Source organism: Oncorhynchus clarkii, chromosome 6 (assembly GCF_045791955.1).
Source record: "Oncorhynchus clarkii lewisi isolate Uvic-CL-2024 chromosome 6, UVic_Ocla_1.0, whole genome shotgun sequence".
NCBI classification, from domain to species: Eukaryota; Metazoa; Chordata; class Actinopteri; order Salmoniformes; family Salmonidae; genus Oncorhynchus; species Oncorhynchus clarkii.
Window position 1 is genome coordinate 6,660,149 of NC_092152.1, and position 63,972 is coordinate 6,724,120.

Genomic DNA, 63,972 nt, shown 5'->3' on the forward strand with positions numbered 1-63,972 from the left:
CAAACGGAGCGATTTCTCCTAAACAAATAATCTTTCAGGAAAAACTGAACATTTGCTATCTAACAGAGTCTCCTCATTGAAAACATCTGAAGTTCTTCAAAGGTAAATTATTTTATTTGAATGCTTTTCTGGTTTTTGTGAAAATGTTGCCTGCTAATTGCTAACGCTAATGCTAACGCTAAATGCTACGCTAGCTAGCTACTGTTACACAAATGATTGTTTTCCTATGGTTGAGAAGCATATTTTGAACATCTGAGATGACAGTGTTGTTAACAAAAGGCTAAGCTTGAGAGCTAGCATATTTATTTCATTTCATTTGCGATTTTCATGAATAGTTAACGTTGCGTTATGGTAATGAGCTTGAGTCTGTATTCACGATCCCGGATCCGGGATGGGTAGACAGCTTGGGAAATTCCAGAAAATGATGTCATGGCTTTTGAAGCTTCTGATAGGCTAATTGACATCATTTGAGTCAATTGGAGGTGTACCTGTGGATGTATTTTAAGGCCTACTGTCAAACTCAGTGCCTCTTTGCTTGACATCATGGGAAATCAAAACAAATCAGCCAAGACCTCAGATAAAAAAATTGTAGACCTCCACAAGTCTGGTTCATCCTTGGGAGCAATTTCCAAACGCCTGAAGGTCCCACGTTCATCTGTACAAACAATAATATGCAAGTATGAATACCATGGGACCACGCAGCCGTCATACCGCTCAGGAAGGAGACGCGTTCTGTCGCCTAGAGATGAACGTACTTTGGTGCGAAAAGTGAAAATAAATCCCAGAACAACAGCAAAGGGCCTTGTGAAGATGTTGGAGGAAAGATGTACAAAATTATATATATCCACAGTAAAACCAGTCCTATATCAACATAACCTGAAAGGCCGCTCAGCAAGGAAGAAGCCAGTGCTCCAAGACCACCATAGAAAAGCCAGACTACGGTTTGCAACTGCACATGGCGACAAAGATCATACTTTTTGGGGGAAATGTTCTCTGGTCTGATTAAACAAAAATAGAACTGTTTAGCCATAATGACCATTGTTATGTTTGGAGGAAAAAGGGGGAGCCTTACATGCCGAAGATCACCATCCCAACCGTGAAGCACGGGGGTGGCAGCATCATGTTGTGGAGGTGCTTTGCTGCAGGAGGGACTGGTGCACTTCACAAAATAGATGGCTTCATGAGGGAGGAAAAATTATGTGGATATATTGAAGCAACATCTCAAGACATCAGTCAGGAAGTTAAAGCTTGGTCACAAATGGGTCTTCCAAATGGACAATGACCCCAAGCATACTTCCAAAGTTGTGACTTAAGGACAACAAAGTCAAGGTATTGGAGTGGCCATCAAAAAGCCCTGACCTCAATCCTACAGAAAATGTGTGGGCAGAACCGAAAAAGCGTGTGCGAGCAAGGAGGCCTACAAACCTGACAGTTACACCAGCCCTGTCAGGAGGAATTGGCCAAAATTCAACCAACCTATTGTGGGAAGCTTGTGGAACTCTAACCAAAACGTTTGACCCAAGTTAAACAATCTAAAGGCAATGCACCCAAAAACGAATTGAGTGGTTGTAAACTTGACACACTGGGAATGTAATGAAAAAAATTAAAGCTGAAATAAATCATTCTCTCCACTATAATTCTGACATTTCACATTCTTAAAATAAAGTGGTGATCCTATCTGACCTAAAACAGGGATTTTTTTACCAGGATTAAATGTCAGGATTTGTGAAAAACTGAGTTTAAATGTATTTGGCTAAGGTGTATGTAAACTTCCGACGTCAACTGTATATGCCATAGAGGTCAACATTTCACACACCAAAATTAAAATATAATCATCTTGAATTTATCTTGATGTCTTATTATGAAGCAGTCAGTCATTCTCAGACTGCTCACATAGTAGTGCTGCTTACATCCCTTTCCCTAGATGTACATTAGTAATGAATGTGATGAACAGTCATTCCAATATGATGTATGGTATTTCATTAGATCATGTAATGAGACAGAAATTCAATGAACAATAATAACTAATGCATTCTGTTTTACATGATCATTATTCATGACTCTCCATCTTGGATAATGGATGATCAGCAAGAAGTGAGTAATTACTTATTTGTCTGTTTTGTTTATTGACAACCAATAACACAAGACAAAGAACAGACCAGAGTGTTAATCTGATACTATAAAAACTACAGGCCTTGTGAACAGCAGTGTGTCTTCTTCAAGGCTACAAATTAAATCAGTTTCTTTACATTTATCAAAACTCTCCCCAAATGTTCTCAAGGTAGGTTCGATTAAGATATATAGATGTTCTTCAAATTATCCAGAAGTGTCATATCATAAATCTCCCACAATATATCTGCCATAGAGGTCAACATTTCACACACCAAAATTAAAATAGAATCAGCTTGAATTTAGCTTGATGTCTTATTATGAAGCATTCAGTCATTCTGAGACTGCTCACATAGTAGTGCTGATTACATCCCTTTCCCTAGATGTACATTAGGAATGAGTGTGATGAACTGCCATTCCAATATGATGTATGGTATTTCATTAAATTGTGTAATGAGACAGAAATTCAATGAACAATAATAACTAATGCATTCTGTTTTACATGATCATTATTCATGATTCGCCATCTTGGATAATGGATGATCAGGATTAGGTGAGTAATTATTTGTCTGTTTTGTTTATTGACAACCAATAACACAAGACAAAGAACAGACCAGAGTGTTAATCTGATACTATAAAAACTACAGGCCTTGTGAACAGCAGTGGGTCTTCTTCAAGGCTACAAATGAAATCAGTTTCTTTACATTTATCAAAACTCTCCCCAAATGTTGTCAAGGTAGGTTGGATTAAGATGTATAGATGTTCTTCAAATTATCCAGAATGTTCATACCATATCCCTCCCACAATATACAGTGGGGAGAACAAGTATTTGACACACTGCCAATTTGACAGGTTTTCCTACTTACAGTGCACTTAGAGGTCTGTCATTTTTTATCATAGGTACACTTCAACTGTGAGAGACGGAATCTAAACAAAAACCCAGAAAATCACATTTAATGTTTTTTAAGTAATTAATTTGCATTTTATTGCATGACATAAGTATTTGATACATCAGAAAAGCAGAACTTAATATTTGGTACAGAAACCTTTGTTTGCAATTACAGAGATCATACGTTTCCTGTAGTTCTTGACCAGGTTTGCACACACTGCAGCAAGGATTTTGGCCCACTCCTCCATACAGACATTCTCCAGATCCTTCAGGTTTCGGGGCTGTCATTGGGCAATACGGACTTTCAGATCCCTCCAAAGATTTTCTATTGGGTTCAGGTCTGGAGACTGGTTAGGCCACTCCAGGACCTTGAGATGCTTCTTACGGAGCCACTCCTTAGTTGCCCTGGCTGTGTGTTTCGGGTCATTGTCATGCTGGAAGACCCAGCCACGACCCATCTTCAATGCTTTTACAGAGGGAAGGAGGTTGTTGGCCAAGATCTCGCGATACATGGCCACATCCATCCTCCCCTCAATACGGTGCAGCCGTTCTGTCCCCTTTGCAGAGAAGCATCCCCAAAGAGTGATGTTTCCACCTCCATGCTTCACGGTTGGGTTGGTGTTCTTGGGGTTGTCCTTCTTCTTCCTCCAAACACGGCGAGTGGAGTTTAGACCAAAAACTCTATTTTTGTCTCATCAGACCACATGACCTACTCCCATTCCTCCTCTGGATCATCCAGATGGTCATTGGCAAACTTCAGACGGGCCTGGACATGCGCTGGCTTGAGCAGGGGGACCTTGCGTGCGCTGCAGGATTTTAATCCATGACGGCGTAGTGTGTTACTAATGGTTTTCTTTGAGACTGTGGTCCCAGCTTTCTTCAGGTCATTGACCAGGTCCTGCCGTGTAGTTCTGGGCTGATCCCTCACCTTCCTCATGATCATTGATGCCCCACGAGGTGAGATCTTGCATGGAGCCCCAGACCGAGGGTGATTGACCGTCATCTTGAACTTCTTCCATTTTCTAATAATTGCGCCAACAGTTGTTGCCTTCTCACTAAGCTGCTTGCCTATTGTTCGGTAGTCCATCCCAGCCTTGTGCAGGTCTACAATTTTATCCCTGAAGTCCTTAAACAGCTCTATGGTCTTGGCCTTTGTGGAGAGGTTGGAGTCTGTTTGATTGAGTGTGTGGACAGGTGTCTTTTATACAGGTAACGAGTTCAAACAGGTGCAGTTAAAACAGGTAATGAGTGGAGAACAGGAGGGCTTCTTAAAGAAAAACTAACAGGTCTGTGAGAGCCGGAATTCTTACTGGTTGGTGGTGATCAAATACTTATGTCATGCAATAAAATGCAAATGAATTACTTAAAAATCATACAATGTGATTTTCTGGATTTACAGACCTCTACATGCTTTGTAAGTCGGAAAACCTGCAAATTCGGCAGTGTATCAAATACTTGTTCTCCCCACTGTATCTGCCATGGAGGTCAACATTTCAGAGTGGTTGAGTTAAATGCTGAAGACACATTTCAGTTGAATACATTCAGTTGGACAACTGACTAGGTATCCCCCTTTCCTTTCCCTTTCACAAAGTCCTCCCACAATATATCTGCCATAGAGGTCAATATTTCACATATTCCTCCCACAATATATCTGCCATAGAGGTCGACATTTCACACTCCAAAATGAAAATAGAATCAGCTTGAATTCAGTTTGATGTCCTAGTATGAATCATTCTGTGATGTTTAGACTGTTCCAATAGTAGCACTGCTTACATCCCTTTCCCTAGATGTACATTAGTAATGAATGTGATGAACAGTCATATCAATATGATGTATGGTATTTCATTAAATGATGTAATGAGACAGAAATTCAATGAACAATAATAACTAATGCATTCTGTTTTACATGATCATTATTCATGACTCTCCATCTTGGATAATGGATGATCAGAAAAACGTGAGTAATTACTTATTTGTCTGTTTTGTTTATTGACAACCAATAACACAAGACAAAGAACAGACCAGAGTGTTAATCTGATACTATAAAAACTACAGGCCTTGTGAACAGCAGTGTGTCTAAAGATAAAGATGTATAGATGTTCTTCACATCCTACTGAATGTATATTCCATAGAACCCTGCCTCCTGACACAATATCCTGTATCTACCATAGAGCCCAATGCTGGTTATCACAAACAATGACAATAATCATTTGATCAGAGAAAGACCAATAACAAAACAACATTATTTATGAAGTTAACCAGATCTCATTGGTGCCCACAGTCCCTACATGAGGGAGGCTTGAGTGACAGGAGAAATCTGATTGGTCCTGTTTGTTCTGTATATAGTGATGTAGCCACACAGAACTCACCTCTCTGTTTTACACCATAGTCTCAGGATCACTGTATTTACAACATGAGACCCAGGAGGACAAGCTGAAGAGGGAGGCATCAGCTGGTGAGCTTGGTAAGTATGAGAGAGTCTGGAGGAGAGAGGATTGAATCAGGGAACATGAGTGATGTCGTTCTGTTTTTCAGACTAATTCATTTGTAATGTATCAAATAGTCAATAGACCAGTTGATGATTGGTTCAGCTCAGATAACTGTTGACTGGAGGAAATAATTACTAATAATTGTACCACCTCCATCAAATGATAATGTCTTTATAGACATACTATTGAATGAAGTAATAAATTACTTATTCAAACAATGCTAGATCACGCCAATAGCATCTCGCTAGGTCATGCCTGGCCCTGCCCACCTCCTTGCTTGTTCCGCCCACTATGACTCACATTGGAAAAGACACTCCGTGTTCTACGGAACGCCGTTTGGGTCTTTGCCTGTCAAAAAGATACGTCAAATAAGCTTCTTGACCAATCAGGACGTGAATATGACACCACTTCTTAGGCCACGTCTTAGGTCATACAGTACCTGTGTGCATTTTGGGGTATATTGATGAGACCGAATGGGCAGCAATGGGATGTCCATAGGCTGTCGAAACAATCATTACTATTTCTCTCTATAGCTGGAACAGGGAGCTGGCTGGATGAAGTGGGCTCCCTGGGTTGCCCCAGCCCGTGCAGGGAGCTGGCAGGGAGCTGGCTGAATTTAGTGGCGCCCCCTGGTGGCCCTCGTTGGGCCCTCTCCCCTCTTCTCCTTGGTGCAGGGAGCTGGCCGGATGAAGTGGCTACGACGGGGGTCAGACCTCCTGTCCAGGGGTCGGCTCCGGCTCCCTGGGTCGGCCCCAGCCCTCTCTGGGTGAATTTGGTAGCACCCCCTGGTGGCCACAGGCAGGGGCCTCGCTCTGGTGGTCGGCCCCCCCTCCCTTGGCTTGTCCATCCCTCTCTGGCCGTCTTCCCACTCTCTTCCTGGTGAAGAGAGCAGGGTGGATGTAGTGGCGCCGCCTAGGGGGTCGAGGGAAGAGGGTCAGCCCCAGCCTCTCTGGCCCTTTCCCCCATCTCCCTGGTGCAGGGAGCTGTCTGGATGTAGTGGCCGTCGGTGGGGGTCGGCTCCCGTCTCCGTGTGTTGGCCCCCCTCTCCCTGGCTTGGCCCCATCCTTCTCTGGCCCTCTGTAGGGAGCTAGGTGGTTGTAGAGGCGCCCTCTGGTGGCTCTGGGCGGGGTCGGCCCCCCTCCCTGGGTCGGCCTCAGATCTTTGGCACTCTCCCCCCATATCCCTGGGGAAGGGAGCTGGGTGGATGTGTTGGCGCCCCCTGGTTGCTGTGGGCGGGGGTTAGAGCCTTTCTCTGGGGGACGGCCCCCCCTCACTTGGTCGACCTCAGCCCTCATCTCCCTGGTGTAGGGAGCTGGCTGGATGTACTGGTGCCGTGGGCGGAGGTAGGCACCTACGGGCCCCCCTCCCCTCCCGGTCCACCCAGTCTCTGGAGCGAGACACTAGACAGGGTCTCAGAGTCTCTAGAGCATTAATATCCCCTGTAAATGCACACTGGACAGGTGTAATGAAGGCATGTAAAAATGACGTTAACAAGCACTCTAATCACCTGCAAATGCATACTGAACAGGTGTAATGGGGAATATACATGGCTGTGACTATAACCGGAGATAATTCTCTTGGGAGGTAATACGGTCGGCATTTCATTGTGAGATATTTATTCTAAGGCGGGTGAACAAAAGGACTTGAGTTAATTTATGTCATCACAATCACACCATGTGTAGTTAATCATCAAACATACTACCCCGCCCTTCTTCTTCCCGGCTGTATGTAATAACACACTAAAATGTCTGGCTAACAATGTAAGAAATAACACTGGAATGTTGCCTCGGGGCTAGAATCACTTGCGCCCTCTCTATCGGCGCCATTTTATATATTGACTACATCCGTCCTGGCTCGCTCATTAATGTCTTAATCTAAATTACTGATTGTCTCTTATCCACTTGTCTTCCCATTATGCCATAGTTTGTTCATCTCCATTGTCAGTAGAAACCACATTTGTTTAAGCAAGTCATCCATATCAGCTATGTTTTTTTTTAAAGCAGTAAATGAGGCTGAATGAACTGTTTCACTGAATGGGGCTCAATGAGAAATAGTTAATGACAAATCACCAGGAACCTTCTAAGACGACATGGTAATATTGTCTAGATAGAGAACGACAGATCAGCTGTAAACAAGCAGGGCAGGTGGTAATTCAGGCAATTAACTTAAAAACAAACAGTTGAAATCAAATGCAACTTTAAATATCTACCTGTAAAACATAAGATCTAGCATCACTTGTATATTTTGTACTCAAAATAAAAAACATGATAAAATAAATCTATAACATTTACATTGAATTCAGTAGCAGAAAAGCCACCTATTGTAGTGATTCGCTGCTATACTGAACATCTACAGCTGGGTCAGAACATACTGGTTTGGGTTTGAGGATGAACAGGGTAAAACACTGTTGCCAGGGGCTACCACATGACACAGCATTGTGCAGAATGTCACAGTAGAAACTTGTTGAAAATTGTCAAACTGAGACTAAATTTAAAGATAATTGACCCAAAAAACTATATGGTTTCCGATGCCTTTTTTGAAAAGTAAAGTCTTGAAAGTCTTAAGGTGCTGACATGGATACTGTCTGTAAGTGCCCAGATTGTAATGGTTTTAAATAAGATACTGTGGATTTGATAAACAGAGACTGGAAAGGGGACTGTGACTGTTACAGAAGCTAAGCAATACTTCCATCCAGAGGACTAGGGAGGAATTTGACAGTGAACCAGAAATACCAAAGCCAAATTATAGACATTGGGTATAAAATACAATCTTTCATATTGCATTTCAAAACAACCTAAACCTTTTTACAATCAGTTAACACTAGTATTATTGGTTTCGGTTCTCCTCTCTAACACTGTGAGTGTTCCTCTTGCAGTGTGTGATATGAACCCAGGTAGCTCTTTCAGCTATTCTCACCGCGAAGGCTGTCACCAGGAGTACTTGGTATGGCCCCTCCCGTCTATTCTCCTCAGGGATTGAGTAAATCACCTTCTCCTGTAATTCACCTGTAGTGCATAAAATATTGGACATACAGGTTTGGTTAACAAACATTTTCTCATTTGTTCTATCTGATTATATCTTTACCTCTCCAGGGTACGTGGGACGCTAGAGACAGGTTAAAACCTCTCTAGGGGATGCTAGCGTCCCATCTGTCCAACATCCAGTGAGGTTGCAGAGCGCCAAATTCAAATACAGAAATGCTATATTATATATATATATATATATATCAAATTCAGAAAACAAAACATATTTTACAAAGGTTTAAAGATTAACTTCTTGTTAAACCAACCACAGTGTCATATTTATAAAATGCTTTTCTGCGAAAGCATACCTAGCCCAGAACATACCTAGCCCAGAACATACCTAGCCCAGAACATACCTAGCCCAGAACATACCTAGCCCAGAACATACCTAGCCCAGAACATACCTGGCCCAGAACATAGCCCAGTTGACAAATTATTACAAACAGTAACCAGCCAAGCAGAAGTGTTACAAAACTCAGAAATAGAGATACAATTAATCCCTTACCTTTGATGATCTTCATATGGTGGCAATCAGAAGACATTAATTTAGTCAGTAAATGTTCCTTTTGTTCGATGAAGTCTCTTTATGTAATCCACATGCTCAAACAATCAGACAAAAAATCCAAATTGTATCTGTAAAGTTCATGGAATCATGTCAAACGATGTTTATATTCAACCCTCAGGTTGTTTTTTTAGCCTAAATGATCTATAATATTTCAACCCGGACAATAACGGCGTCAATATAAAAGGGAAACAAGAAAAGCACATGCGCATGAAAAAAACTCTGTGACACGTTAGGGTCCTCTCGTTCAGACTGGTCTTACTCCCTCATTTATAAGAATACAAGCCTGAAACGATTTCTAAAGACTGTTGGCATCTAGTGGAAGGCCACCGTTTGGCTTCATCTAAAATCATGGATTTTCGAAAAACCATGTCTATGGTGACATGTCGCCTGCTAAATCAGACACTATTTTAACAGTTTTGGAAACTTTAGAGTGTTTCTATCCAAATCTACCAGTTATATCACATCTTCTGAGTAGCAAAAGAAGAAAATTAATATGCATGGTCTAATAAATCAAACTACAGCGCATTTCTCAGCCAGCCACACACACACAACAGGTTTTCAAGCCTCTTTAATACAAGCCACACTGTATTCCTTGCATTCCCTCCAGACTGTTAAGAGAATCAGACTCATGCACAGAGGTTCTGCTATGTTCAGGCCATCTCAGCATGAAGCTTTAATCTTTAAAGTCCTTACATATCATCAATCAATCTATCTCAAACCTATCCATAATCCTGAATCACCACAGATGTCATATATCCCTATCAACTTTAATACTATTTAAAATAAAAATATTCTAATGGTCAAATAAAGCCAAAACAAATGCTAACCAAATCCTTTCTGTACTATTAAGCTCTCTCCTTCAGGGGTCCACTGTATTTTATCTAACAATAACATGGGTTAACCTTGAACTCAATCTCATCAATAATTTAATATATGTTGCATAGTGTGGGATACCTCATCTACAGTAATTTACCATCCCTAAGAACTGAAACTGATTTATTTTCATTAATAATTGTATTGCTTATAAAATCACTATTTTTCTATGTATTTTCCTGCCCTATTGGCTTAAAATATGTCCTGTCCAAACCTCAATGTACCATATCTTCCCCTATTTATTATCGATGATAAATATGATTTTTTTTTTCTGTTGTAATACCAAATCAAGAATAGCCAATTCAAAACCTTCACAGGCAATGTTTAAAAACAGAATCCTGAACCTCTTCCTCACTAGAGTTTATTCCCCCGCTCCCCATAATTTGTCCTGCCTCAATTCCACTTTCTCCTCTGTGGTTCAATCTATAATTATGTCCAAGAGCTATAAACTCCATTATAATTAATTTACCTTAAAACCAGTACCACAAATGACCACAAATTCATTATCCAAATGGCCCTCCCCTGAGGCTGATCAGACCACAAGGGAAAGCCATGATAGAGGTCAAAGGTTATCCCACTCTTTTACAGTCATAGTCCATACCATATTAGACATATTAAAGAACCCTTTATCTAAAGAATTCACTTGTTTAATTAAAACTCAGAAAATAAAACTCCTAATATTCCAAATGTGAGTGTAGCGCTTTAAGATTTCTTGTCTCTGGGAAACATGGAAATCCCCTTAAACCCAAACGTTTACTACAAACAAAACCTAATAGTTATGATAATACTATTGTACTCCCTCATCGTTCGTTTAAAATTTCATCAATGTTTCATGTAACTCATTTCAGTCTTTCTTCAAATAGTCTCCTCAAAATGCTTGATAGGAACACCCTGCCATTAGATACCCACAACTGTGATTAGCGTGCACTGTCCCTTTAAAATGAACTAACCCACAATCCACTCTGCGGACCTTTCATTGTTCCCCGTAATGAAAACAGATTATGATGTTAGTATACCTTAACTTCCTGTTAAATGTCACTGGTGTTACCTGAACAATCAAACCAAAATCCATAACCGGGAACTATCACAAACTTTTACAATTCAACTATACAGACCTCCCTCTCTTGTAGCCAAATATAGCCCAGTGAACGCCACCAATCAGTGATGGCCACCTAGCAATTTTGTTGCTAGTTTTAGCATATTTTCAGACTACCCTGACAATATTCAGCTACTTTTAAAAAAGTATTTGGAACTTTGAGTCACTTCACTGAAAAGTGACTCAAAGCTATAATGCACGCATTTCCCCTCTAAATTTCCCCTACAATTTTCTCTGTCACCCTCAGTCACAACATCATTGCCTAGCGGCAAAAGTGCATTGCGAGTGATGTCAGCAACAGGCGCTCAGCCTGTGCCCAAGCCGCAGCAACTTTCAACGAATTGCAAATCATTGTTGCAGCAGCAGTAATAAGGGTCCGATAAACCAAACCCAATTTATCAAAAATAATTCATTAGATTTAGGTACGTAACTGTCTCTCAATGATACAGTAATTTAAATACGACTCAATTCTCAATACATTATTCCAGCAGATAATTTAGGCAACAGACACCGTCTTCCATCGAAATTCCCTTCGCTATTATTTTGAATGAATTAATCACTTAATGTAACCTAAACAATCTATTAAAAAAGTTCAATTTATATCTTATACAAACACTAGCGACCGTATCTTTCTAGGCAAAACATACAAATTGTTTAATTACAATCAAAAACTCTGATTTTAGTCAGAGCATTTACCAGGAACCAAACCTGGACCTCCCACATGGCAGGTGAGAATTCTACCACTGAACCACCATCACCACTTGAATGACAGCGTTTCCCCGCCAACAACCATATTATTATAATTGTCTGTCGTTGCAAACTCCGGCACCAAGACAATTCTCCGAAAATAGTCCTAATTCAAAATGTCCAAGTTCTTCCCCAGCGAGGATTCTCCTTACTCTTTCTCTCTCGTTTTTCTCTGTATGTACAGCCCACTGTAAAACCATCGCTGCCCCCTGGGGGTCCCCTTTTCCTTTTACATATATAATCATATACAATCCTTTTTCTGTCTCATCTTCTTCTATGTTCTTTTCTACCTCTATCCAATTACTATAGTTATGTTCTACAGTATATTTTTACAATCTAGGTGTATGTATTTATATGATCTATGTATGTGCTGTTTACCGTTACCATCTATGTGTATGGATTTATGTGATTTATGTATGTGCTGTTTACCGTTACCTAGTTACAATCTATGTGTATGGATTTATATGATTTTCTCCTTTCTGGAAACTTTATCTATAGCGTTGATTGTCGTTCGGATATTAGGTTTTACCTATACAACTATAAGCCATTACCCAGGGGTCTTAAATCCCTAGTTAACCTCTTATTTCGGAGGTTTTTTAAAGTACACCAATATCTCCCTTCACTACTTTAGGCTTCCCTCTCCTCCTTTTTGGACACTATCTCTTTCAGTATTGAAGTGCAGTTATCTTGTTCGCATAGAATTACCTTTCTTTCTCACCAAGCCTAGTTTATATCCTCACCTATTTTAATATATCTACCGCTACTTTTCATAGTCAGACTCATATACAGATAGACTACTTAGGTTAGGACTTTATTTAGGTATGTTTTTTGAATTAATGGCTGTCCTATTTGTACAACACGACCGTACTATCTATCAACACCTATTTAGTGTCCCCGCTTAATCTCTGGCGAACGGGTCTCTGTTATTAAGATTAGTTTTATTTATGGTAGCGCACCTTACCTCAGGTCATCGCGGACCTGCTACAACTGTGTACATTGGTCCTACAAAACCCTGTTTATCTGTTTGGAATAATGAAGCTCCTATCATTGATCAATTCTAAACATTTTTAGAACATCAAATCAAAGATAACTTAAATCATTCCCCCCAAATTCGAGAATAAAGACTATTTACCGTCGTCTTGTAGACTGGAAAAAAGCAATGCCGGTTGGACTCTAGTCACCGTTCCTGTCAACCTGGGGTATTTACCGGCCTGTTATAGAGCCCCAATTTCAGGGGACAGGACTTTGTTCTACGGGACCGCGGCCCGCCCGTGCATGGTTCTCGGCTTGTTTCCTTCGGATGACAGGGACAGATATTTAAGTCCGGCTTCGAAGGACCAATTGTTAAAGGGATATCACAATTCCTATATGTGTTCATTAACCAATTCGATTAAAATCATTCTTTCTGTTTCTAGGAATTTGTAAGATCCTTATTTGTATGAAATAGACAGAGACCAGTCTATCACAATTAGTCAATAGTATTTATTCTCGGAGCGCGCTGCCCATAGAACCATGTACAACAGCTTATATATCACATATGACGTCATTGGTTATAAAATGTATCGCCTCCTCTCGACCAGGACAAAACAGGTTCAAAAGTTCATTCCAACTTACTAGCGCACATACATGACACACAATATATCTGGACTATCTCCTGAAGTCTCACCATAGTATATTACTACTTAGCAGACAGTTCCAGATACGGAAAACCTGGAGGGGCTCTCACTGTCTTATTTAATCACCACAGAGTTATAGCTGAGTGGGTTCAAACATAGGTTAATGATCCCCTTTGCTTACTTCAAACACACACAACACATTCCTCTCCAAACTAGTTGGAATGGTGTTTATTATGTTTAATTACTCCTTGTTCATGCTACATAACCTCTAATCCCTAATGGTTAAGTTTCTGAGTAGATTATTTAATCATTCATGTTAAACTTTTGATAAAATCTCTTAAGTAGCTAGGTCACGAAAATCAGAAAAGCTTCGGATGTTTTCACTCCCAGTTACACAACAAATGTTCCTTTTGTTCCATAAAGATGATTTTTATATCCAAAATACAGGCGTTTCTTTGTCGCGTTATGTTCAGAAATCCACAGGAAAGAGCGGTCACCACAACGCAGACATATATTCCAAATAATATCTATAATGTCCACAGAAACATGTCAAACGTTTATAATCAATCTTCAGGTAGTTTTTAAAATAAAATGTGATAATATATCAACCGAGTGAGTAGCTTTTTCCATAACAGCGGGAGGAACAATGGCGGCTTTACTCAGTTGCACAAACCTCACTCTGAGAGCCCCCACCTCTCCACTTACGCAATGTGATCCTTCACGCTCATTTGTCAAAATAAAAGCCTGAAACTATGTATAAAGACTGTTGACACCTTAGGGAAGCCAAATAAAAAAGGAATCTGGTTGATATCGCTTTAATGGAGGATAGGCATGCATAGGAACAAAGAGGTTTCAAAATAAGAGCCACTTCCTGATTGGATTTTCCTCGCCTGCAATATCAGTTCTGTTTTACTCACAGACAATATTTGTACAGTTTTGGAAACTTTAGAGTGTTTTCTATCCTAATCTGACAATTATATGCATATCTAGTTTCTGGGGTTGAGAAATAGGCAGTTTCAAAATGGGTACGTTTTAAAGCCAAAAACAAAAATACTGCCCCCTACACTCAACAAGTTAACAACTAGACTACATCTCTTAACAAAAATATACAACAAATAAAAATAAAAAAAAATATGTCTAAATGCTATTTTTTGAATGTCGTGGGTTTGAGGGAGATCGTTAATCCCATTTTTAAAACTGTCCAAAACAATTTTTTTTAAAAATCACTAAATATTGTTGTTAGAGCCGATGTGGACATATTTGTATAAAAGACAGAACATACAGAACTCCATGTACGTGTGTGTAAATATATGAAATATGAATGTATATGATAAAATATCAGGTACCTTAATGATTTAAATTGACCTGATTGACTTATATTCCTTTGTTATAAGTGTACCTTAGTTTTTAACTCCTCCTCTTGACCATTCATTGTACTGTGGTCAGTGTGTTAGTGACAGGATAAAGACAGGAAGTTGGGCCTTCGGGGGAGGGGGAGTCCTAGCTAGACACGGGAGTGGTATAGTCTTTTAACCAGACAACAAACAGGTCATATTATGTATTTTTCACGTAAAGTAATCTATGCTTTAAGTTGATCGGAGAATATGTTTTTTGTGAGATATAATAAGAATAAACCTTTTTGTTGCACCATATCCCTGGATCTCATTGAATGTTTTGGCCGTTTGGGAACTTGGAATGTGGACTGTATGCGTCCGAAACAACCCCACTTCAGGCTTGGGAAGTGGTTCTGGTCAAGAGGAAGGAAGCCCCTACAATCATCAAAATTAAGGAAGAACTCTTCAGATTGTTTTGGCTGGGAAGCATGCAGACGCCTTAACTCAGCCTCCCATACTTACAGTCTTTACCCCCAGCCCTGTCCCCTACACACCCTAACCCAAACTCAGTCTTTACCCCCAGCCCTGTCCCCTGCACACCCTAACCCAAACTCAGCCTTTACCCCCAGCCCTGTCCCCTACACACCCTAACCCAAACTCAGTCTTTACCCCCAGGCCTGTCCCCTACACACCCTAACCCAAACTCAGTCTTTACCCCCAGCCCTGTCCCCTGTCCCCTGTCCCCTACACACCCTAACCCAAACTCAGTCTTTACCCCCAGCCCTGTCCCCTACACACCCTAACCCAAACTCAGCCTTTACCTCCAGCCCTGTCCCCTAAACACCCTAACCCAGTCTTTACCCCCAGCCCTGTCCCCTGTCCCCTACACACCCTAACCCAAACTCAGTCTTTACCCCCAGCCCTGTCCCCTGTCCCCTACACACCCTAACCCAAACTCAGCCTTTACCCCCAGCCCTGTCCCCTACACACCCTAACCCAAGCTCAGTCTTTACTCCCAGCCCTGTCCCCTACACACCCTAACCCAAACTCAGTCTTTACCCCCAGCCCTGTCCCCTGCACACCCTAACCCAAACTCAGCCTTTACCGTCAGCCCTGTCCCCTGTCCCCTACACACCCTAACCCAAACGCAGTTCCCAACATTGACCAGCATGTGGTAATGATCTCTTCTATCTCTTCTCAGACAGTAAATGACCACCAGTCAGCTACATTTCTTTCGTTAGGAGGGGATGGAAAAGCATTGAGACTATTTGTCATGGAAGCAATTTCACTCATTTACTCATGTGAATGTGTCCAAAGAGATAAGAGAAGCTAATATTGATAGTCACTGTTAAATCTTTACAGCTCAGGATAATATGACTATAATTAAAGACCATCACTACCATCTGCTGGCTGGATCGGTCTTCTGATTAGAATGGAAACAGTTTTCAGAACTTCAGAGATGATGAACTAAAATATGATGATAGAAGACGGCACCATGCTGCATAAACTCTCTAATGTTGGTCTCAAGTTAACAAGGTCACAAACCCTCTAATGTTGGTCTCTAGTTAACAAGGTCACAAAACCTCTAATGTTGGTCTCTAGTTAACAAGGTCACAAACCCTCTAATGTTGGTCTCTAGTTAACAAGGTCACAAAACCTCTAATGTTGGTCTCTAGTTAACAAGGTCACAAACCCTCTAATGTTGGTCTCTAGTTAACAAGGTCACAAAACCTATAATGTTGGTCTCTAGTTAACAAGGTCACAAACCCTCTAATGTTGGTCACTAGTTAACAAGGTCACAAACCCTCTAATGTTGGTCACTAGTTAACAAGGTCACAAACCCCGAAACATTTTTACATTTTACCAGACTCTCTGTAGTGAGTATTCATTTTCATACTTTTTTAGTAATTGAAACCACAACTCTGGCATTGCAAGCACTATGCTCTACCAACTGAGCTACATTCTAAATTCTGATTTTAACCCTAACCCACATTGGTAACCTTATGCCTAACATTAAACTAAGATCAGAAATGTACATTTCTGTTTTCATGACATTTTATGATAGGCCTGTAGACAATTTAGACTTTGTGACTGGGTTTTCTAATAACTAGAGGCTGTGGGGAAGCGTTTACTCCAAGTGCCTGAGCAAATGGGAAAGTTGTGTCTCAGTATAGGACTGAGGTGTAGATTGTTCTGTAAAAACGTGTAGATATGCACATATAGTGACTATTAGAGTGGTTATGGATTTAAATCAACTATTTTGAATGTGAAGTGGAGGACGTGAAGACCAGTAAAGGTAAGAGGAGATCTCAGTATATTTCACTTTCCAAACTAGACACAACAGTCCTGTTTTAAAACAATGAGGACTGGAGACAGAGGAAGGGATGTTTGTATCTGTGTGATTGAGCAAAAGAGAGAATTTGATGAATGGTAATGATGTAAATATGAATGTTTTCTCTTTTTATTGCAGTTAAAATGGCAGAGTCCAGAGTTCATAGTAAGTCACCATGCTATAATTAATGATTAACTTTTCTTTCATGTATCTGGGAGAACAGAACTAAACCAACTATTGAAAATGAAATGTGTTTGTGGTTTTATTTGTCTTTATGTGTAAATGTGTGTCTGGATGAAATGTGTTTGTAACATGAGGAGTTGTAGCTGAGTTTGTGTCTGTGAGAAACAGCTCTACTGCTCCACAGTGACCTCTCCCTCCAAACATCTCTTTATCATAGAACCCATTTAATCCAGTCTGACACAATATGGAAGAAAATCAACCTTTTGTACTTTACTGGCTCTAGAGAAGTTAAAGTTGTACATATCAACAAATAAGTTGGGCTCCTGAGTGGAGCAGCAGTCTGTGGTGCTGTGTCTCAGTGTGAGAGGTGTCTCTACAGACTTCAATTCCAGGCTGTATCACATGATTGGGAGTGGCATAGGGCAGAGCACAATTGGTCCAGTGTTGTCTGGGTGTCATTGTAAATAAGAATTTGTTCTGAACTGACTTGCCTCGTGAAATAAATATATATCCAGAGCAATTAGGATTCAGTGCCTTGCTCAAGGGCATATCAACACATGTTATCCTAGTTTCCTCAGGGATTCAACCCAGCAACGTTTGGGTTACTGGTCCAATGCTCTTAAGTGCTCAGCTTCCTGACAAACAAGTCTGTCTAATGGGATAATACAGAGCCTCTCATTTATTCATATTTTATAATTTATTTTAAACGCCTGTATCTGTACTTGATTGTATAGGTTTGAGGGTATTGGCATGTGGGGATTAGGGCATGGGGGTAACAGGGCTGGGGTGTGTGGGTCATTGAGTTTAGGTGTGTGGGTAAGTGGGCTGAGGTATATAGATATTGAGGTTGAGGAATAGGGGTAACAGGACTGGGGTGTGTGGGTCATTGAGTTTAGGTGTGTGGGTAAGTGGGCTGAGGTATATAGATATTGAGGTTGAGGAATAGGGGTAAATATCTGTTCATGTTATTATAGACAGAGCACTCTGTCACAACTGTGACCAAGAATAAAACATACTTTTAAATAAATAAATAATCAAAATGGATGACATGTTAGGCTACTAGTGGCATAAGATTAGCATAGTGGCATGTCTGGGAAAGATGTGGGAACAAATGGGATAATATCATTCTAGATTGTAGCATCACATTCTTCTATGACATATAGACTTTCCTTCAAATGAATCTGTCTGTCTGGGATTGTGGGGGTTGTAGTTTAGAATTGACATGGTCCTGGTTGTTGTATGTCTGTTGTAGTTATTAATTCAGATGTGTTTATAAATGTACTGAGAGGATTTGTGTTCCTGACACAGATGATGTCATTAAACATGAAATGTTCTCTCTTTCTGAACAGATCAGTTTAAACTCACCACTAAAAACAATGTGAGGGCTAATGTTGGTGAAGAGGTCACCCTCCCCTTTCACCTCTCACCTGACACCAGTGCTGTTGCCACGACGATCAGGTGGTTTAAAGGGACAGAGTGTATTTACCTGTATAAGAATGGCCAGGTGACAGAGAGGAGTGGCTATGAGGGCAGAGTGAGTCTGATCACCCAGGAGCTGAAGAGAGGCAACGTGTCTCTGAGGCTGAGAGACTTCAGTTGGTCAGATAGAGGAGTCTACATCTGTCAGGTCATCCATGGAGAACAGAAGGAGGAGGCTGCAGTGGGTTTATGGAACAGAGGAGGTAAGTGTTCTAGAACTCCAGTAATGTTTCTAAACACCTAAACAACAACAATAACAACCAGTCTCTTTCCCTGTACAGAACACTTGTACTATCTCATGTAGGTAGGAGTTCATAGTAGGAGTTACAGATGAATAGACTAGATTAATTCTGAATATCAACTAGTTACAATGCATATTACCATCACTCTGAGCTTTGAGCTGGTCCTAAAGCATTAGAACCATTCCAACATTACTGTCACGTCCCTTGATTGTCATTAGTAATGAATGTGATGAACACTCACACCCCTCTGATGAACATCACATCACTATGGTATTTGAGAGGATAATGTGACAGATGGTGATTTGAAGGTCATGATAATAACTAATACATTCTGTTTTACATGATCATTATTCATGACTCTCCATCTTGGATAATGGATGATCAGAAGCAGTACAGGGTGAGTAATTACTTATTTGTCTGTTTTGTTGATTGACAACTAATAACACAAGACACTGTGTTAACTAACCTCCAGATGAGCTTCAATGCCAACTCTCCTTCTGTTGCCTCCAACTGCTCTTAAATGCAAGTAAAACTGAATGCTCTTCAACCGATCGCTGCCCGCCCTTCCAACATCACTACTCTGGACGGTTCTGACTTAGAATATATGGACAACTATAAATACCTAGGTGTCTGGTTAGACTGTAAACACTCACATTAAGCATCTCCAATCCAAATTTACATCTAGAATAGGAATCCTATTTTGCAACAATGCATTCTTCACTCATGCAGCCAAACCCTAACCATCCTACCGATCCTTGACTTCGGCGATGTCATTTACAAAATAGCCTCCAACACTCGACTCAGCAAATTGGATGCAGTCTATCACAGTGCCATCTGTTTTGTCACCAATTTGGTCACCAAACCCGATATACTACCCACCACTGTGACCTGTATGCTCTCGTTGGCTGGCCCTCGCTTCATATTCGTCGCCAAACCCACTGGGTCCAGGTCATCTATAAGTCTTTGCTAGGAAAAGCCCCGCCTTATCTCAGCTCACTGGTCACCAAAGCAGCACCCACCCGTAGCACGCACTCCAGCAGGTATATTTCACTGTCAGGGCAGCTCACAGATCACTGCACCTGTACATATTGCATCTGTAAATAGCCCATCTGTAAATAGCCCATCTGTAAATAGCCCATCTGTAAATAGCCCATCTGTAAATAGCCCATCTGTAAATAGCCCATCTGTAAATAGCCCATCTGTAAATAGCCCATCTGTAAATAGCCCATCTGTAAATAGCCCATCTGTAAATAGCCCATCTGTAAATAGCCCATCTGTAAATAGCCCATCTGTAAATAGCCCATCTGTAAATAGCCCATCTGTAAATAGCCCATCTGTAAATAGCCCATCTGTAAATAGCCCATCTGTAAATAGCCCATCTGTAAATAGCCCATCAAATGACCTCAGCCCCATACTGTTATTTATTTATTTTATTTTGCTCCACCCCAGTATCTCTACTTGCTATTATTATTATCTATTTACTTTCCTCTACACTCATCTTCTGCACATCACTCCGGTGTTTAATTGCTATATTGTAATTATTTTGCCACAATGGCCTATTTATTGCCTTACCTCCTACCTCATTTGCACATACTGTATATACGTAGACATTTATACTGTATTATTGACTGTATGTTTGTTTATTCTATGTGTAACTCTGTGTTGTTGTCGAACTGCTTTGCTTTATCTTGGCCAGGTCGCAGTTGTAAATGAGAACTTGTTCTCAACTTGCCTACCTGGTTAAATAAAGGTGTTCTCAACTAGCCTACCTGGTTAAATAAAGGTGTTCTCAACTAGCCTACCTGGTTAAATAAAGGTGTTCTCAACTAGCCTACCTGGTTAAATAAAGGTGTTCTCAACTAGCCTACCTGGTTAAATAAAGGTGTTCTCAACTAGCCTACCTGGTTAAATAAAGGTGTTCTCAACTAGCCTACCTGGTTAAATAAAGGTGTTCTCAACTAGCCTACCTGGTTAAATAAAGGTGTTCTCAACTTGCCTACCTGGTTAAATAAAGGTGTTCTCAACTAGCCTACCTGGTTAAATAAAGGTGTTCTCAACTAGCCTACCTGGTTAAATAAAGGTGTTCTCAACTAGCCTACCTGGTTAAATAAAGGTGTTCTCAACTAGCCTACCTGGTTAAATAAAGGTGTTCTCAACTAGCCTACCTGGTTAAATAAAGGTGTTCTCAACTGGCCTACCTGGTTAAATAAAGGTGTTCTCAACTGGCCTACCTGGTTAAATAAAGGTGTTCTCAACTAGCCTACCTGGTTAAATAGGTAGGTGTTCTCAACTAGCCTACCTGGTTAAATAGGTAGGTGTTCTCAACTAGCCTACCTGGTTAAATAAAGGTGTTCTCAACTAGCCTACCTGGTTAAATAAAGGTGTTCTCAACTAGCCTACCTGGTTAAATAAAGGTGTTCTCAACTAGCCTACCTAGTTAAATAAAGGTGTTCTCAACTAGCCTACCTGGTTAAATAAAGGTGTTCTCAACTAGCCTACCTGGTTAAATAAAGGTGTTCTCAACTAGCCTACCTGGTTAAATAAAGGTGTTCTCAACTAGCCTACCTGGTTAAATAAAGGTGTTCTCAACTAGCCTACCTGGTTAAATAAAGGTGTTCTCAACTGGCCTACCTGGTTAAATAAAGGTGTTCTCAACTAGCCTACCTGGTTAAATAAAGGTGTTCTCAACTGGTCTACCTGGTTAAATAAAGGTGTTCTCAACTGGCCTACCTGGTTAAATAAAGGTGTTCTCAACTGGCCTACCTGGTTAAATAAAGGTGTTCTCAACTAGCCTACCTGGTTAAATAAAGGTGTTCTCAACTTGCCTACCTGGTTAAATAAAGGTGTTCTCAACTAGCCTACCTGGTTAAATAAAGGTGTTCTCAACTTGCCTACCTGGTTAAATAAAGATGTTCTCAACTAGCCTACCTGGTTAAATAAAGGTGTTCTCAACTAGCCTACCTGGTTAAATAAAGATGTTCTCAACTAGCCTACCTGGTTAAATAAAGATGTTCTCAACTGGCCTACCTGGTTAAATAAAGATGTTCTCAACTTGCCTACCTGGTTAAATAAAGATGTTCTCAACTAGCCTACCTGGTTAAATAAAGGTGTTCTCAACTAGCCTACCTGGTTAAATAAAGATGTTCTCAACTAGCCTACCTGGTTAAATAAAGGTGTTCTCAACTTGCCTACCTGGTTAAATAAAGATGTTCTCAACTAGCCTACCTGGTTAAATAAAGATGTTCTCAACTAGCCTACCTGGTTAAATAAAGGTGTTCTCAACTAGCCTACCTGGTTAAATAAAGGTGTTCTCAACTAGCCTACCTGGTTAAATAAAGGTGTTCTCAACTAGCCTACCTGGTTAAATAAAGGTGTTCTCAACTAGCCTACCTGGTTAAATAAAGGTGTTCTCAACTTGCCTACCTGGTTAAATAAAGATGTTCTCAACTAGCCTACCTGGTTAAATAAAGGTGTTCTCAACTAGCATACCTGGTTAAATAAAGATGTTCTCAACTAGCCTACCTGGTTAAATAAAGATGTTCTCAACTGGCCTACCTGGTTAAATAAAGATGTTCTCAACTTGCCTACCTGGTTAAATAAAGATGTTCTCAACTAGCCTACCTGGTTAAATAAAGGTGTTCTCAACTAGCCTACCTGGTTAAATAAAGGTGTTCTCAACTAGCCTACCTGGTTAAATAAAGGTGTTCTCAACTAGCCTACCTGGTTAAATAAAGGTGTTCTCAACTAGCCTACCTGGTTACATAAAGGTGTTCTCAACTAGCCTACCTGGTTAAATAAAGGTGTTCTCAACTAGCCTACCTGGTTAAATAAAGGTGTTCTCAACTAGCCTACCAGGTTAAATAAAGGTGTTCTCAACTAGCCTACCTGGTTAAATAAAGGTGTTCTCAACTAGCCGACCTGGTTAAATAAAGGTGTTCTCAACTAGCCTACCTGGTTAAATAAAGGTGTTCTCAACTAGCCTACCTGGTTAAATAAAGGTGTTCTCAACTAGCCTACCTGGTTAAATAAAGGTGTTCTCAACTAGCCTACCTGGTTAAATAAAGGTGTTCTCAACTAGCCTACCTGGTTAAATAAAGGTGTTCTCAACTTGCCTACCTGGTTAAATAAAGGTGTTCTCAACTAGCCTACCTGGTTAAATAAAGGTGTTCTCAACTAGCCTACCTGGTTAAATAAAGGTGTTCTCAACTAGCCTACCTGGTTAAATAAAGGTGTTCTCAACTAGCCGACCTGGTTAAATAAAGGTGTTCTCAACTAGCCTACCTGGTTAAATAAAGGTGTTCTCCACTAGCCTACCTGGTTAAATAAAGGTGTTCTCCACTAGCCTACCTGGTTAAATAAAGGTGTTCTCAACTAGCCTACCTGGTTAAATAAAGATGTTCTCAACTAGCCTACCTGGTTAAATAAAGGTGTTCTCAACTAGCCTACCTGGTTAAATAAAGGTGTTCTCAACTAGCCTACCTGGTTAAATAAAGGTGTTCTCAACTAGCCTACCTGGTTAAATAAAGGTGTTCTCAACTAGCCTACCTGGTTAAATAAAGGTGTTCTCAACTAGCCTACCTGGTTAAATAAAGGTGTTCTCAACTAGCCTACCTGGTTAAATAAAGGTGTTCTCAACTGGCCTACCTGGTTAAATAAAGGTGTTCTCAACTAGCCTACCTGGTTAAATAAAGGTGTTCTCAACTAGCCTACCTGGTTAAATAAAGGTGTTCTCAACTAGCCTACCTGGTTAAATAAAGGTGTTCTCAACTAGCCTACCAGGTTAAATAAAGGTGTTCTCAACTAGCCTACCAGGTTAAATAAAGGTGTTCTCAACTAGCCTACCTGGTTAAATAAAGGTGTTCTCAACTAGCCTACCTGGTTAAATAAAGGTGTTCTCCACTAGCCTACCTGGTTAAATAAAGGTGTTCTCAACTAGCCTACCTGGTTAAATAAAGATGTTCTCAACTAGCCTACCTGGTTAAATAAAGGTGTTCTCAACTAGCCTACCTGGTTAAATAAAGGTGTTCTCAACTAGCCTACCTGGTTAAATAAAGGTGTTCTCAACTAGCCTACCTGGTTAAATAAAGGTGTTCTCAACTAGCCTACCTGGTTAAATAAAGGTGTTCTCAACTAGCCTACCTGGTTAAATAAAGGTGTTCTCAACTAGCCTACCTGGTTAAATAAAGGTGTTCTCAACTGGCCTACCTGGTTAAATAAAGGTGTTCTCAACTAGCCTACCTGGTTAAATATAGGTGTTCTCAACTAGCCTACCTGGTTAAATAAAGGTGTTCTCAACTAGCCTACCTGGTTAAATAAAGGTGTTCTCAACTAGCCTACCTGGTTAAATAAAGGTGTTCTCTACTAGCCTACCTGGTTAAATAAAGGTGTTCTCAACTAGCCTACCTGGTTAAATAAAGGTGTTCTCAACTAGCCTACCTGGTTAAATAAAGGTGTTCTCAACTAGCCTACCTGGTTAAATAAAGGTGTTCTCAACTAGCCTACCTGGTTAAATAAAGGTGTTCTCAACTTGCCTACCTGGTTAAATAAAGGTGTTCTCAACTAGCCTACCTGGTTAAATAAAGGTGTTCTCAACTAGCCTACCTGGTTAAATAAAGGTGTTCTCAACTAGCCTACCTGGTTAAATAAAGGTGTTCTCAACTAGCCGACCTGGTTAAATAAAGGTGTTCTCAACTAGCCTACCTGGTTAAATAAAGGTGTTCTCCACTAGCCTACCTGGTTAAATAAAGGTGTTCTCCACTAGCCTACCTGGTTAAATAAAGGTGTTCTCAACTAGCCTACCTGGTTAAATAAAGATGTTCTCAACTAGCCTACCTGGTTAAATAAAGGTGTTCTCAACTAGCCTACCTGGTTAAATAAAGGTGTTCTCAACTAGCCTACCTGGTTAAATAAAGGTGTTCTCAACTAGCCTACCTGGTTAAATAAAGGTGTTCTCAACTAGCCTACCTGGTTAAATAAAGGTGTTCTCAACTAGCCTACCTGGTTAAATAAAGGTGTTCTCAACTAGCCTACCTGGTTAAATAAAGGTGTTCTCAACTGGCCTACCTGGTTAAATAAAGGTGTTCTCAACTAGCCTACCTGGTTAAATAAAGGTGTTCTCAACTAGCCTACCTGGTTAAATAAAGGTGTTCTCAACTAGCCTACCTGGTTAAATAAAGATGTTCTCAACTAGCCTACCTGGTTAAATAAAGGTGTTCTCAACTAGCCTACCTGGTTAAATAAAGGTGTTCTCAACTAGCCTACCTGGTTAAATAAAGGTGTTCTCAACTAGCCTACCTGGTTAAATAAAGGTGTTCTCAACTAGCCTACCTGGTTAAATAAAGGTGTTCTCAACTAGCCTACCTGGTTAAATAAAGGTGTTCTCAACTAGCCTACCTGGTTAAATAAAGGTGTTCTCAACTGGCCTACCTGGTTAAATAAAGGTGTTCTCAACTAGCCTACCTGGTTAAATAAAGGTGTTCTCAACTAGCCTACCTGGTTAAATAAAGGTGTTCTCAACTAGCCTACCTGGTTAAATAAAGGTGTTCTCAACTAGCCTACCTGGTTAAATAAAGGTGTTCTCTACTAGCCTACCTGGTTAAATAAAGGTGTTCTCTACTAGCCTACCTGGTTAAATAAAGGTGTTCTCAACTAGCCTACCTGGTTAAATAAAGGTGTTCTCTACTAGCCTACCTGGTTAAATAAAGGTGTTCTCAACTGGCCTACCTGGTTAAATAAAGGTGTTCTCTACTAGCCTACCTGGTTAAATAAAGGTGTTCTCAACTAGCCTACCTGGTTAAATAAAGGTGTTCTCTACTAGCCTACCTGGTTAAATAAAGGTGTTCTCAACTAGCCTACCTGGTTAAATAAAGGTGTTCTCTACTAGCCTACCTGGTTAAATAAAGGTGTTCTCAACTAGCCGACCTGGTTAAATAAAGGTGTTCTCTACTAGCCTACCTGGTTAAATAAAGGTGTTCTCTACTAGCCTACCTGGTTAAATAAAGGTGTTCTCAACTGGCCTACCTGGTTAAATAAAGGTGTTCTCAACTAGCCTACCTGGTTAAATAAAGGTGTTCTCAACTAGCCGACCTGGTTAAATAAAGGTGTTCTCTACTAGCCTACCTGGTTAAATAAAGGTGTTCTCTACTAGCCTACCTGGTTAAATAAAGGTGTTCTCAACTGGCCTACCTGGTTAAATAAAGGTGTTCTCTACTAGCCTACCTGGTTAAATAAAGGTGTTCTCTACTAGCCTACCTGGTTAAATAAAGGTGTTCTCAACTGGCCTACCTGGTTAAATAAAGGTGTTCTCAACTGGCCTACCTGGTTAAATAAAGGTGTTCTCAACTTGCCTACCTGGTTAAATAAAGATGTTCTCAACTAGCCTACCTGGTTAAATAAAGGTGTTCTCAACTAGCCTACCTGGTTAAATAAAGGTGTTCTCAACTAGCCGACCTGGTTAAATAAAGGTGTTCTCTACTAGCCTACCTGGTTAAATAAAGGTAAAATAAAATACATTTAAAAAGACAAAGAACAGACCAGAGTGTTAATCTGATACTATAAAAACTACAGGCCTTGTGAACAGCAGTGTGTCTTCTTCAAGGCTACAAATTAAATGAGTATCTTTACATTTATCAAAACTCTCACCCAAATGTTCTCAAGGTAGGTTGGATTAAGATGTATAGATGTTCTTCAAATTATCCAGATTTTACACAAATGATCTTCCATAGAGAACAACATTTCACATAGTCCTCCCACAATATATCTGCCATAGAGGTCAACATTTCACACACCAAAATGAAAATAGAATCAGCTTGAATTCAGCTTGATGTCTTATTATGAAGCATTCAGTCATTCTCAGACTGCTCACATAGTAGCACTGCTTACATCCCTTTCCCTAGATGTACATTAGTAATGAATGTGATGAACAGTCATTCCAATATAATGTATGGTATTTTATTAAGTTATGTAATGAGACAGAAATTCAATGAACAATAATAACTAATGCATTCTCTTTTACATGATCATTATTCATGACTCTCCATCTTGGATAATGGATGATCAGTATTGGGTGAGTAATTACTTATTTGTCTGTTTTGTTTATTGACAACCAATAACACAAGACAAAGAACAGACCAGAGATGTTCTTCAAATTATCAAGAATTTTCATATCATAGATCTCCCACAATATATCTGCTATGGAGGTCAACATTTCACATAGTCCTCCCACTATATATCTGCTATAGAGGTCAACATTTCACATAGTGTATATCTCCCACTGTATATCTGCCATAGAGGTCAATATTTCACATAGTCCTCCCACTATATAGCTGCCATAGAGGTCAATATTTCACATAGTCCTCCCACTATATATCTGCCATAGAGGTCAATATTTCACATAGTCCTCCCACTATATATCTGCCATAGAGGTCAATATTTCACATAGTCCTCCCACTATATATCTGCCATAGAGGTCAATATTTCACATAGTCCTCCCACTATATATCTGCCATAGAGGTCAACATTTCACATAGTCCTCCCACTATATATCTGCCATAGAGGTCAATATTTCACATAGTCCTCCCACTATATATCTGCCATAGAGGTCAATATTTCACATAGTCCTCCCACTATATATCTGCCATAGAGGTCAATATTTCACATAGTCCTCCCACTATATATCTGCCATAGAGGTCAATATTTCACATAGTCCTCCCACTATATATCTGCCATAGAGGTCAATATTTCACATAGTTCTCCCACTATATATCTGCCATAGAGGTCAATATTTCACATAGTCCTCCCACTATATATCTGCCATAGAGGTCAATATTTCACATAGTTCTCCCACTATATATCTGCCATAGAGGTCAACATTTCACATAGTCCTCCCACTATATATCTGCCATAGAGGTCAATATTTCACATAGTCCTCCCACTATATATCTGCCATAGAGGTCAATATTTCACATAGTCCTCCCACTATATATCTGCCATAGAGGTCAATATTTCACATAGTTCTCCCACTATATATCTGCCATAGAGGTCAATATTTCACATAGTCCTCCCACTATATATCTGCCATAGAGGTCAATATTTCACATAGTTCTCCCACTATATATCTGCCATAGAGGTCAATATTTCACATAGTCCTCCCACTATATATCTGCCATAGAGGTCAACATTTCACATAGTCCTCCCACTATATATCTGCCATAGAAATCTGATTGGTCCTGTTTGTTCTGTATATAGTGATGTCGTCTACCACACAGAACTCACCTCTCTGTTTTACACCATAGACTCAGGATCACAGTATTTACAACGTGAGACCCAGGAGGACAAGCTGAAGAGGGAGGCATCAGCTGGTGAGCTTGGTAAGTATGAGAGAATCTGGAGGAGAGAGGATTGAATCAGGGAACATGAGTGATGTCATTCAGTTTTTCAGACTAATTCATTTGTAATGTATCAAATAGTCAATAGACCAGTTGATGATTGGTTCAGCTCAGATAACTGTTGACTGGAGGAAATAATTACTAATAATTGTACCACCTCCATCAAATGATAATGTCTTTATAGACATACTATTGAATTAATTAATACATTACTTATTCAAACAACCAATTAAATATGTTAATTTCTCTCAGAGTTGAAGATGTTTAAAGAGATGATGAATCAACTAGAGGACAGCAACCACAGACTGGGAGAGAAGGACAAACTACTGGGAGAGAAGGACAAACTACTGGAAGAGAGAGACAAACAACTGGAAGAGAGAGACAAACAACTGGAAGAGAGAGACAAACTACTGGAAGAGAGAGACAAACTACTGGAGGGAAAAGAAAATGAACTAAAAGAGAGGAGACAGGAAGTAGAAGAGAGGAGACAGGAAGTAGAAGAGAGGAGAAACCCAGAACTCCCCTTCAGTAGGTCTATGTGCCTTCATGTGTCACTGAGGTAAATGTTCCCATTCTAAATGGTTGTTCTATTATTCTAGAACATGGAGAGATGTCAGATACAGGTTCCATCCTCGCAGTCAGGAGGAGAAACAGCAAGGACCTTCCTCCATTCAGTGAGTTATCAATATTGTCCTGTTGTCTCCTACTGTTTCTAGTCTATAGTGGTCCATCCTTCACTTAGTGAGTTATCAATGTTGTCTCAAAATTTCGTTATCTTAAAATTCTCTATTTTCACCAATAATCTATATTTCAATATGATGTGTAATGTATTTGTTTATACTATGTCTTAAATGTGTCTCTGATGAGTCAGTATGTTGACCAGTTCTCTATGTTGTGTTACAGTGGGAGGAGAGACCTCTGATACAGACCCCACACTTCCACTGAGGAGGACAAACAGCATGGAGTTTATTCCTCCAGATAGTGAGTTATGGGTGTAGATGATATTATATTAGACAATGTTGTACATCCTCCAGAGAGTCAGAGTGTTGATCAGTGCTGTGTGTTGTGTTGCAGTGGGAGGAGAGAGCAGCAGTCCAGACTCCCCAGTGTCTCCCAGTGTGTCTGAGCTGAGACTGGTGCTGCTGGGGAGGACTGGGGCTGGGAGGAGTGCAGCAGGAAACACCATCCTGGGCAGAGAGGAGTTTGGGGCCCAGGCCAGCCCCTCTGCAGTGACCCAGAGGACTAAGAGGAGAGAGGGGGACGTGTGTGGGAGACGGCTGGTGCTGGTGGACACTCCAGACTGGTTCTGTCCTGGACTCTCTCTGAAGGAAATGAGACAGGATGTGGGGCTCTGTGTCCGTCTGTCTGCCCCGGGACCCCATGCCTTCCTCCTGGTCATACCAGTGGAGCCCTCTAAGGGGGAGGAGAGAGGGGTGCTGGAGAGAATGGAGGAGATGTTTGGGGAGGATTTTTGGGGACACACTGTGATTCTATTCACCCATGATGATGGACTGAAAGAGCAGAGCATTGAGGAGTTTCTCCAAGCAGGAAGTCAGGACCTCCAGCAGCTTGTAGAGAAAAGTGGGAGCAGGTACCACGTCCTCAACATTAGGGACAGGGCCCATGGCACTCAGGTATCAGAGCTGCTGGATCAGGTAGAGGAGATGGTGGCAGGAAACAGAGAGAGATTCTACAGCAGTCAGACCTACCAAGAGGCAGAGGACCAGGTTAGAGAGATGGAGGGGAAGATCCAGAGAGAGAGAGGAGAGAGGAAACAGAGGGAGGAGAGAGACTTGAGAGAGAGGCTTCAGAAGGAGTTGCAGGACTCTCTGATAAAGATAGAGGGAGTGATCCAGGAACATGAGGGAGATATCAGAACACTCAGTGAAAGAACCAGTGAACTGGAGAGACAGGTGGAAGAAGAGAGGGATGAGGAGAAGAAAAGAGAGCTGGAGAGGGAGCTGAAGAGGGAGTCTGATAGGAGGGAGGAGATGGAGAGAAAGCTGGAGAGATTTAGAGAGAAGAGAGAGAATGAGAGGAGGGAGATGGAGGAGAGACACAGACAGGAGATAGAGGAGATGATGGAGAACTATGAAGGAGAGGCCAGAGTTGAAGCAGAGAGAAACCTGATGAAGATAGTCCTACCTGAGTTACAGAGGAATATCATGATCTCACAGACAAAGATGGAGAGGGAGTTCAGCAGACAGATGAAAGAGAAGAATATAGAGATGGAGAGACTAAGACAGAACTTGAAAGAAGTCAGGGAAGCTCACTCAGTGTTGCAGAAGGGACTGGAACGAGAGGGGAAAGGTCAGAGGGCACTGATAGGGTTGTTGGGCTGGGTCAGGAGAAACTCATCAAGTTGGCTTCTCCACAATCTGATATGATTCACCATCACCGTCTATGATGATGAACCAGACCAGGTCTACTGTCCACTGTACCGTGGGGGGTGACCATGGATCATGGTGGTCATGGGGAAAACAGGACAGAATCATGTCTGGTCCAGTCTACAGTGTCAAGAGAAGGAGGGGAGGGAGGTCTGTAAAGATCTTGATGAGACGTAAAACACAATTCCAATCCAACGTAGATTATTGACCTTTGCACTGCAGACCTTTAGAATGGAGAGGGTTATGGGGGGTCAGGAGGTCAGCGGGCGGAGTCAGAGACTGAGAACTCTAAAGATCTGAGTGAGACTTTTACTCAGTGTTTGAGGAGGTCTACTATTGAACAGAGAACCATACTGTATTTACCACACACTACTTCCTGTTCTTATTCAAATTGTTTCATGTTGAAACTTTAAATATACACTGAGTGCACAAAACATTAAGAACACCTTCCTAAAGGTGTTACAATAAAATGTAACTTTGTAAGACATCAGTGTTTGGACATTGTTTGTCTTGCATGATTCTCTACCGTACAGAGCTGAGCTGTCAACACTGAGCTGTCAACACTGAGCTGTCAACACTGAGTTGTCAACACTGAGTTGTCAACACTGAGCTGTCAACACTGAGATGTAAACACTGAGGTGTCAACACTGAGGTGTCAACACTGAGGTGTCAACACTGAGCTGTCAACACTGAGATATCAACACTGAGCTGTCAACACGGAGCTGTCAACACTGAGCTGCTGTCAACACGTGGCTGTCAACACGGAGCTGTCAACACGGAGCTGTCAACACGGAGCTGTCAACACGGAGCTGTCAAAACTGAGCTGTCAAAACTGAGCTGTCAAAACTGAGCTGTCAACACTGAGCTGTCAACACTGAGCTGTCAACACTGAGCTGTCAACACTGAGCTGTCAACACTGAGCTGTCAACAGTAGGCTGGTCTCTACATGATACTGCTACTACTACTGCTACTACTGCTACTACTTCTACTACTACTACTGCTACTACTACTACAACTGCTACTGATGCTACTACTACTACTACTGCTACTGCTACTGCTACTGCTACTGCTGCTACTACTGCTACTACTAATACTACTACTACTGTTGCTACTACCACTAATACTACTACTACTGTTGATACTACCACTACTACTACTACTACTACTACTACTACTACTGCTACTACTACTAATACTCTAGGACAGCAGTTTGAGAAGACCAGAGGAAGTGATGGAGAAACTAATGTTCCAATGTCCAATATTTTATTTATAATCTAACAATTCCCCAACAACGACCTTATACACACAAAGCTAAAGGGGTGAATGAGAATATGTGTATATATAAGTATATCAATGAGCGATGGCCGAGCGAAATAGGCAAGGTGCAGTAGATGTTATAAACAGTGATTGCTCTTTAGCAGTCTCATGGACTTTGTTGGAAAGGGGAGCAATTTGACTTTCCAATATTGATTGTATTGTTTAGACATTACAGTTGATCTGGAAGTATCATTTTTTGGAGGCGCTAAAATAAGGTCAATTGTACGGACCAGTGCGATGTACAAAAGCGAGTTTGTTAACGTTAATTGAACAGTTTTGAACAAATTCATTTCTTAAAAAATGAAGGAGAATCAAGAGAGAAATAGAGTGAGAGAGAGTCATTTTTTTCACTTATCTGGCAATTGCAGCTAGCTAGTTTAGCCTATTGAAAGACCCTGCTCGAACAGAGGGTTAGCTAGTTGGCTAGTTGGCTAGGACCTTCCAACACAACACTGGAACTCTCAAGGTAAGCTTTTGGTATTGCTAATTTGTTGCCACCGGGGCCCGCCGGCATAACTGCTACCTAACTGTTGTCATGACTCTCTCTCCTGGGTGAGGATCAAAGATAGAACCCCCCCTGTCGTGGAAATTTCCCCTATTTACCAAATCATGAGAGCAAACCACAACACAAGTCAGAGTTAGTTATCAAAGTCCATCTTTAATTATATGAGCTCTATCACAACCCTGTGACTCAGTGTCTATCAATGAATTCTCTGAGAGCCCCCTCTACATTGTAACTGAGATCCTTTAATAGCAAAGATCCACTCCCCCTAGACGACATGACAAACCACAGGTCTTAGGAACTTACACAAAGATCCACCCCCCCTAGACGACATGACAAACCACAGGTCTTAGGAACTTACAAAGAAAATACTTTACTTCAGAGAGGAGTATCCGCTAGCCAGACAGAGTTGGCTATAAATTATCGTTCAGTTTGGTCTCCTAAACAAAGCTCTTATTTCGTCCTTGGTACAAAATGGTACCAAGACATTACCCCCACCCTATGATATATATCAAATTGTCATTTAGATACAAGCATATATCAAATCCATCCTATCTTGACAAGATCACAGAGACACACTGACTGGCACACAGACATTGTGGAGCCAAGAGATACACACTTGACCTCTCCCCTCTCTCCAGCCCAAACAACTTAGTCTTGACATAGAACAGATGCTGCAACCCCGCCACAGTATTATACAAACACATTCTGATGAGAAGTAACTTACAAACATGATGAATATAAAACATCTTACCTATGTTACCACCTAATTCTGATTATTCCCCAACACCCCCCCCCCCCCCCCCCCAGAGAGGAAGGGGGAGGAGTTGGGACGGTTTTATGACTTAACACCGGTCGTAAACTCTCTTCGGCTCTGCAGTATTGAGAATGGAATGTCTGAGTGTTACAAAATAAACTCTTGCTTAAAACATTTACATCAAAATATTGGACATTGGAACATTAGTTTTGGAATCCAAACGTTTGGAATGGTCTGTTGGGATCCAAACAATAATCATGTCATATAATTTAGTATTTTGTGATATCATTAAGGATGGTATAACTAAATAACTGTATATTTAAGAGCTTTCACAATATAGATATCAGAATTACATCTAAATGTTTTAAAACGTATACGATGAAATACGAAACTATATGTGGAAAGATAGCAATGTGATTTTAGCCTTCTAAATGATATAATAGTTTTTCAACTTTTGGTAAGTCAGTAACCACGCCCATGTGAAGACATTGTGGCAACGTGATGGAACCGCCCTCCAAGATGAGTTCTTAAAAGAACTCGCTGAAGATCTAACTATTTAGACCACAGGCTGAAATGGTTGTAATTTAAATACGGACCAGACAGAGTGGAGCAGTGACACGGCTGACAAATGGCTTAAAAATACAACACCAGAAAATAAAACCTCTGAAACTCTCGATGAGTGAAGGTGAAGACTAGACATTCAGTCTGCAGCTGCACATGTAATATAGTCTAGGAAACTCGACCAAAGACGGACGACAAAGAACAGTTTCCTCTCACCACCATAGGTACCTTTGAGGTATCTATTCTACAAATTAAATCCGTTTCTTTACATTTATAGGTACTCTCCCCAAATGTTCTCAAGGTACAGCTGAAGTCGGAAGTTTACATATACCTTAGCCAAATACATTTAAACTCAGTTTTTCACTGACATTTAATTCAAGTAAAAATGACCTGTCTTAGGTCAGTTAAGATCACCACTTTATTTTAAGAATGTGAAATGTCAGAATAATAGTAGGGAGAAGGATTTATTTCAGCTTTTATTTCTTTCATCACATCCCCAGTGGGTCAGAAGTTTACATACACTCAATTAGTATTTGGTAGCATTGCTTTTAAATTGTTTAACTTGGGTCAAACGTTTCATGGTCAGAAGTTTACATACACTCAATTAGTATTTTGTAGCATTGCCTTTAAATTGTTTAACTTGGGTCAAACGTTTCGGGTAGCCTTACACAAGCCTCCCACAATAAGCTGGTTGAATTTTGGCCCATACCCCTGACAGAGCTGTCAACACTGAGCTGTCAACACTGAGCTGTCAACAGTAGGCTGGTGTCTACATGATACTACTACTACTACTACTACTACTACTGCTACTGCTACTACTACTGATACTGCTGCTACTACTATTACTACTGCTACTACTGCTACTGCTACTGCTACTGCTACTGCTACTACTACTGCTACTACTACTGCAACTACTACTGCTGCTACTACTACTACTGCTACTGCTACTGCTACTACTACTGCCGCTACTACTACTAATACTCTAGGACAGCAGTTTGAGAAGACCAGAGGAAGTGATGGAGCATCAGTCTGAATGCAGATGTCCATATGACTGATAGGTGAGTAATTAAATAGACATGCAGTAACCTTGTCTGACCACCAGATGTCTCTGTTTTACCACCAGAGGAGCAGGAGGAACCATGAGGACATTCAGAGTAGCAGTTGTCCATTCAACACCTGACTCCAATAGTTGATTCCAACTCTTTTGATTTGATTCCCAAACAGACACACAGAGAAATATCAGCATCATGTTGCTTGTTTTACTATATAGAAAGTGTTTTGTTGCTTTGTATCACACATAGTATATGTTACTTCAACAATACAGTATTAAATCAGTATCACTAAATACCATATCAGTTTTCTGTCTCCCATACCTTGATACCTTGATAATCAGAATATAGTGTGAATAATGTTGTAGCTTTTCATTGACGATGTTTATAAGATGTTCCCTTTTAAATGTTCTGGTTATTTAGTGGAGCTTTGTCCTTTTGAGAGGCTGTTTTTAAACCAGAAACTGTATTTATTTAAGACACATAGTGATGTCATAAGTCAATGGTGCCACCTGACATTGATTTTAAAAGGCAGGATAATGATAAATAGTTCCACTTTCCACATCTGTCTTCATTTGTAAGATATCCAGACACAATGCATGTCTGACTACCTCCGGAGGTGTTCAGGAAAATCCCAATCACATCATAATGTGACTTTTCATCATCTACATCAGTGGTTCACAAACTTTGTATCGTCCCGTACCCCTTCAAACACTCAACCTCCAGGGGTCTGTACTGCTCTCTACTACACCATGCGCCCTACCCTACACACACACACACACACACACACACACACACACAACTCCTGAATACTCCAAACACACACACACACACACACACACACACACACACACACAAACACAAGCTCCTGAATACTCCAAACACACACACACACACACACAAACACAACTCCTGAATACTCCAAACACACACACACCACTAAAACACAACTCCTGAATACTCCAAACACACACCACTAAAACATAAGTGATGGAGGTGAAGGTGAGGGAGAAGGAGAAATGAGTTAGAAGGTGAGGGAGAAGGAGAAATGAGTTCGAAGGTGAGGGGTGGAAAGAAGACAAAAGTGAGGATGTTCATGGTGAGGGGTGATGAGAAGGAAAGGTTGGTGATGAAGGAGGGGAGAGGAGAGGGGGCTGGCGAGAGGTGAGGAGAGGGGATAGGAGAGAGGAGAGGAGAGGGGGCTGGCGAGAGGTGAGGAGAAGAGGCAGGTGAGTGGTGAGGAGAGGAGGCTGGTGAGAGGTGAGGAGAGGGGGCTGGCGAGAGGTGAGGAGAAGAGGCAGGTGAGTGGTGAGGAGAGGAGGCTGGTGAGAGGTGAGGAGAGGGGACAGGTGAGGGGTGATGAGAAGGAAAGGTTGCTGATGAAGGAGGTGAGTGAAGAGGAGAGGGGGCTGGCGAGAGGTGAGGAGAGGAGATAGGAGAGAGGTGAGGAGAGGTGACAGGCGAGAGGTGAGGAGACACACACACACACACACACATACAACTCCTGAATACTCCAAACACAGCTTGTTGTTGTAATGCAATGCACTCTATCTAGGTTGCTGTAATGCTATACACTCTATCTAGGTTGTTGTAATGCTATGCACTCTATCTTAGAGGTTGTTGTAATGCTATGCACTCTATCATAGAGGTTGTTGTAATGCTATGCACTCTATCTTATAGGTTGTTGTAATGCTATGCACTCTATCTAGGTTGTTGTAATGCTATGCACTCTATCTAGGTTGTTGTAATGCTATGCACTCTATCTAGGTTGTTGTAATGCTATGCACTCTATCTAGGTTGTTGTAATGCTATGCACTCTATCTAGGTTGTTGTAATGCTATGCACTCTATCTAGGTTGTTGTAATGCTATGCACTCTATCTAGGTTGTTGTAATGCTATGCACTCTATCTTAGAGGTTGTTGTAATGCTATGCACTCTATCTTAGAGGTTGTTGTAATGCTATGCACTCTATCTAGGTTGTTGTAATGCTATGCACTCTATCTAGGTTGTTGTAATGCTATGCACTCTATCTAGGTTGTTGTAATGCTATGCACTCTATCTAGGTTGTTGTAATGCTATGCACTCTATCTAGGTTGTTGTAATGCTATGCACTCTATCTAGGTTGTTGTAATGCTATGCACTCTATCTTAGAGGTTGTTGTAATGCTATGCACTCTATCTTAGAGGTTGTTGTAATGCTATGCACTCTATCTAGGTTGTTGTAATGCTATGCACTCTATCTAGGTTGTTGTAATGCTATGCACTCTATCTAGGTTGTTGTAATGCTATGCACTCTATCTTAGAGGTTGTTGTAACGCTATGCAAGACCTACAGAACATGGAAGAGCTTAATCTTCCCTCCAACATAAAGTTGATCATGTCAAAACTTCCCCACAAACTAATGTAAAACTGGAGGTCTACAGAATGTGATATGTTAGAGAGAAGACCCCTGAGAGCCCAGTTCAGTGACCTTGTGACGTTCATGGAAAAACAGGCCAAAATATTGCAGGATCCGTTGTATGGAGATATTCAATATCCCCTGGCCAACAAAAGGTTTTAAAAAAACCAAAACATCAGCAGATTCTAAACAGCAGTTCAAGTCCAAGAGTAGGGGAAGCAGCTTTGCCACTGCAGTAGATGTAGTGTCAGTTTACGACTCTAAAAAACATTTAAAAGAACAAACATTCAAAGTAAAGAGACCAGACACCTGCCCTTCTGATGCTCCCAGTAGTAAAGAGACCAGACACCTGCCCTTCTGATGCTCCCAGTAGTAAAGAGACCAGACACCTGCCCTTCTGATGCTCCCAGTAGTAAAGAGATCAGACACCTGCCCTTCTGATGCTCCCAGTAGTAAAGAGACCAGACACCTGCCCTTCTGATGCTCCCAGTAGTAAAGAGACCAGACACCTGCCCTTCTGATGCTCCCAGTAGTAAAGAGACCAGACACCTGCCCTTCTGATGCTATCAGTAAAGCGGGAGGAGACTGTCAGCAGTGCTCTTGTTTCACTGGAAGCTGGTGAAGATACCGAGGTCGGTACAGATGGTGCACTTGCAATTGCGCCAGTTCAAGTAAAGCTGGAAAATGGAAGCAAGTCTGTGTTAACCAATGCATTTCTTGATTCTGGTAGTTTAGCAACATTTTGTACTGAGAGACTCATGATGCAGCTGAAAGCTAAAGGCAGTGAGACTGATATTCTGCAACACAATGAGGCATTAGAGTCCTACCAAGAGCTTTGAGATATCTGGGTTAGAGATTGGCAAAGTGGAAGGAGACATTTCTTGCTCTATCAAAGCAAATTCTACGAGCTCTGCAAGCTAAAGTGCGGATGGGACGAAGTCATCCCAAAGAACACTCTATTTCATGGAAGAAATGGCTCTGAGCTGGACCAGCTGTCCAGTTTCCAGATTGACAGGTGTATGATGCCTGAGAACTTTGGTCAAGTCAAGACCGCAAAGCTGCATCACTTCGGTGACGCGAGAGAACAAGGTTATGGCACGGCAAGTTACCTTGGGTTCACAAACGATATGGAAAAGGTCCACATCCCATTCATACTGGGGAGATCAAGAGTGACTCCACTCAAGCAGATGATCCCCAGACTGGAACTTGATGCAGCAACATTGGAGGTGCCAGTGGACAGGATGTTAAGGTTGGAGCTCCAGATTGAACTTGATGCAGCAACATTGGAGGTGCCAGTGGACAGGATGTTAAGGTCCAGATTGAACTTGAGGAGTCAACTTTCTGGACAGACAGCCAGTCTGTGCTAAAATACATCCGCAATGATACCAAAAGATTCCATATCTTTGTGGCTAATAGGGTTGCTATGATCCGTGACCTGTCGAAAGCAACACAGTGGAGCTATTTGAACTCCCAACACAACCCAGCCGACGATGCCTCGAGGGTTACATGCTGAAACTTTCCTGAACTCAGAGAGATGACTCAAAGGACCAGAATTCCTGAAGAAACTAGAAACACAATGGCAGAAAGTCCCCGAGGAGCTTGGCTCCATCCCTCTGGATGATCTGGTTGAGAAAGGACATCATCGTGAACATGTAAGCTAGAGCTGGAGAACAGAAGATGACCAACCTTCCACAAGATCGGGTGTCACCTGATTTGCTGCCATTCACCTATGTGGGCATAGATTACTTCGGCCCCATAGAGGTGAAGCGAGGCCGCGTTCATGTGAAATGGTATGGTGGGATCTTTACTTGCCTTGTGAGTTGAACTGTCCATCTAGAAGTTGATGGTTATCTGGATACTGATTCCTGCATCAATGCCCTGCACAGGTTCATCTGTCGAAGGGGCTCAGTAACAAGTGTCAGAACAGACATTGGCACCAACTTTGTTGGAACACACAGAGAGCTAGGAGAAGCTCTGAAAGAGCTGGATCACACAGAGAGCTAGGAGAACCTCTGGTAGAGCTGGAACACAACAAGATTCAAATGAATTACTGAAGGATGGAGTGACATGGTCATTCAACCCTTGCTCTGGAGCCCACCATGGGGGGTTATGGGAGAGGTTGATCCGTCTGGAGCCCACCATGGGGGGTTATGGGAGAGGTTGATCCCTCTGGAGCCCACCATGGGGAGTTATGGGAGAGGTTGATCCGTCTGGAGCCCACCATGGGGGGTTATGGGAGAGGTTGATCCGTCTGGGGCCCACCATGGGGGTTATGGGAGAGGTTGATCCCTCTGGAGCCTACCATGGGGAGTTATGGGAGAGGTTGATCCGTCTGGAGCCCACCATGGGGGGTTATGGGAGAGGTTGATCCGTCTGGGGCCCACCATGGGGGTTATGGGAGAGGTTGATCCCTCTGGAGCCCACCATGGGGAGTTATGGGAGAGGTTGATCCGTCTGGATTCCACCATGGGGGGTTATGGGAGAGGTTGATCCGTCTGGAGCCCACCATGGGGGGTTATGAGAGAGGTTGAGCAGACTGGTGAAAAAAGATCCTCTATTCAGTCCCTAAAGAGCAAGTACTGGATGATGAGGCTTTGCAGAAGTTGAGGTGATCATGAACAACAGACCAATCACAACTGTAACAAATGACCATAATGATCTAGAACCCCTGACTGCTACCATCAGCTTAATCTGAAAACAAAGCCAGTCCTACCACAGGACAATTCCAGAGAAGAGATCTACACTCATGAAGGAGATGGAAGCAAGTACAATATATCACCTCTTCTGGAAGAGATGGATCAGGGAGTATCTTCCACTTATGCAGGAGTGGAACAAAAACTAAGAGAAACCTCAGTGCTAGTGACCTTGTGGTCATCGTCGATGACACCGCGCCAAGGAACTCTTGGCTAATGGGGCGTGTGGTGAAGGCTTTTCCAGGGTCAAAGGTCTTGTCCGGAGCGTCATGGTTAAAGACCAAGATCAACATCTTACAGAGACCTATCAATAAACGCTGTCTTCTCCTGGAGGCAGCTGAGTGAGACACACACACACACACACACACACACACACACACACACACACACAGTGATCCATCTTTGAGTCAAGTGCACCTCTGATTCTTGGATGTCATTTTTGGATGTTGAACACTTGAACTCTGAGACTGAGATCAGTGGACTCTTGTCCTATATGGGACCTTGTATATTTGTATATACACTATCATTCAAAAGTTTGGGGTCACTTAAAAAGGTCCTCAACTGGCAGCTTCATCAAATAGTACCCACGAAACACCAATCTCAACGTCAACAGTGACGAGGCGACTCCAGGATGCTGGCCTTCTAGGCAGAGTTCCAAAGAAAAAGCCACATCTCAGACTGGCCAATAAAAAGGAAAGATTAAGATGGGCAAAAGAACACAGACACTGGACAGAAATATGACTTTTTCTTTGCAACCCTGCATTCTGCCCAAGAAATTCTGAAGAGTTTTTCCATATGTATGTTGATTGCAGTGTCTTCCTCTCCTCTTGAGCATTGACTGTCCAAGCCTGAATTGCCTGAATCCAGGGATATGATGCAACAAAAATATTTATTACTCTTACATCTAACAAAACATTGAATCTCCAATAAACTTAAAGCATAGATTACTTGACATGAAGAACACATAAAATGACCTGTTTGTTTTTTCTAGTCAAAAGACTCCACTCCCGCGTCTAGCTAGAACTCCCCCTCCCCCGAGGAAGGGGTGAAGCTGCCAGTTGAGGACTTGTGAGGCATCTGTTTCTCAAACTAGTGTTGGGGAATAATCAGAATTGGTTGGTAACATAGGTAAGATGTTTTATATTCATCATGTTTGTAAGTTACTTCTCATCAGAATGTTATTTTTGTATAATACTGTGGCGGGGTTGCAGTATCTGTTCTCTGTCAAGACTAAGTTGTTTGGGCCGGAGAGAGGGGAGAGGTCAAGCGTGTATCTCTTGGCTCCACAATGTCTGTGTGCCAGTCAGTGTGTCTCTGTGATCTTGTCAAGATAGGATGGATTTGATATATGCCTGTTGATATGGAGGATTGGTTTATGGTTCTGAGTTTGAGAAAATAACATGTTTTAGGAGACAAAGCTGAACCATGAATTATGCCGATGCTGTCTTATCCTGTGTGTGTCTTTTCTATAAAGGATCTCAGTTGAAATGTGGAAGGGACTCTCAGAGAATTCATTGATAGACACTGAATTGATCTGAGAGTCACAGGGTTGTGATAGAGCTCATAAAATTAAAAATGGACTTTGATAACTAACTCTGACTTGTGTGTGGTTTAACCTCATGATTTGGTAAATAGAGGAAATTTCCACGACACTAGACACTCTAATGTACTTGTCCTCTTGTTTCTCAGTTGTGCACCGGGGCCTCCCAGTCTTTCTATTCTGGTTAAAGACCGTTTGTGCTGTTCTGTGAAGTACACAGCGTTGTACGAGATCTTCAGTTTCCTGGCAATTTCTCACATGGAATATCCTTCATTTCTCAGAACAAGAATAGACTGATGAGTTTCAGAAGAACGTCTTCGTTTCTAGCCATTTTGAGCCTGTAATCGAACCCACAAATGCTGATGTTCCAGACAGTGGCTATGCTCAAGAGGAAGGAAGCCACTACAATCATCATACATATGGAAGAACTGTTCAGATTTTCTTTTTAGTCTAAATAAGGCCAGTTTTATTGCTTCTTTAACCAGAACAACAGTTTTCAGCTGTGCTAACATAATTGCAAAAGGGTTTTCTAATGATTATTTAGCATTTTTAAAATGATAAACTTGGATTAGCTAATACAACGTGCCATTGGAACACAGGAATGATGGTTGCTGATAATGGGCCTCTGTACACCTATGTAGATATTCCATTAAAAATCAGCCGTTTCCAGCTACAATAGTCATTTACAACATTAACAATGTCTACACTGTATTTCTGATCAATTTGATGTTATTTGAATGGACAAAAAAAATGCTTTTCTTTCAAAAACAAGGACATTTCTAAGTGACCCCAAACTTTGAACGGTAGTGTAGCTATGAACCGTAATAGTGCTCTGGTATAGAATGTTTTGTGAATTGGCTCTATTTTTTTAAATATTAAGTAACTGTAATGTTTTCAGTGCTGTTAACAATTATGGGCCGGTATGTTAGAGCCGATGTGGACATATTTCTATAAAAGACAGAACATACAGAACTCCATGTAAAGGTGTGTAAATATATGAAATATGAATGTATATGATGAAATATCAGGTACCTTGATGATTTATATTGACCTCATTGAGATATATTCCTTTGTTATAAGTGTACCTTAGGTTTTAGCTCCTCCTCTTGACCATTCATTGTACTGTGGTCAGTGTGTTAGTGACAGGATAAAGACAGGAAGTTGGGCCTTCGGGGGAGGGGGAGTCCTAGCTAGACACGGGAGTGGTATAGTCTTTTAACCAGACAACATACAGGTCATATTATGTATTTTTCACGTCAAGTAATCTATGCTTTAAGTTGATTGGAGAATATGTTTTTTTGTGAGATATAATAAGAATAAACCTTTTTGTTGCACCATATCCCTGGATCTCATTGAATGTTTTGGCCGTTTGGGAACTTGGAATGTGGACTGTATGCGTCTGAAACAACCCCACTTCAGGCTTTGGAAGTGGTTCTGGTCAAGAGGAAGGAAGCCCCTACAATCATCATAAATATGGAAGAACTGTTCAGAATTGTTTTGGCTGGGAAGCATGCAGACGCCTTAATTCAGCCTCCCATACTTACAGCCCTTACCCCCAGGCCTGTCCGCTGTGTAACGGATGTGAAACGGCTAGCTTAGTTAGCGGTGAGCGCTAAATAGCGTTTCAATCGGTGACGTCACTTGCTCTGAGACCTTGAAGTAGTGGTTCCCCTTGCTCTTCAAGGGCCGTGGCTTTTGTGGAGCGATGGGTAACGATGCTTTGTGGGTGACTGTTGTTGATGTGTGCAGAGGGTTCGCGCCCGGGTATAGGCGAGGGGACGGTCTAAAGTTATACTGTTACACCTGCACAACATAACCCATAATCAGCCTTTACTCGACAGTGGTATGTCTGACTTTCTGATTTGTAAATTCACCGCAGTTCCCAACATTGACCAGCAGGTGGTAATGATACTCTCTTCTCAGACAGTAAATGACAACCAGTCAGCTACATTTATTTTGTTAGGAGGGGATGGAAAAGCATTGAGACTATTTGTCATGGAAGCAATTTCACTCATTTACTCATGTGAATGTGTCCAAAGAGATAAGAGAAGCTAATATTGATAGTCACTGTTAAATCTTTACAGCTCAGGATAATATGACTATAATTAAAGATCATCACTACCATCTGCTGGCTGGATCGGTCTTCTGATTTGAACCTTATTCTACACACTGCTAACCTTATGCCGAACCTTAAACCTAAATTAAGATCAGAAATGCACATTTTTGTTTTCATTACATTTTATGATAGACCTGTAGACAATTTAGACTTTGTGGCTGGGTTTTCTAATAACCAGAGAGGCTGGGGGGGAGGAGTTTACTCCAAGTGCCTGAGCAAATGTGAAAGTGAAAGTCTCAGTATAGGACTGAGGTGTAGATTGTTTTGTAAAAACGTGTAGAAATGCACATATAGTGACTATTAGAGTGGTTATAGATTTAAATCAACTATTTTGAGTGTGAAGTGGAGGACGTGAAGACCAGTAAAGGTAAGAGGAGATCTCAGTATATTTCACTTTCCAAACTAGACACAACAGTCCTGTTTTAAAACAATGAGGACTGGAGAACGAGGAAGTGATGTTTGTATCTGTGTGATTGAGCAAAAGAGAGAATTTGATGAAAGGTAATGATGTAAATATGAATGTTTTCTCGTTTTATTGCAGTTAAAATGGCAGAGTCCAGAGTTCATAGTAAGTCACCATGCTATAATTAATGATTAACTTTTCTTTCATGTATCTGGGAGAACAGAACTAAACCAACTATTGAAAATGAAATGTGTTTGTAGTTTTATTTGTCTTTATGTGTAAATGTGTGTCTGGATGAAATGTGTTTGTAACATGAGGAGTTGTAGCTGAGTTTGTGTCTGTGAGAAACAGCTCTACTGCTCCACAGTGACCTCTCCCTCCAAACATCTCTTTATTATAGAACCCATTTAATCCAGTCTGACACAATATGGAAGAAAATCAACCTTTTGTACTTTACTGGCTCTAGAGAAGTTAAAGTTGTACATATCAACAAATAAGTTGTTCTCCTGAGTGGCGCAGCTGTCTATGGTGCTGTGTCTCAGTGTGAGAGGCGTCTCTACAGACTCTGGTTCAATTCCAGGCTGTATCACATGATTGGGAGTCGCATAGGGCAGAGCACAATTGGTCCAGTGTTGTCTGGGGTAGGCTGTCATTGTAAATAAGAATTTGTTCTGAACTGACTTGCCTCGTTAAATAAATAAAATGTGTATCCAGAGCAATTATGATTAAGTGCCTTGCTCAAGGGCACATCAACACATGTTTTCCTAGTTTCCTCAGGGATTCAACCCAGCAACGTTTCGGTTACTGGTCCAATGCTCTTAAGTGCTCAGCTTCCTGACAAACATGTCTGACTAATGGGAAAATACAGAGCCTCTCATTTATTCTAATTTTATAATTTATTTTAGATATGCCTGTATCTGTACTTGATAGTATACATTTGAGGGTATTGGCATGTGGGTGTTAGGGCACGGGGGTAACAGGGCTGGGGTGTGTGGGTCATTGAGTTTAGGTGTGTGGGTAAGTGGGCTGAGGTATATAGATATTGAGGTTGAGGAATAGGGGTAAATATCTGTTCATGTTATTATAGACAGAGCACTCTGTCACAACTGTGACCAAGAATAAAACATACTTTTAAATAAATAAATCATCAAAATGGATGACATGTTAGGCTACTAGTGGCATAAGATTAGCATAGTGGCATGTCTGGGAAAGATGTGGGAACAAATGGGATAATATCATTCTAGATTGTAGCATCACATTCTTCTATGACATATAGACTTTCCTTCAAATGAATCTGTCTGTCTGGGATTGTGGGGGTTGTATTTTAGAATTGACATGGTCCTGGTTGTTGTATGTCTGTTGTAGTTATTAATTCAGATGTGTTTATAAATGTACTGAGAGGATTTGTGTTCCTGACACAGATGATGTCATTAAACATGAAATGTTCTCTCTTTCTGAACAGATCAGTTTAAACTCACCTCAGAAGACCATGTGGAGGTTAAAGTTGGTGAAGAGGTCACCCTCCCCTGTCACCTCTCACCTGACACCAGTGCTGTTGCCACGACGATCAGGTGGTTTAAAGGGACAGAGTGTATTTACCTGTATAAGAATGGCCAGGTGACAGAGAGGAGTGGCTATGAGGGCAGAGTGAGTCTGATCACCCAGGAGCTGGAGAGAGGCAACGTGTCTCTGAGGCTGAGAGACTGCAGGAGGTCAGATAGAGGAGTCTACATCTGTCAGGTCATCCATGGAGAACAGAAGGATGAGGCTGCAGTGAGTTTATTGGTCAGAGAAGGTAAGTGTTCTAGAACTCCAGTAATGTTTCTAAACACCTAAACAACAACAATAACAACCAGTCTCTTTCCCTGTACAGAACACTTGTACTTTCTCATGTAGGTAGGAGTTCATAGTAGGAGTTACAGATGAATAGACTAGATTCATTCTGAATATCATCTAGTTACAATGCATATTACCATCACTCTGAGCTTTGAGCTGGTCCTGAAGCATTAGATCCATTCCAACATTACTGTCACGTCCCTTGATTGTCATTAGTAATGAATGTGATGAACAGTCACACCCCTCTGATGTACATCACATCACTATGGTATTTGAGAGGATAATGTGACAGATGGTGATTTGAAGGTCATGATAATAACTAATACATTCTGTTTTACATGATCATTATTCATGACACTCCATCTTGGATAATGGATGATCAGCACCAAGTAAGTCATTTCTTATTTGTCTGTTTTGTTTATTGACAACCAATAACACAAGACAAAGAACAGACCAGAGTGTTAATCTGATACTATAAAAACTACAGGTCTTGTGAACAGCAGTGTGTCTTCTTCAAGGCTACAAATTAAATCAGTTTCTTTACATTTATCAAAACTCTCCCCAAATGTTCTCAAGGTAGGTTGTATTATGATGTCATATGTTCTTCACATTCTACTGAATGTATATTCCATAGAACCCTGCCTCCTGACACAATATCCTGTATCTACCATAGAGCCCAATGCTGGTTATCACAAACAATGACAATAATCATTTGATCAGAGAAAGACCAATAACAAAACAACATTATTTATGAAGTTAACCAGATCTCATTGGTGCCCACAGTCCCTACATGAGGGAGGCTTGAGTGACAGGAGAAATCTGATTGGTCCTGTTTGTTCTGTATATAGTGATGTCGTCTACCACACAGAACTCACCTCTCTGTTTTACACCATAGACTCAGGATCACAGTATTTACAACGTGAGACCCAGGAGGACAAGCTGAAGAGGGAGGCATCAGCTGGTGAGCTTGGTAAGTATGAGAGAGTCTGGAGGAGAGAGGATTGAATCAGGGAACATGAGTGATGTCATTCAGTTTTTCAGACTAATTCATTTGTAATGTATCAAATAGTCAATAGACCAGTTGATGATTGGTTCAGCTCAGATAACTGTTGACTGGAGGAAATAATTACTAATAATTGTACCACCTCCATCAAATGATAATGTCTTTATAGACATACTATTGAATTAATTAATACATTACAAATTCAAACAACCAATTAAATATGTTAATTATTCTCAGAGTTGAAGATGGAAAAAGAGATGATGAAACAACTAGAGGAGAAAAGATCATGAACTGAAAGAGAGGAGACAGGAAGTAGAAGAGAGGAGACAGGAACTAAAAGAGAGGAGACAGGAAGTAGAAGAGAAAGACAACCTACTAGAGGAGAGAGAGAAGCAGGTGAAGGAAAATGAAAATGAACGAAATGTATTTGTAGTTTGTTTATACTATGTTTTAAATGTGTCTCTGATGAGTCAGTATGTTGACCAGTTCTCTATGTTGTGTTACAGTGGGAGGAGAGACCTCAGATACAGACCCCACACTTCCACTGAGGAGGAGAAACAGCATGAAGTTCAATCCTCCATCTAGTGAGTTATGGGTGTAGATGATATTATATTAGACACTGTTGTACATCCTCCATCTAGTGAGTTATGGATGTACATTATATTAGACACTGTTGTACATCCTCCATCTAGTGAGTTATGGATGTAGATTATATTATATTAGACACTGTTGTACATCCTCCATCTAGTGAGTTATGGATGTACATTATATTAGACACTGTTGTACATCCTCCATCTAGTGAGTTATGGATGTAGATTATATTATATTAGACACTGTTGTACATCCTCCATCTAGTGAGTTATGGATGTAGATTATATTATATTAGACACTGTTGTACATCCTCCATCTAGTGAGTTATGGATGTACATTATATTATATTAGACACTGTTATACATCCTCCAGAGAGTCAGAGTGTTGATCAGTGCTGTGTGTTGTGTTGCAGTGGGAGGAGAGAGCAGCAGTCCAGACTCCCCAGTGTCTCCCAAATAACAGAACTGGAGAGACAGGTGAAAGATGAGGAGTACTGGGGGAAGAAATACAAACACCTTTGTCTGACACATCAAAATGTGAAGTGTTTTCTCATTGGAAAGACGTCGTCCAGATGTCCTTTGGGTGGTGGACCATTCTTGAAACACACAGGAATCCCAACAGCGTTGCAGTTCTTTACACAAGCCAGTGCTCCATGCACCTGTTACCAGACCCCGTTCAAAGACATTTATATATTGTATCTTGCCCATTCACCCTTTGAATGGCACACATACACAATCCATGTCTCAATATCCTTATTTAACCTTCTTCCTCCCCTTCATCTACACTGATTGAAGTGGATTTAACAAGTTACATCAACAAGGGATCATAGCTGATCACCTGGATTCACCTGGTCAGTCTATGTCCTGGAAAGATCAAGTGTCCTTAATGTTTTGTACACACAGTGTATGTCTACAGTGACTTGATGAGTAATACATTAGATTATTGTTCTGTTGCTGTTGAGACAACTGTTTTGTGTTAGAGAGGAGACTAGAGAGAGACAACTGTTTTGAGTTAGAGAGGAGACTAGAGAGAGACAACTGTTTTGTGTTAGAGAGGAGACTAGTTAGAGAGACAACTGTTTTGTGTTAGAGAGGAGACCAGAGAGAGACAACTGTTTTGAGTTAGAGAGGAGACTAGTTAGAGAGACAACTGTTTTGTGTTAGAGAGGAGACCAGAGAGAGACAACTGTTTTGTGTTAGAGAGGAGACCAGAGAGAGACAACTGTTTTGTGTTAGAGAGGAGACCAGAGAGAGACAACTGTTTTGTGTTAGAGAGGAGACCAGATAGAGACAACTGTTTTGTGTTAGAGAGGAAACTAGTTAGAGAGACAACTGTTATGTGTTAGAGAGGAGACCAGAGAGAGACAACTGTTTTGTGTTAGAGAGGAGACCAGAGAGAGACAACTGTTTTGTGTTAGAGAGGAGACCAGAGAGAGACAACTGTTTTGTGTTAGAGAGGAGACCAGAGAGAGACAACTGTTTTGTGTTAGAGAGGAGACTAGTTAGAGAGACAACTGTTTTGTGTTAGAGAGGAGACCAGAGAGAGACAACTGTTTTGTGTTAGAGAGGAGACCAGAGAGAGACAACTGTTTTGTGTTAGAGAGGAGACCAGAGAGAGACAACTGTTTTGTGTTAGAGAGGAGACCAGATAGAGACAACTGTTTTGAGTTAGAGAGGAGACCAGAGAGAGACAACTGTTTTGTGTTAGAGAGGAGACCAGAGAGAGACAACTGTTTTGTGTTAGAGAGGAGACCAGATAGAGACAACTGTTTTGTGTTAGAGAGGAAACTAGTTAGAGAGACAACTGTTATGTGTTAGAGAGGAGACCAGAGAGAGACAACTGTTTTGTGTTAGAGAGGAGACCAGAGAGAGACAACTGTTTTGTGTTAGAGAGGAGACCAGAGAGAGACAACTGTTTTGTGTTAGAGAGGAGACCAGAGAGAGACAACTGTTTTGTGTTAGAGAGGAGACCAGAGAGAGACAACTGTTTTGTGTTAGAGAGGAGACCAGAGAGAGACAACTGTTTTGTGTTAGAGAGGAGACCAGATAGAGACAACTGTTTTGAGTTAGAGAGGAGACCAGAGAGAGACAACTGTTTTGTGTTAGAGAGGAGACCAGAGAGAGACAACTGTTTTGTGTTAGAGAGGAGACCAGATAGAGACAACTGTTTTGTGTTAGAGAGGAAACTAGTTAGAGAGACAACTGTTATGTGTTAGAGAGGAGACCAGAGAGAGACAACTGTTTTGTGTTAGAGAGGAGACTAGTTAGAGAGACAACTGTTTTGTGTAGGGGTTAGAGAGGAGACTAGTTAGAGAGACAACTGTTATGTATAGGGGTTAGAGAGGAGACTAGTTAGAGAGACAACTGTTTTGTGTAGGGGTTAGAGAGGAGACTAGTTACAGAGACAACTGTTATGTGTAGGGGTTAGAGAGGAGACTAGTTAGAGAGACAACTGTTTTGTCTAGGGGTTAGAGAGGAGACTAGTTAGAGAGACAACCTTTTTGTGTAGGGGTTAGAGAGGAGACTAGTTAGAGAGACAACTGTTTTGTGTAGGGGTTAGAGAGGAGACTAGTTAGAGAGACAACTGTTTTGTGTTGGGGTTAGAGAGGAGACCAGATAGAGACAACTGTTTTGTGTAGGGGTTAGAGAGGATACCAGATAGAGAGAACCCTACTGTATTTTCCTCCACTGTGAGAGAAACATAGCAGTGTTATTATTTTACCACAGTCACACTGTTGTTTTCTATTTGCTGACCTTCATCAATCAAAGTTCATCAGGATACTGCTGTTGTTCTGATGTTATGTTTCAAGTTGAAACCTTAAACGTATCTCTACAGTTCTCGCTAGTGGACAGACAGGCAACGCTCTGCTCACGTATCATTTGGTTCAGGGTTCAGAGGTCACAGTGAAGGATTGATGAGTAATACATGTGTTTATTATGATATGTTTGTTGACCCCATTACCCAGTGGGTAGTAATCTGTGATGTGGATGTAGCTTCCAGTTACCATGGTGATGTCTCATATTGATGCTGGGAATCTTTCCCAATGGAACTCTGTTACCACATGAGACTGATATTGTTGAAATAAAGAAATTTCACTTTGTAAGACATCAGTGTTTGGACATTGTTTGTCTTGGATGATTCTCTACCGTACAGTGCTGAGCTGTCAACACTGAGCTGTCAACACTGAGCTGTCAACACTGAGCTGTCAACACTGAGCTGTCAACACTGAGCTGTCAACACTGAGCTGGTCTCTCTCTTTACCTGACACACAACTTCTACTACTACTTCTACCACTGCTACCATTACTGCTAACACTACTACTACTACTACTACTACTACTACTACTGCTACTACTACTACTACTGCTACTACTGCTACTACTACTACTACTACTACTACTACTACTACTACTACTACTACTACTGCTACTACTACTGCTACTACTGCTACTACTACTACTGCTACTACTGCTACTACTACTACTACTACTAATACTACTACTACTACTGCTACTACTACTACTACTACTACTACTACTACTACTATCACTACTGCTACTACTACTGCTACTACTACCACTTATACTACTACTACTACTACTACTACTACTACTGCTACTGCTACTACTTCTACTACTACTACCGCTACTACTGCTACTACTACTACTGCTACTACTACTACTACTACTACTACTACCACTACTACTACTACTACTACTACTATCACTACTGCTACTACTACTGCTACTACTACCACTTATACTACTACTACTACTACTACTACTACTACTGCTACTACTACTACTACTACTATCACTACTGCTACTACTACTGCTACTACTACTACTACTACTACTACTACTACTACTGCTACTACTAAACGCAACCCGGGTTGACTAATCCTGGCTAAAGTTTTCGTCCCGGAGCAAGCACCAACTAGCCTGAAGCTAGCCCATGCTAGACTCATCTCCCGGCTAGGGCTCCTGGGCTACTCATGAAGCCCACTCCTCGGCTACAATATCCGGACCCTTCCGCTGGGCACGGAACCCCGTCGATCCTTGATGACTGGAATACCGACATAATCTGCCCGAGGATCCCAACAGGCCCCTCAGGCCCCTCAGGCCTGCTAGCTATCTATAGCATATTGGACTGTTAACTGATCCGCCGGCCAGTTTCTTGGACCACTATACTCATTTTGCCAATTGGACTTGGACCCCTCTGCTACTTGGAACCCTACTAATTCTATGACTGGTCTGTCGACGTCACCGCACGAGGAGGCAAAAACAGACTTCCCCCCATCGCGACGTCCCTCTAAGGCCCTTATGCTAGCTTGCTAATGTGGGAGTAAATGAGACACACAGGCGCCTAGGGGAACTGGATACACTAAAGTAAGAGGAGACACATGGTCGGCTGACACTAGATAAGAGCATACATACAAAAGAACCATAAGCTAAATACAGGGCCAAAGAATAGGCCTGTAGAATAAAGGGACTTATATTATTTTTAGGACAAAGCAAGGGTCCTGCCACCATTATAATCTAACTGAAAGCAGATATGGGCGTTATTGGGCGTGAACAAGCAAGAAGACTGAACTAAAAAGATAATGGTGGCAGAAGAGTAGGGGAAGTATGTTTATTTGCATATGGGTTGGACCCATATGCTATATGTGTATCAATACAGGAGCCGGGACTCAGGGAAGGTGTGTGTTCCGCGGACCACTCCGGCTTGCTATACTTTTTTTTTTTTTTTGTTTGTTTTTTTTTAATTAAAAAAGCCTATTTGATTTCACAAGTTCTTGCAAGTGTCATATTTGAACCGATTTTCCACGACATAACTTGGCGAGCTTGGCCAGGAGTGACAGGGACTGGGACGTTCTTGGCTGACGACGGGTTCTTTGGGCAATCTGGCAAACAAGGGTGGCCGCCCAACTATAACAAGGTAAGCAAGTTCTTACAATAGTTGAAATGTTTGTATAGATTGCTTCAGAGATCCTGTCTCAGCAGGAGGGACGTCAAGTAGGTCTCTCTCTCAAATTTCCTAAAACAATAGAAATGAAATAACTTTTGAAATTCAATAAATTTGCATGTATGTGTAAGCATGGGGATTGTATAGCAAATATAGATGTACATGCATGTCTAGTGATTGAGGGATCGGGGGCTGTGAACTGTGTTTGGGCGGAGGGGGCGGGCATTTGCTCTGGTCGGACTGCTTGAACGGACCCACGTGTCTGGTTTGATTGGGGGAGTTGTTCCGTCTGATTCTGCTTGGCCGGGTTCGACCGTTTCAGGATCTGTTTTGGGGTGTGCGTAAACACACCTCGATCAACCTGGGCGAGTGTGTGATTCGGACTGCCCCTCTCGTTGGGCCATTTATGTTGGGGACTTTTGTGTGGGCTGGCTGGTGCGACTGTTCGTACCCTCTGGCTGAGCGGCTGGGCTCGGGCGCAGGGCTGCAGCTGCCTGCTTATACGGTTAAAACATAAATAAGTAGTTAAATAAATATTCATGGATACCGCTCCAAAAAGAGGAGGACTGAACGGGTGAATATTTAGAACGCAGGAAGAACGCTGGCCTGATTGTGCGGCGTTCAACTGAAAAAGGAAATCCTACGAATATAAAACGCTCAAAACGCTAAACGGGGGTTTGTAAATCAGTAGGTCACGCCACGATATTGCTCTAACATAAAATAAAGATCAGTACGGGGTGGATGAATAGGATATGAAGACAAGCTGATCCGATTAGACAGTAGTCTTGGCATATCACAGAAATCCTATCAGTCTAAGCTTATGTTGAGGAAGTGTATTAAGTCAATAAAGAAAGTTGTTTTTAGGTAAAAACAAAAGGATTGAATGAACGAATGAAAATAAACGAATGACTGAGAAAAATGCTGTAACATAATTCTGTGAATAGAACACTAGGAATAAGGAAGGACAGATTGTGTTTAGACAGAACGTCCAGAAGAGGGAGCGCGCAGCCCTCCTGTGAGTATAAAGTTGAAGAAGGGTGCCTTTGACTTCTTCTGACTGGCCAAAAGTGATCCTCTATCACAGTTCAATACATTTACAGAGTGATCCCTATCATAGTTTAACTACTATTAGGCAAAGGGAACTAAATTAAGGAACATCAAAGTAAAATAAGCAAGGATAAAAACACTGATGTGATAAAGTGGTAAGCGACTGCAATTAGAACAATAAAAAGGTGTCAAAACAAACAGTAGATAAGAATAATTAAAGAGGCATTAACCGAACAGTATAAAGCGAATAGAACAGTGTACAACAAAAGAGAAAGCAGAATCGCTAATAAACTGAAATTATACCATAACGATAAAACAAATCTAGGTTAATTAAGATAAAGAACATGAATGAGTAAAATCCAGGACACATTAAGAATGCATAAACAGTGTGAGCAGAGTAAGAGGAAAAACAGACACTCTGTGTTCGCAGAGACTACGGTCTAAAAATAGCCTGAAGGGCAGAGAGGGGTGCAAAATATTGTGGTCAGGGTAAGAAAGGAAAGAAAGAGAGGCTTGCCTCATTAATAAATTAACCTTAAGATCAAAACAACAAGAAAATAGAGTAAAGATAAGAAGTATAAATAATACAAACAAATAAAGGTAAAAATAAGACGTTAGATAAAGATCTTAAAAATGGATTAAAACCGTAATAACAGAACAAACCAAATGAATGAAATGAATAAGACACCAGTAGAGATCTTAGGGGCAAGACATCCCTTGAGCAAAGAAGAAATAATAAAAACTTCCATAAAATGGGAGAAACGCACAAGGAAACTGAACACCAAATGGCCAGAGGTGGGAACATTGGATGTCTCTGTGTGTGAGGAAATGGAGACACTGATAAAGAACTACAAACCAAAGGACAAGAAACAAAAAAGGAGAAATAAACGAGAAAGAGAGAATGAAATACTAAAAATGTTCAAAGAAGAAGGAACTGGTTTGTTAAAAAGCATGAAAACGGCAAGAGAAATGCTGAAGAAAGATGACAAAACAACGAAGGGAAAAGAGTGGGTGACTAAACCCCCACCTTATTCCGATGGGCAATTTCCGATAATAACTGGACACATGGACATAAGAGGTGAGGTAGAAGTGACTGAAGAAAGAGAAGAGGCTGTCACGCCTGGGGCAACATGTGCACTCTCTCACTCAACGGACAGAAAAAAGACTGTGAAGAATCCAAACACAGAAGGAGGTTTCAATTGTTATGAGGGCGTGAGAAAAACCCTGGCCGCAATGGAAACAGTAAAAAATGAAAAGGAAATAACAGGACCGCTAACAACAGAAAGAAGAAAAGCAAAAGAAAGAAAGGAAGAATGCTTTAGGAAAGGTTTGGAAATATTAGCAGATTTACAAGCAGAACAGAGTCTTTGTGATTCAGGAGAGGAAGAAGAAGAGAGCGACAGATACAATAGAAAGGAAAAGGAATTAGAAGATCAAAGGTCAAAGCTACAGGAGGAATGTGATAGAATAGAAACAGAACTAGGAATGAGTGAGGGAAGGCTACAGCAAAAGGAAAAAGATCCAGTCTGGGATACACATGAGGACATGAGAAGTGAGTCTGTTGAAAACCATCTTGGGGCTCGTAGAAAAGGGTCGGGAAAGGAACCTGGTTTCTATAAAAAACAGTTTCCAATCCTAATAAAAGGCACTGAGGGACACTATACACCATGGGCCACACGGGACCTGGAGGGGTTGGTTGTTCGTCTGCCAGATCTACATGAAGGGGCGGGTAAATGGATCAGAACCTTTGAAGAACATACCGTGGGGAAATTGCTGGCGGTGGGCGACATAAGGGCACTACTGGCCAGGGTGACGAGCATGCGTACTATGGGAGAGATCATGCAGGACGGGGGCATCGATGGCGCAGATGGGGGAGTGATAAATGATGGATTACTGTTCAACAGACCAGCCATCTGGCGAGCCTTAAGAGAAGCATATCCAACAAAAGTGGATCCCAAAGCACTAAGAGGTGAAGCTATCGGGGCCACAGAAAACCCAGCCACCTACCTACATGGACAGTTGAAAATGTGGAGGATGGAAACAGAACAAGACCCTGAGGGCAATGAACTAATGACAACTATGTTCCGAAATTCAGAAATAGAAGCCATGCCCCAGCCAGTAAAGAGCAGGCTGGAGGATGTGGTGGGACTTACATCAAAACCCTACAGGGAATTCTGTGACTACGTGGTCCATGCAGTGGAGAAACACAGAAAGGATGAACAGAGACAGATGGATCAAGGAAGAGACATTCAGAGAAGACTGACCCAACTGCAGTTGGATGAGCTAACCAACAAAGGGAAGAAGAAAGTCCAGGCTGCTGTCACGACCCCTGGGCCAGAGAATAGGAACAATGTCTGCGGTCTCCCCAGGAGAGCCACAGCTGTTCGGCCCTGGGCGGGCCCAAGTGTCAACTGCACCGCCAGTAGTTAATGTGTATACACAGCCCCCGAATTGGAATGGTGGGAAAAAACAGCAGAAAAACGTACAATCTGATAAAGGCAAGGGATCTGTGGATCCTCGAGGGCCACCTGGCACCTGTTGGGGATGTAGGCAAACAGGACACTACAGGCGAGAGTGCCCTACACACCTATGGCAGGATCGGACTGAGGGAAATAGAAATAGCAGACCGCCACCGGCGAGTAATGCTCCAAACTACCAACAAAATCTGAATGGTTGGAATCCAAACAATGATTGGCAGGCAGCCCTAACCAACCTTCAGGCCCTGTGAACTCATGGTCAGGGCCTAATCAACGAAATTAGGGATGCCCAGGGAATCCTAAAGGGGAGGGTCAGTTTCCAATAATAACAACAAGGGCTGACCAAGAACCTATACTGCAGGTTCAGATAGAAAACAGAGGCACGCCCATGATGATAGATACTGGAGCCACTTACACATGTGTGAGTCCAAATTATGCCTCTCATCTCCCCATGTCGGGTAAATATGCCAAAACAATAGGATTCTCGGGAAAATACGCAGTTAATTCCAATGACCGCTCCAGTTCGTCTAACAGCTGACGGTAAATCTGTCACAATTCCAATTTTAGTGTCAGATAAAACACCGATTAATCTATTAGGAAGGGACGCACTATGTAAGATGGGCTTACAAATTAAATGTTCTCCTGATGGAGTAATAATGGAAAGAACAGGATTACAACTACCGGTGATGAGTACAGAAGGAACGGCTAATGTATATTGGCTAGGAGGCATTGAATCAGATGTAGATAGAACTGTCAGGAAGTGGGGTAAATTCACCCAGGCCCAAATACCTAAAGCAGTTAGAGCAAATTCTGAATATCATTGCACAATGCAATTTGACCCACACCAGGACCCATTACTAGAACAACTTTGGGTTATGGGGGCAAATGGAAGGAAAGCACCAATAATGTCTCAATATATAGTCATTGGAAAGCAGGGAGCCGCAATGGATGTGATGGACGGAGACGGGTCTGAATTTGTGCAGAAATGGTTCAATGTCTCTGACTCCGTCCCTCACATTACATTGCTGGTAAATCAGGGTTACACATACCTACCAAGGTATGGTCGCAACACGATACAGACATCGGATTAGTTAAATCTGCTAGTCCTGTTTGTGTCAAAATAAAACCTGATGCCAAACTTCCATGGAAAACCCAGTATCCTATGAAGCCTGAGGCTGAAGAAGGAATAAAATTGACAATAGAAGGACTGCTCAGGACAGGTGTATTGATAGAGATGCCCAGACACCCTTGCTACCTGTTCTTAAAGCCGATGGTAAAAAAATGGAGACTGGTCCATGATTTGAGAGCTGTAAATGACATAGCTCAGGATTGTCCTGCTGAAGTCCCGAACCCTCACACGCTGCTGACCAATGTTCCCCCGGATGCCAAATACTTCACGGTTATTGACCTATGTGGAGCGTTTTTTAGTGTACCCCTGGCGGAGGAGTGCAGACATTTGTTTACGTTTAGATATAGGGGCAAAACTCTGTTTTATACTAGAACGCCACAGGGGTTTATTAAGCACAGTCCGCATCTCTTCAATCAGATATTGAGAGCTGATTTGGAGGAGAAGGAGAAGACTGATCAGAGATGCAGCCAAGAGGCCCATGATCACTCTGGATGAACTGCAGAGATCTACAGCTGAGGTGGGGGACTCTGTCCATAGGACAACAATCAGTCGTATATTGCACAAATCTGGCCTTTATGGAAGAGTGGCAAGAAGAAAGCCATTTCTTAAAGATATCCATAAAAAGTGTTGTTTAAAGTTTGCCACAAGCCACCTGGGAGACACACCAAACATGTGGAAGAAGGTGCTCTGGTCAGATGAAACCAAAATGGAACTTTTTGGCAACAATGCAAAACGTTATGTTTGGCGTAAAAGCAACACAGCTGAACACACCATCCCCACTGTCAAACATGATGGTGTCAGCATCATGGTTTGGGCCTGCTTTTCTTCAGCAGGGACAGGGAAGATGGTTAAAATTGATGGGAAGATGGATGGAGCCAAATACAGGACCATTCTGGAAGAAAACCTGATGGAGTCTGCAAAAGACCTGAGACTGGGACGGAGATTTGTCTTCCAACAAGACAATGATCCAAAACATAAAGCAAAATCTACAATGGAATGGTTCAAAAATAAACATATCCAGGTGTTAGAATGGCCAAGTCAAAGTCCAGACCTGAATCCAATCGAGAATCTGTGGATAGAACTGAAAACTGCTGTTCACAAATGCTCTCCATCCAACCTCACTGAGCTCGAGCTGTTTTGCAAGGAGGAATGGGAAAAAATGTCAGTCTCTCGATGTGCAAAACTGATAGAGACATACCCCAAGCGACTTACAGCTGTAATCGCAGCAAAAGGTGGCGCTACAAAGTATTAACTTAAGGGGGCTGAATAATTTTGCACGCCCAATTTTTCAGTTTTTGATATGTTAAAAAAGTTTGAAATATCCAATAAATGTCGTTCCACTTCATGATTGTGTCCCACTTGTTGTTGATTCTTCACAAAAAAAATACAGTTTTATATCTTTATGTTTGAAGCCTGAAATGTGGCGAAAGGTCGCAAAGTTCAAGGGGGCCGAATACTTTCGCAAGGCACTGTATATCACAATCCATATATCACAATCCATTAGAAGTTAGTGTCATTCCTTATTAAAATATAGTTTCCTTTCTACAGACAGCCTGAACACAGTACCACTGTATTAGCACCCAAAACCAGGACCTCAGGGAACTGGTCATTTTCCCCTTTCAAACACGTGATTTAAAAAAATAAACCAATTCGACTAACTAATCATCTTAGAATTACAACTCTTTATTACTCTCTATGGAAATGTATTACTCTCTACGGGGCGGCAGGGTGGCCTAGTGGTTAGAGTGTAGAGGTGACAGGGTAGCCTAGCGGTTAGAGTGTAGAGGCAGCAGGGTAGCCTAGTGGTTAGAGTGTAGAGGCGGCAGGGTAGCCTAGTGGTTAGAGTGTAGAGGTGGCAGGGTAGCCTAGTGGTTAGAGTGTAGAGGCGGCAGGGTAGCCTAGTGGTTAGAGTGTAGAGGTGACAGGGTAGCCTAGTGGTAAGAGTGTAGAGGAGGCAGGGTAGCCTAGCGGTTAGAGTGTAGAGGCGGCAGGGTAGCCTAGTGGTTAGAGTGTAGAGGTGACAGGGTAGCCTAGTGGTTAGAGTGTAGAGGCGGCAGGGTAGCCTAGTGGTTAGAGTGTAGAGGTGACAGGGTAGCCTAGTGGTAAGAGTGTAGAGGCGGCAGGGTAGCCTAGTGGTTAGAGTGTAGGAGGCAGGGTAGCCTAGTGGTTAGAGTGTAGAGGTGACAGGGTAGCCTAGTGGTAAGAGTGTAGAGGCGGCAGGGTAGCCTAGTGGTTAGAGTGTAGGAGGCAGGGTAGCCTAGTGGTTAGAGTGTAGAGGAGGCAGGGTAGCCTAGCGGTTAGAGTGTAGAGGCGGCAGGGTAGCCTAGTGGTTAGAGTGTAGAGGTGACAGGGTAGCCTAGTGGTTAGAGTGTAGAGGCGGCAGGGTAGCCTAGTGGTTAGAGTGTAGAGGTGACAGGGTGGCCTAGTGGTTAGAGTGTAGAGGCGGCAGGGTAGCCTAGTGGTTAGAGTGTAGAGGCGGAAGGGTAGCCTAGTGGTTAGAGTGTAGAGGCGGCAGGGTAGCCTAGTGGTTAGAGTATAGAGGCGGCAGGGTAGCCTAGTGGTTAGAGTGTAGAGGCGGCAGGGTAGCCTAGTGGTTAGAGTGTAGAGGTGGCAGGGTAGCCTAGTGGTTAGAGTGTAGAGGCGGCAGGATAGCCTAGTGGTTAGAGTGTAGAGGCGGCAGGGTAGCCTAGTGGTTAGAGTGTAGAGGTGGCAGGGTAGCCTAGTGGTTAGAGTGTAGAGGCGGCAGGGTAGCCTAGTGGTTAGAGTGTAGAGGTGGCAGGGTAGCCTAGTGGTTAGAGCATAGAGGCGGCAGGGTAGCCTAGTGGTTAGAGTGTAGAGGTGGCAGGGTAGCTTAGTGGTTAGAGTGTAGAGGCGGCAGGGTAGCCTAGTGGTTAGAGTGTAGAGGTGACAGGGTAGCCTATTGGTAAGAGTGTAGAGGCGGCAGGGTAGCCTAGTGGTTAGAGTGTAGGAGGCAGGGTAGCCTAGTGGTTAGAGTGTAGAGGAGGCAGGGTAGCCTAGCGGTTAGAGTGTAGAGGCGGCAGGGTAGCCTAGTGGTTAGAGTGTAGAGGTGACAGGGTAGCCTAGTGGTTAGAGTGTAGAGGCGGCAGGGTAGCCTAGTGGTTAGAGTGTAGAGGTGACAGGGTAGCCTAGTGGTAAGAGTGTAGAGGCGGCAGGGTAGCCTAGTGGTTAGAGTGTAGGAGGCAGGGTAGCCTAGTGGTTAGAGTGTAGAGGTGACAGGGTAGCCTAGTGGTAAGAGTGTAGAGGCAGCAGGGTAGCCTAGTGGTTAGAGTGTAGGAGGCAGGGTAGCCTAGTGGTTAGAGTGTAGAGGAGGCAGGGTAGCCTAGCGGTTAGAGTGTAGAGGCGGCAGGGTAGCCTAGTGGTTAGAGTGTAGAGGTGACAGGGTAGCCTAGTGGTTAGAGTGTAGAGGAGGCAGGGTAGCCTAGCGGTTAGAGTGTAGAGGCGGCAGGGTAGCCTAGTGGTTAGAGTGTAGAGGTGACAGGGTAGCCTATTGGTAAGAGTGTAGAGGCGGCAGGGTAGCCTAGTGGTTAGAGTGTAGGAGGCAGGGTAGCCTAGTGGTTAGAGTGTAGAGGAGGCAGGGTAGCCTAGCGGTTAGAGTGTAGAGGCGGCAGGGTAGCCTAGTGGTTAGAGTGTAGAGGTGACAGGGTAGCCTAGTGGTTAGAGTGTAGAGGCGGCAGGGTAGCCTAGTGGTTAGAGTGTAGAGGTGACAGGGTAGCCTAGTGGTAAGAGTGTAGAGGCGGCAGGGTAGCCTAGTGGTTAGAGTGTAGGAGGCAGGGTAGCCTAGTGGTTAGAGTGTAGAGGTGACAGGGTAGCCTAGTGGTAAGAGTGTAGAGGCAGCAGGGTAGCCTAGTGGTTAGAGTGTAGGAGGCAGGGTAGCCTAGTGGTTAGAGTGTAGAGGAGGCAGGGTAGCCTAGCGGTTAGAGTGTAGAGGCGGCAGGGTAGCCTAGTGGTTAGAGTGTAGAGGTGACAGGGTAGCCTAGTGGTTAGAGTGTAGAGGAGGCAGGGTAGCCTAGCGGTTAGAGTGTAGAGGCGGCAGGGTAGCCTAGTGGTTAGAGTGTAGAGGTGACAGGGTGGCCTAGTGGTTAGAGTGTAGAGGCGGCAGGGTAGCCTAGTGGTTAGAGTGTAGAGGCGGCAGGGTAGCCTAGTGGTTAGAGTGTAGAGGCGGCAGGGTAGCCTAGTGGTTAGAGTATAGAGGCGGCAGGGTAGCCTAGTGGTTAGAGTGTAGAGGCGGCAGGGTAGCCTAGTGGTTAGAGTGTAGAGGTGGCAGGGTAGCCTAGTGGTTAGAGTGTAGAGGCGGCAGGATAGCCTAGTGGTTAGAGTGTAGAGGCGGCAGGGTAGCCTAGTGGTTAGAGTGTAGAGGTGGCAGGGTAGCCTAGTGGTTAGAGTGTAGAGGCGGCAGGGTAGCCTAGTGGTTAGAGTGTAGAGGTGGCAGGGTAGCCTAGTGGTTAGAGCGTAGAGGTGGCAGGGTAGCCTAGTGGTTAGAGTGTAGAGGTGGCAGGGTAGCCTAGTGGTTAGAGCGTAGAGGCGGCAGGGTAGCCTAGTGGTTAGAGTGTAGAGGCGGCAGGGTAGCCTAGTGGTTAGAGTGTAGAGGAGGCAGGGTAGCCTAGTGGTTAGAGTGTAGAGGCGGCAGGGTAGCCTAGTGGTTAGAGTGTAGAGGCGGCAGGGTAGCCTAGTGGTTAGAGTGTAGAGGAGGCAGGGTAGCCTAGTGGTTAGAGTGTAGAGGTGGCAGGGTAGCCAAGTGGTTAGAGTGTAGAGGCGGCAGGGTAGCCTAGTGGTTAGAGTGTAGGGGTGGCAGGGTAGCCTAGTGGTTAGAGTGTAGAGGTGGCAGGGTAGCCTAGTGGTTAGAGTGTAGAGGCGGCAGGGTAGCCGAGTGGTTAGAGTGTAGAGGCGGCAGGGTAGCCTAGTGGTTAGAGTGTAGAGGCGGCAGGGTAGCCTAGTGGTTAGAGTGTAGAGGTGGCTGGGTAGCCTAGTGGTTAGAGTGTAGAGGAGGCAGGGTAGCCTAGTGGTTAGAGTGTAGAGGTGGCAGGGTAGCCGAGTGGTTAGAGTGTAGGGGTGGCAGGGTAGCCTAGTGGTTAGAGTGTAGAGGGGGCAGGGTAGCCTAGTGGTTAGAGTGTTGGACTAGTAACCGGAATGGTTGCAAGTTCATAATCCCCAACCTGACAGAGTACCAATCTGTTGTTCTTCCCCTGAACAGGCAGTTAACCCACTGTTCCTAGGCCATCATTGAAAATAAGAATTTGTTCTTAACTGACTTGCCTAGTTAAATAAAGGTTAAAAAAAACACAAAATAATAATCTCCTAAAGTAATGGTACAATTTGAATAGAGAATAGTGTTTCTCACTAATTATATAATTAAATCCCCCTGTTCTGTTCATTTCAATTGAGGTTGATCATTCCTCATTAGAGATGTATAGTAAACAGGGCTTTCCACACCATTAAAATGTTTCCTCTCCGTTTCTCTCCCTGTCCTTAGGAAACCATGTAAATACCTCTTCAAAACATTTCCATCCTTCTGCAAACCCGATTTACCTGCATTGAAAAGACCCCATCCGATAAATCCCACAACACGGCGACATGATCTCTCCACCGAGTGTGACGATTCACAGGTCTCCTTTTCCCCAGGATTCTCCATAACCACCACACCACATCAAAAAATTAAGTTCATTTTAGGTTAGGTAACACCTATACTAATTCCTTGTGACCCCAGTTCATTTTAGGTTAGGTAACACCTATACTAATTCCTTGTGACCCCAGTTCATTTTAGGTTAGGTAACACCTATACTAATTCCTCGTGACCCCAGTTCATTTTAGGTTAGGTAACACCTATACTAATTCCTTGTGACCCCAGTTCATTTTAGGTTAGGTAACACCTATACTAATTCCTTGTGACCCCAGTTCATTTTAGGTTAGGTAACACCTATACTAATTCCTTGTGACCCCAGTTCATTTTAGGTTAGGTAACACCTATACTAATTCCTTGTGACCCCAGTTCATTTTAGGTTAGGTAACACCTATACTAATTCCTTGTGACCCCAGTTCATTTTAGGTTTGATAACACCTATACTAATTCCTCGTGACCCCAGTTCATTTTAGGTTAGGTAACACCTATACTAATTCCTTGTGACCCCAGTTCATTTTAGGTTTGATAACACCGATACTAATTCCTCGTGACCCCAGTTCATTTTAGGTTTGATAACACCTATACTAATTCCTCGTGACCCCAGTTCATTTTAGGTTAGGTAACACCTATACTAATTCCTTGTGACCCCAGTTCATTTTAGGTTAGGTAACACCTATACTAATTCCTTGTGACCCCTCCACCCTTCCATTCCAGAATCCTATTCCAGATTAAGACGACATAAAATCTACATTCATTTCAAAATAAAACCACATAAAATGTCTCATGATTTAAACCCCCCCAAGGCCTTCTGAGAGTGTTGTGTCATATAATTTAAATGTGTGTCACGTTCTGACCTTTATTTCCTTTGTTTTGTCATTATTTAGTATGGTCAGGGTGTGAGTTGGGGTGGGCAGTCTATGTTTGTTTTTCTATGATTTGGGTATTTCTATGTTTCGGCCTAGTATGGTTCTCAATCAGAGGCAGGTGTCATTAGTTGTCTCTGATTGAGAATCACACTTAGGTAGCCTGGGTTTCACTGTGTGTTGGTGGGTGATTGTTCCTGTCTCTGTGTTGGTGGGTGATTGTTCCTGTCTCTGTGTTGGTGGGTGATTGTTCCTGTCTCTGTGTTTTGCACCAGATAGGGCTGTTTTTGGGTTTCCACGTTTATTGTTTTTTGTAGTCAGTTATTCATGTGGACATTTA

General features: G+C 42.1%; 2 protein-coding genes across 2 annotated transcripts; both read left to right on the plus strand.

Annotated features, from left to right (window-relative positions):
- Positions 1-16,897: 16,897 nt before the first annotated feature.
- LOC139410576 (trichohyalin-like) lies at positions 16,898-31,237 on the plus strand. Its single transcript, XM_071155872.1, has 8 exons — positions 16,898-17,037; positions 17,212-17,238; positions 18,606-18,944; positions 28,271-28,345; positions 28,616-28,891; positions 28,963-29,037; positions 29,267-29,344; positions 29,438-31,237. The coding sequence occupies exons 2-8, from the start codon at positions 17,217-17,219 to the stop codon at positions 30,748-30,750; spliced, it is 2,178 nt and encodes a 725-aa protein (XP_071011973.1). The 5' UTR covers positions 16,898-17,037; positions 17,212-17,216; the 3' UTR covers positions 30,751-31,237.
- Positions 31,238-43,947: 12,710 nt separating this feature from the next.
- LOC139411824 (myelin-oligodendrocyte glycoprotein-like) lies at positions 43,948-50,621 on the plus strand. The gene is made up of 6 exons (XM_071158565.1): positions 43,948-44,048; positions 44,223-44,249; positions 45,547-45,879; positions 46,789-46,890; positions 47,430-47,507; positions 47,927-50,621. Exons 2-6 carry the CDS (start codon positions 44,228-44,230, stop codon positions 47,971-47,973), a joined length of 582 nt encoding a protein of 193 aa, XP_071014666.1. The 5' UTR covers positions 43,948-44,048; positions 44,223-44,227; the 3' UTR covers positions 47,974-50,621.
- Positions 50,622-63,972: the final 13,351 nt, after the last annotated feature.

Coding starts and splice junctions, on each gene's coding strand:
- LOC139410576 (XM_071155872.1), top strand. CDS start 17,217: ATGGCAGAGTCCAGAGTTCATA. Junction 17,239..18,605: donor GGCAGAGTCCAGAGTTCATA/GTAAGTCACCAT, acceptor CTTTCTGAACAG/ATCAGTTTAAACTCACCACT. Junction 28,346..28,615: donor GGCATCAGCTGGTGAGCTTG/GTAAGTATGAGA, acceptor AATTTCTCTCAG/AGTTGAAGATGTTTAAAGAG.
- LOC139411824 (XM_071158565.1), top strand. CDS start 44,228: ATGGCAGAGTCCAGAGTTCATA. Junction 46,891..47,429: donor GGCATCAGCTGGTGAGCTTG/GTAAGTATGAGA, acceptor GTTGTGTTACAG/TGGGAGGAGAGACCTCAGAT. Junction 47,508..47,926: donor GAAGTTCAATCCTCCATCTA/GTGAGTTATGGG, acceptor GTTGTGTTGCAG/TGGGAGGAGAGAGCAGCAGT.